The sequence below is a fragment of the Paroedura picta genome, chromosome 9 (assembly GCF_049243985.1).
Source record: "Paroedura picta isolate Pp20150507F chromosome 9, Ppicta_v3.0, whole genome shotgun sequence".
Classification (NCBI taxonomy): Eukaryota; Metazoa; Chordata; class Lepidosauria; order Squamata; family Gekkonidae; genus Paroedura; species Paroedura picta.
Genome location: NC_135377.1, coordinates 29,956,241 through 30,028,329, shown reverse-complemented (window position 1 = coordinate 30,028,329; position 72,089 = coordinate 29,956,241). Strand labels below are relative to the sequence as shown.

Genomic DNA, 72,089 nt, shown 5'->3' with positions numbered 1-72,089 from the left:
AAGAGACCCATAGTGGTGACTGGCTGAGCAAAACACAATAACCCTGAAAAAAGTTAGCAAACTAACAATGCTTCACTGCCATCTATTGGCTATAAAAGGAAAAAAAATCACATAAGCACTTTATTGCTTAACTAGTTCTGAAGAAGTTGAGGGGAAAAGATGTGGGAATGAATATTTTTTTCTCATTTGAATAAATTTCCCTATATTTTAACTAATGTGGTTTACATGTGATGCAAAAATATCCTGGAACCAATGTGATTTCTGGCAAGTTTGCCAAGGTTTTATGAGTTTATGAGCATGGTTTGCTCAGGCAATGCAACTCCCTGGGGGGGGGGGAGTGGTTTGTTCCCGGAGAATTGTTTGGACCTCCAAGGCCCAGGGCTCATGGCACCCCTGCAAGCTGTTTTCCAGATGAAAATCACACTGGGATGGGAAGATTATTTTCTGAGTGTTGATGCTCTACATATAATAGTTATAGACATTAATTTTGGCCTCAGCATGAACTGCAAAGGAAAAATCACAATGTTGTTGGCATTTATGTTCCTGCTTTTAGCATTCATCTGTCTGTGATGGGATAAATGAAATCCTATTGTTTGAACCAACAGCTTTAATATTTATATGCATCACTTTAGTTTTGCAAAAAATCATGGTATCTTTTTTCAACCCAGAGTTTTTCAACCCAGAGTTACATTGGCTGGGGTGTCAAAATCATTAGGCTTCTAAGATTGTTTTATGTCCTGGATGCTTTTCTATTTACAGAACGAAAACTGAGTAGCAAATGGTTATACTCTGCGATATTGTTTACTGATGTGTAGGTGATCCAGTCCTGAAAGAAGGAAGTTGTTAAGCCACTTCTTTTTGCAAAAACAAACAAACAAAAAACTGCAACTTGTGTGGAATTTCCCCTAGAATATTTCCAAAGGATTTAAGTGTGGCAAATAATAACAGTTCAGCTCGAACTCTGAAGCTCTCTGAAATAGCCTTGTGGGGAAAAATACTAGATGTACGGACCTGATTAAGATCTGTAGGTGTCTTTTTCCTGTTGAATCCTGAGTTATATTTTTTGCTCCTGGCAATATTTAAACTGGCATAGTACTGGCACGGTTTGTATTTTGGAACATCTCAGAATTTCAGGAGAAAAATTGCTTATTCTCAAAAGGTTGGCTCAAGCCTGGCAACCCAATTTAGAGGACTTTCTATGCATGCATGAAAGGCTAACTTTCCATTCTTGCCATAACTTTGTGCAGAAGTGTTAGGCCTGAATGCAACACAGGGATCAGTTCAATTTGCATAGTTCAATTTGCTTTCATAACTAGCCACGTTGTGATTGGAATCTGAAGCAGCTCAGGTGACATTGGGTAAGAAACAACTCTAAACATTTGACTAGCCTTCTGCATACAAAGTCTTATGCCCTGTTTGTATCGCTTTATTCTTTCACAAATCTTATACGGTAGCTTCATAATCAGAAACATCTGAAGTCACAGTTGGATTAGATAATCCAATTAACATGTTCCAAAACCAGCATTAATCACACACCAGGAAGCGGTTACTGTTTTATTCAGAGTACTTTTAATTGATAGTTTTTTGTTTTGTGAACCGCTGCGAGACAGTTTCTGGGAGTGGTGCTATAGAAATACCATGATAAATAAGTAAAATAAATATGATTGCTCTCTTACATGGCCTAATCTATTTCATGAAAATAAAAGTGAAGTCTTCCTCCACATCTCATCACATGTGAATTATGGCACAAACTAGAGAACTATAGTGTCACTCTGCCATGTGGTTAACAGAGCCACCAACAAAGATGGACTGAAGGACAACATTTGGAGGGCCCAAGTCAGCTGGAGGCCCCTTGAACCTATAATCCAGCTGCATCCAGCTGCATCTTTTCAGTTTTTTGAATACAGTTTAGGCTGCAGCCATTAGGGCTGCAGGGAAGTCTGAGCATAACCCTCTACTATCATTCTAGACTTGCCTTTCTCCATGACTGGAACAAGCTTGCTTAACAGACCATGCTAAGCCGGTACTTGAGCAAGGGCCTGCAAGACAGAGCTCTTATGCCAGGCCTATGGTTGAGGCCAGTGTTGTAGAACATTGGATGCCCCCCCCCCGGAAGACAGACCACCATATTGATCCATTAGCAAGGGTGGCATCACATCTTGACTGTGGAGTAGAGGTGGGGTTATTTTTTTACCTCTATTCTGTTATTACTATGTATAATTTTTGGGGGGTATTAATGGGAGTTTTATGTATGGAGTTTTTTATTATGTAACCCGCTGCAAGCTGGCTTGCCGAGTGGTGGGTAATAAATCAAATAAATAACCAATCCTTCTGGGATTGGTTGCCAGTTTTCAAACATAAAGCATTATTTCCTGAGTTATACCTGCCCCAAACAGAGACCTTAAGCTTCCATTGCAAATAGCCTTGTGTAGTTGTATGTACGCCTCATTGGGCTCCCATATAGGTTTGCCAACATTCAGTGGGACTTGGAGAACTCCTGCTATTACAGTTCATCTCTAGATTGCCAAAATGTTTTCCCCTGGAGAAATGGGCTGTGTTTGAGAGTGGACTCTGGCATTTGACCCTGATGAATTTATTCCCATCCCCAAATCTCACCATCCCCAGACTCCAAGCCCAGAATCTCCAGCTATTTCCTAACCCAAAGCTGGCAACCCTATTCCCCACTGGCGAAACTGGTGGGATATAAATGTAAGTAAATAAATTTAAAAACTGATGAACAGGCAGGCAGATTCTTTTACTACTATAGATTCATGGTTACAATGTCAAGTGATTTTTTTTAAATGATATCTGGTTTTAATCAGATTCATTTAGGTGGATTTGTTGTCTGAGGGTCCGTGGTGGCTCTCAGCAGCCCCAGTGGTTAGTGATGATGCATATTAAACTTTGTATGTAGCAAGATTGATATTCAGTTGGATGAAATGGAGCATGGCACGGCACTGGGTTGAATCAGATTGCTTGCTTTAAATGACTAGTATATTATCAAGCTCCTTATGCAGAAGCACATGCATAATTTATTATTATTATTTTATTATTACATTTATAGCCTGCCTTCCTCCTGGGACTCAAGGTGGGTTACAGAAAAGTAAAAACACCATAAAACCCCCACCCTAAAACATTATTGTCGAGGCCAGGTCACCAACAGATTAGTACCCACAGAGCCTGCAGGGGGCATAAGCAGATAAGCGGTCCCTCAGATAGGCTGGGCCCAAGCCCCAGTTGAAGTATCCTGCACAAAAGAGCTTAAGAATTTTTCTCTCTGACTATACTAGTTGGGACATAAGTCTCCCCCATACACACTACTGAGTCACGTGTTCTCCAACAGAAATACAAATGTATCACATCTACACCGATACATCTACAAAGCTAAACAAAACATAGTCTGTGAATAAATGTTGCCTTTGGATGAGGTACCTCCAAGATAGCCAATGAATACTTAAAAAATGTATTGCTCACACAACGTTTTGTGGCTTGGGAAGAAAAAAAATAGCTCTTTAAACTATTTACATTTTCAATCCAAAACAGAAGCAAGCTGTCTATGATAACAGAGGAACGAAATCCGCCCACCCTCCCCCACCTAAAATTACCAGGTTTACTATCCAACAAGGAAACCATTTCTAACATTCTGTTAACTACACCTTGGCTTGTGTTAAATGGCTTATTCAAAAGGGATTAAACATTACAGTTTGTATTGCCTACATCTCCCTAGCAGCAAGGCTATGCCTATTTACCTCTTCAGGATTCTGGAACACGCTCAACACAGTTCTTTCAAAGGTTGTGCTTTCCCCCTCCCCCCAGTTCATGCATACTGTCTGCTATGTATTCATTTTGTCTTATCATACCAGTTTCCAGCCAATATGAAGGACATGATCCCAGCAACATTAAGAATTTCTTAGCACCACTGACTGTAAATCCCATGTCAGCCTGTGGCAGCAAAAATAAGTTATTTGCCTAAAAGACTAACAAATTTACAATGCAATTATCTGCCATGTTACTACTGCACCATTAAGATGGCAGAAGCAGGCCTGCTTGGCTTCAATCATTCTATAGACATATAAGTCTTTATGGTCCCGCAAGACTCTGTTGCTTTTGTACAGGATCTGTCTCTAACATTCTCAGTAGAAACATAAGCCGCAACCCAGTTAAAAGTAAGCACTTTTAAATGGCCTTTCCAGCTAAGATATGGGTCTTCTAGGCCAGGGGTAGTCAACCTGTGGTCCTCCAGATGTTCATGGACTACAATTCCCATGAGCCCCATGCCAGTATTTGCTGGCAGGGGCTCATGGGAATTGTAGTCCATGAACATCTGGAGGACCACAGGTTGGCTACCCCTGCTCTAGGCAGTAAACATTTGAAATATTTTTAAAGCATTTTATATATTGTGGTGCCATGACTGAGAAGGGCCTTACTTGAGTAGCCAGCTGTCTAGCTACAGCTGCTGAAAGCATCCAAAGTAGATCCAAAGCAGAGTGCCACCTGTGTATGCAGACTATTGAAACTCTGGCTTACTCCTCCACTGCCATGTATAATGCCTGAACCTGGCATCAGCCTAGAATGCAGAAGAGCCTACCACACATGAAAAGGCCTTCCTGGTTTTAGAACTATTTGTGCCACCAAAAAGAAGGTCATATGTGGATTCCTGAAACAACAGGTTTCTAAAATAGATACTGTAGCTCCATTTACAGTGTTCTTTTACAAGTTGGATATTCAGGATACCAGATCCCCCCCCGGGGGAGGTACCATGCTCCCAGGTCCCACCGGTCAATCAACTGTCCAGCAAGGGAGACAGACAGCATAAAAAAGAGAGGAATATCATCCCTGCATGACTCAGAAGTGATGTAGGCTAAGGTCACGAGAGCTGAAGGGAGGTAAGGTGGGACATGTTGCTGCCACAACGGCAGCCCCCCTCCCTCCCTCCAACTGGGCTCACTGGCAGTGATGGCGGACCCCCTCCCACCCTCCAACTGGGTTCACCGGCGGTGGCTCCCCTCCCTCCCTCCAACTGGGTTCATTGTCACCTCCTGAGCGCGGGCCTATTGGTTTCCTGCCTGCACGGTTGGTGCAGGTCAGGTGGGGGCCGAGGGCGGGCCTCTGCCTGGCACTCCTGTGCAGGCCAGCCACAGGGCCAGCCAGGGCAGAGCGCCACTGCCAGCCATCCTGCTGGCCGAGGGGCAGTGAGGGAGGGAGGCAGGGAGGGGGCTCTGGCTGGGCCATGGTGCCACAGGTAGCGGGACTTTTTTAAAGGACCCGGGCAGTACATGGGACGATGTCCTGGAAGGCATAAGTGTCCTGTGGGAGTCAGGACAGATGGGCAGCTTAATGTAGGGACATCAGGATTACAGTCTGTGTTTTTGCGCAAAAATTCTATGGTAGAAACTAATTCTACAATAGAGTTTCTCCCAAAAACCCAGAAAATTACCCTGATGTCCCTGACATGTCTACATCACTTCCAGGCCATGTTGGAAGTAATGTGGGCACCTTGCTGATACATTAGATGAGGCTCTCTGTTCCTGGCAAACCCATTCTCTATTCCTTGCTGGCTGCCCAGAAGTACCTGGCAACCCTATAATGTATTAATCTAGTAAAGTAAATGCCAAAGCCATATCTTCATTCATTTAGGGCAACTGGATTCTAATCACTTTATAGTAATGTGAATCTACAATCAGAGAACACTCTTAAAACCCAGTGCAGAGTTGCATCTTTCATTTATATATTTTCTACTATAGTGATGGAATATATAGGATAGCAATGTTGCATCAGTAATACACAATATAATACTATGACAATTTGCATACATGACTCTAAGCAGCTACTCTGCAATGATTTAGATTTAGAATGATACTGTAGAGTTATTGCAGAATACACAGTCTGAGAATTTCACTTTGACCTTATGAGATTCTGAACCTTTAGAAGGTTGAAGAACTTTTTCTCTATTGGTGACTTGTAACTTTGCATACAAATTATGGCCTGTTCAGCTATGTTTTCTCATTTATAACTTATGATTAAGATCAATTTGTTTTACCATTTCCAAAGACATCATTTTCATGTATAAGACATAAAAAGCATTGCTATACATTGATTTTCCAGGAGAGGGAGTGAGGCATCTACAGACATACCTTTTTCTCACTAAGTGAGGCCTGTGTCCTATATTTAATTGTCAACTCTGGGCACTTACATATGTGTAGCAGAGACTGTCTGTTTTTGCACCACAATGCGATGTTTCCACACAGAAATCAAACATGAGCAACAAATGGAAACATCTAAGGAAAAGTATTCCGAAAATAGGTATGTTTTAACACCATGTGACGTTCTGCTAATAAAGGCGACTGACTGAAAACCATGTGATGTTGCAAACATGTGCATCATGCAGCAGTATGATGTGCTAATGTGTGAATGTGAAAATGTATTTCCAGTGCTGGTCTGAGGGCATTCGTTAAATAGTTGTTTGTAGTCTCAAAATAGTTCCGATTTTAAACATACTATTTTTCTTAACGGTGCTGAGACTTGTATTCTGCTCACTTAGTAGTGTCTTTGTTTATTTATTGACACATTTATATTCCCAGGAAATCTTCTTCATCTGGAGGGGGTGATCATGGTTGGAAGAAATGGCACTGGGGGCAAAGAATATATATATTTTTAAAGCTCTCTTTACTTTAAAGTGTCTAAACTGATTGGCACCAGTATTCCTGAAGGACCATCTCCTTCTGTATTGTCCAGCCTGCCATTTAAGAAGTGCATCTGAAGCAAACTGTCCTAAGAAGATGGAGAGGTGGTAACTTGGGCAGGGCATTTTAAGCATTGGCACCTTTTTAATGCCCCCCCAGCACCCGGGCATTCAGTTAAAATGCTTTTATTTTGGTGGCTATTTTACATTAGTTATGGTTTATTCCTGGTCAGAAGTCCTAGTGAACAGTGGTTGTTTTATGCAGATTTTGATTTTAATTATCATTTATAGTAATAATTTATAATGATCTTATGGTATGAAGCAACCAAGCAGGAACACGGGGAGGTGGCATACAAACGTCTTAAAGAATTATCCCTTTCTTAGCACCTGCCTTGTTCACTTATTTGGTGAAGCAAGAACATCTGACAGAGCCAGATATAGATTTCCAACATGATGTATTTTTTCACTAAAACCCAGAAATCTTATTGAAGAAATTGGCAGGGAAAGCAAATGATTTGCAAACATTTTTTTGTATGTGTTAAATATTTGCAGAACAATCCTAAGAACATTTTTCCTGGGAGTAAGCCCCATTTTGGGGGATTCAGTAGCATCCTGAGTAGATCTGCTTAGGATTGTACTATTAATTATACAAGGTAGTCTTCCTATGCCTTTTCAAATGCATACTTAACAGAACATTTGGGGGGGGGGACTGACTTTCACATATATTTTAGGCCAAGCTTAGTTGTTGTATATTTTTGATGGTAGTGGAAGTTTCATATAACGGCCATTCAAGAAAACTGGCATATGTAACAGTACAACAACTGAGGCCCGAGTTTCATCTTTAAAACTATTGAGTAGAAGGGTAAAACTCTGGGCCTTTTCGCACGGGGATCTTTGTTGCAAATTGTTTGCGGAATGAAAAATCGCCATTTAAAATAGTGGAATTCGTCGTTATGCATACCTGCCTTTGTAGTGGAATCAGTTGCGTTTTTTAGCGTTTCCCACAGGCTTCCGGTCTCGGCAGAAATTGCTAGAAAGGAAGCGCTATTGCCAAGCTCGTCCCGCCCCTGGCCGTCAAGCAGCCAATGGGCAGCCGTTAGCATGCTCCCAAACAGCCCCTTTCCCTTTAAGAAAGTTTTTAAAAAAAAAAAACCAGACCCATAGCAACGAATCTAGGTAGATTCATTGCAACGGAGACCCATCCAGCTGCCTAATGTGAGCTGTCGTTTGATTGTATGATCGTTGGCACGCTGCCTCGAGTGATAAAAAAAAAATCCCCCCCCCTCTCACGGGCCCGATTTTCGGCTGAATTAATGTGTAAAAAATAAAGGGACTTTATTTCAGCAAACGGGCTTTTATGTGGTTTGTGCTTAGTGACTAAAGGTGAAGGACTGAAGCCAGGGAAGCCTCTAAACAGAAAGAGGCTCGCTGGTGCGTTTATCCCCGCTCGCTCGGAGAAAAAAAAATGGCGATCGCTTCACCGGAAGTTTGGAGGACAGGCTCAGGAGGAGGGACTTTGAAGAACCCGCAACAATGGTAATGCACAGGTCTTTAGCGCTAGTGTTGCAGATTGGTTGCAGGAGTGTATCGCTATCCGGAGGGTGAATCCACTTTTCTGGATTCCCCTGAAAGCGCTACAACGAAGCGCTTTTTGCTGATTGGTTTCAGGAGTGTTGCAGATTGTCTGCGATGTCGTGCGTTAAGGCAAATTAGTAGCGTTTTCAATTAGCAACCATTGTGCTATTTTGAAGCCGTGCGAAATGGCCCTCTGTTTAGGATTTCACTATTAGGCATCCATCAAGACTTTTCATGTTTTACAGTCTCTTCTGCATTTCATGGTCTGAATCCCTGAATGGATTTCCACATACCATTGATCGAATATAGTGTCATGAGTTGAACAGATGGCACAAACCTATTCAAGATTCATATGAAAAAAAAAATCATGCAGTTTAAGTTTTCTGTCTTTCTATTATATATTTCTTAGCCCAAGACCAAATTCAGCAATGCTAGAATGGCTGTGCATTTTACTCCACAGGAAGTAGAAAAGGAAATGTTTCAAGTACATGTATAATTCCATAAGTAATGACAAACTTTAGCACAATGGGATGTCAAGAGAAGGTAAAAATTGCCATGAAATTATGAACCCCCCTCCTAGTTTTTCTGTAACTCTCAAACTCTAAAATGGAACAATGCAGAACAAATGCTCAGTATAGAATCATAGAAATGCCTGGAAACTTTGGAGGTGGAGCTAGGGGTGGACAGGATTTGAGGCAGGGAGAGACCTCATTGGAGTATAATGCTATGGAGTCCTCTCAGCAAAGCAGCCATTTTTTTCAGTGAAATTGATCTCTTTAGTTTGGAGATGAGCTCTAATTCCATTTCCTTATATACAAAATGGGAATGACCATTCCATACATATAGGTAGAAGGTGAATAATAAATTAACATACAGCATGATGAAAATATTCAACAGATTCTATAACGAAACAGGAATAACAAGCTTAGTTTTCAAAGTTACCATTTGTTTCAGTTTAATTCCAGGAGAAAACATAGTGGAGGAAATAAATATGTCAAAATGTGTGAATAATGGGAAGATGTATAGATGGAATCCCCAGGAATCAATACGGATATTGGTTTCTTATCTAACATATGCCTACCTCATTCAGCCCTTACATCTACATTCTTCAAAATCCCCCAAAAGGTCATACATCCTCTATTTTATTTTATCTGGGATAATATATTTGTGTAATAGATTGAAATGTAATATAATGCATAGTATAATGAAATAGAATTTGGAATCGTAGGTTGGCATGTCTTTCACTGGTTTGGTGACAGGGGGGTTATTCCACACAGCCAATCACCCTATATCAAAGAAGAAGATGTTGTAAAGTTGCTTCCATGTTTGAGAGGAGAAAGATGGAGAGTAATGGCAGGGTCTCAGTTAATTACTCTCTGCATTCCACAATTAAGAATACATCTGCTTCTTGAGACCAACAGTTACCTACTTGAACCAATTGACAAGAAGCTTGACAAACCACACACAAAAAGACACACAAACACAAATTAACAGTTAGGGCTTTACAAAATATGAATATTTCAGAGTCAATGTTAGGTGAAGGATCCTTGAGAAGTATCTATAACTAGTACAGGCAAACTGCTTCTTGGGTTTTTATTTATAACCCACTTTTCTACCTTTCAAAGCCGCTTTAAGATATTCTTGCAAGTTTATTTATGAATCTGATCAACAGAGTGTTCTCACCCTTGCTTCAAGATACTGCATTTAGTATTTTGAAGTAGTATGTTTTTCAGCGTGGGAGTTCTCATGGGGGAAGCAAATGTTTCATGTATGCTAGTTTTGTGGTTCTGCCACTGTGGGACTGTGGTTTCAGTGGTGATTACTAGTTCTCTTCACTGCCTAGCATGCCTCTTTTACCACTTAAACAAGCGGGCTGATGTTGTGGTGGGGCTAGCAGCCAAAGGGTAATGAGTCAAATCTAACCAATACACAGAAAGCAATTCTGTGCAACTCCCTGCTATAGCAAGCTATAATTAGTTAGTAGACTGGAGAAGGGATACCTTACACAAAATTACGATTTCAGTGAAGAGGACGGCACATAACAGAAATAACCTCACTTAATTGCTCAAATTTCATAGAAGAAGGTACATCTTTCACTTGCAATAGAATCAGGCTTTGTATTATTCTATTTTCCTGTTATGGGTTATTGCCTTTAATTTCATTTCATTTTGGGTTATTGCCTTTAATTTTATTTCATTTATGTTCATTGTTCATATGACACCTGCCATAGAATAGTGTCTTCTAGCTCTCTTTTGTATTGACTGATTTGTTTTTTACTTTGGTTGCCAAGTCAACTTCAGATCCCAAGAGCCGAGCTGCAGTGTATGAGCCACAGGGTCTTATAGTGGTGTGCCCTGGCTGCAGAGTAAGTGCCCCTGGGTTTTGATTAATCTGTGCCAAATGGCCTGCATGCTTACATTTCCAGCACTACCATCCAAGAGATTAGTACCATCTAGATGCTTTTCTTGCATCCTTTTGCAGCACAGAGATAAACAACAAAGTATGCTTTTGCTGGCCAACAAACTTGTGAAGACTTCCTTGGAGATTTAATCAATCCATTACATAATACTGCTCAGAGCCCCTGATCTGGATTGGCCAGACTAGCCCAATCTCATTAGATCTTGGAAGATAAGCACAGTCAACCCTGGTTAGTACTTGAATGGTAAACCACCAAGGAAATCCAGGATTGCTGTGCAGAGTCAGGGAATGGCAAATCACCTCTGTGCATCTTTTGCTCTGAAAATCCTAAAGATCACTATAAGGTGGCTGCAACTTGGCATCACTTTTTACCAGCATTACTCATAAGTGTACTGTGGTCACAATTTACTTCCGAGGTTGAACACTGTGTAGGTAATTTGGCAGCAGCCACAGATCCTTAGGCGAATCCAGCAAAGGGTCAAAAGATGGTCAAAACAAAACAGAGGCAGGAAGGTCAGTAGTGACACGCTACTTTCACAGCCAGTCTTTCCCTCTTTTTGCCCTTTGTAATAGGAGCACTCATCTTGCAGCTAGACTGTATCATGCGGGTGTGCTCAGTCTGGATCCAGGTGTCCCTGGGCTGCTAATTGCATGCTTCATCATCTATCCAACATTTCATGCTGAACCCACCTTAGTCTATGCTCCAGTGGTTCTGGAGATGGAGACTATGTGAGGTGGATGGTGGGATGCTCCCTGGTACTGAACTGTAGGGCTGTACAACTGACAGTCCTTGAATTGTTGGTTGGCTACCCATAATAGCCCCAAAAGACTTACCAGTGGGGCCTGTTGCTGCGCAGGAGATCCGCTGCCACGATAGGACCTGGAATCTGGAGGGACTTCAAATCCCAGCATCCTCTAGGGGTGGCTGAAAGCTGGTGGTAGGAGGGGCTGAGCCAGGCGTTTGTTTAATGGACATGATGGTGCAGCTAGGCCTCTTTCCCTTCCCTGCTCTGCCATGGTAACCCACCCTCCCACCCTAGGGTGAAGAAATTGGGTGGCAGGAGATCCACTAGAGGCAGCACCAGAGAGTTTCCCCATGTGCCACCTCCCATTCATCAGCAGGCCAAGGTCTGGTTACCGGGCTGGGTAGCCAGGAAAAGCCATAGAGAGGGCATGTTGGGGCTGCCCTACGGTTGGCTGAACACGGTTGGCTAGATCTAACTTTTGCGCTGGCCACGCTCAGTTTAACAAAGGCAGTGACCAAATTCATGCCAAAGCATATGTCCAGTGTCCTTACTGAGGTGGTAAGTATCCCCTTGCGAGGCAACTGGCTGTGGATTCAGACTTTCTTCACATACCCATTCCTCTTCTGAAGAGTCCTCTGCTCCATTCATGTGCTTAGCTGACCCACAACGTATCAGCTGGAATCGAGGGAAGCTGTTAGGGAGGTAGCCCAAGTTAGGCATCCTATCTATTGGGTTCCTTGTGAGAGAGCCAGTACCAGTAAGCAATTTAAGTTACTGTCACCCCTTGCACTCATTACCATATTCTGACCCATTTGCACTTTCATCTTTCACATGATAATCCAGTCTGTTATGTGCTCATCTCACAATGTTAGAATTACACACCATTTAATTTGATTAGGAACTTGATTAGTTAAGAACAAGTCATGAAAAACTATAAAAAATTTAGTGAGATGTAGATGCATAACAGATATAACACATACATCTCTTTCTCTCTTACCAAAGTTTGTCACAATAAAAGAAGAAAATTGCGTGCAATTATGTTGAACGGTCTTGAAATGCTGAATGTTCTTTTATCAAAAACTGACAGATGTCCTGAGGGAAAACTATATGGAGCACAAAGGATCCTTGATTGGATCCCCCAGTGTGTAATTTAGTATTGTGGTCAAGGTGATGGGAAAGGGAGGTTAACTGTTTCTCCAAGCCATTTCTTCTACTGACAATCCCTCCACCCCCAGCTCCTTTTGGAAAAGGAACTGGAACAGTCCGGTATCCTTTTTACCTATTGTGAGCAGCTGGGTAGGGAAGTTTGAACTGAGAAAATGTCACAGGAGCAAGTAAAAGAACCCCTCTCCATCACCATGGTTCCAAATTGTAGTGGACTCCCCCTGGGAGCTTGTTGAAGCTGAATGACATGTGATGTCATTAATTTATAGATCCAAAGCATTGTACATAGCAACTCTAAAATTAAATGATAAGAACTAATACAGATTCTCTGTATTTCCATCTATAAGACAGGTAACTTACATTTGTACTTTTAAAGTGGTGGACTCCCAGCATCCTAGATTTTGGGGGGATCATTGCTAAACACTGCAATAATTTATGACAGTTATTACACCTGTTTGTGCCATGATGCTGTCTTTAAAATGTCCAATTTATCCCATCAGGAACACTTCATTATTTTCCACAACCTTGTTTGGCTGGTGAAAACTGAGAGTGGCTGAGAAGTCTAAATATACAGCCTTGTGAAAAATTCACAGTCATCTCAAATAACTATTTGTTTATGATGTAATGTAGTCATGCAGTTGCTAGCAATTAGCTTATTTCTAAACCCTGACTACACTACATTTTATTTATTTACTTCAGTTTTACCTCACCTTTCTCCCCAACAGGGACCAAAAGCACCTTATCATTATCTTCTCCCTCATTTTCTCTTCTGAACAAACTCTGAAAGGTGGTGGTGGGGGGGATGTCACCCAGAAAGCTGAGGTCACCCAGAAAGCTTGGATGGTGTGGTGGGGATTCTAAACTGGCTCTCCTAATTCAGCATTCTAACCATGATACCACATTGGCCTTCAATTTCATAACAGCTAAACATAATATTACTTGCCTCTGCCTGTTTTTTCTTAGTCTGAAAAAATGCCTTTAATACAAAGTCTGGCAATTTTCTCAGATTTCACTTCTATAAGTAATTTTGAGATAGCTTAAGTGAATTTGCTTATCCACTGCTTAAATATCAGAGTTAAAGGAAACATTGTGAGTATCCTAAAATCCCCATGTGAGTTATCATGGAAAATATTTTCTATGACCACACGTTGAATTTCTGAAAAATACTCTTCTCTTGCAAGCAATTTTAGACTAGCCCTGTGGTTAAAGAAATAACTTTCTTTGTATATCATATATATAATGTATATGCATTTACATTTAAAACAGGAGCATTCTCACAAGGCTCCTGAGATCTTAATTTCTTTAGTGCTACAACTGTAGGAAAGGTCAGTTTGACTAAATATGCTGCTGATTTTTCTGACTACTTTGCTTTAAAAATCTAGGTTGCTTTTATCATTTGTCCACAGGCAGGGACCAAATGGCAAATGTCCTTCTTCTATTTGTATTAATGCAAATTAATAGAAATTGCTATTTTGTGAGTCAAATGCATTACAGTTGTATATAGAATAAATAGATTAAGAATGGCATTGAAGGATTAAAATGGTGTAAAATCTGAGACAAATGAAGACAGGACAAAACAGGCAAGAAGAAAGAGCTGTGAGCCCCTCCTTAACATTTAAACCTGCATACCTATTTACCTTTGCATCTATATTGTTGGCCTTTTATGAGCCTTCCGATCCCATGTTTTGTCTGTCTGTTTTTAAATGCCTTCTGAATTACCAGTTTGTCTGTATATCCTATTTCTTATCCTTGTAGTATACCCTGAGAAGAGTTACACCTTTCTCAGTCTGGTTGAAGTTGAAGGACAGGACAACACTGTCAGTCTCTCCGTCCAGTCCCCTCCTCCCTAGCACTTTTGAATTCATTTTCAGCACCATTCAAGATTGGTCTCCTGCCCAAATCCTAAGTTTGGGCTGTCTTGAAACACGGGATCTTATCCTGACAAGACTGTCCAAGTTCTTCATTTATGCATATACCTACTAATTTGAGGTTTCCTTTATGCTTCATGGTCCTTTGGGTTATACAATGGAGAAAAACTGCTATTCTATTATTTTAAGAGAAATTATAAAAAATATATACATCTGGAATCAATGCATTCTGAAATACTTGAAAAGTGATTCCTTGCATATTTGGGAACACAGAACATTTCATATCCCTTTATTCGGAGTGGTAAAATATATGTTTTGCTGACAGGTCATTTTTGTCAAATCTTATCATCTTAAGTCAGTGTGTGGGTGGTCTTTTTAGGAGCTAAAAGGAGGAAGCACATAACATAGATTTGTGGAGTACAAAGTGGGTTACCACACAGTTTCTGTGGGTATATGGCATGTTAGCTTTCACTATGCATATAACATCCAATAATCCACTTAACATGCACTGCATGAAGGAACCAACAGGACATTGGCAGTTCATCTTTTTTTTCTTCTTCAAATTGCACTTCTTTGTAGTAGCCCACTTAACAGAGATGACAAATATGGTCCAAACATAACAAAGTAAAATACAGCTCAGAGACTTGTTCTAAAACATAAGCATAAGAAAAATATGGGGTTTTTTTTATACTTCACTTTTCAAAACTTGAAGGAGTCTCAAAGTGGCTTAAATACACCTTTCCCTTCCTTTCCTTACAACTGATACCTCGTGAGGTAGGCGGGCTGAGAGAGCTCTAACAGAACTGTTCTGCAAGAACAGCCCTAAGAAAACTGTGACTAACCCAAAGTCACCCAGCTGGCTGCATGTGTGGGTAGGGGATCAAATCCGGTTCTCCAAATCAGAGTCCACTGCTCTTAACCTCTAAACCATGCTGGCTCCCTGAGAGTAAAATTTTCTGAGGAAGGAAATTTTAAAAGGCTTTATATTGAAGACATAACTTCAACAGGAAGGTATGTATACAGGAATGTACCCTGGTATATTATGAGCTTTCAGCCAAAGTAATACTTTGATATGCATAACTATATAATATTTAATTGTATAAAGCCATCACTTTATTAAGGAAGTAATAACTGAGGAAGGATTCCTGTTGCAAACGGGCACTTATCTTGGACCCCATTTTGGTTACCTCACAATTCTTCAATTTCTTCAAATATTTTGGTTTAATAAATTATACAAAGAAGAATTCATTGGATTGTGAAATATATTTATTAATCAGCTGGAATTATTAATCCTTATTGTTTTATTTAAACTTCAAAACAGACATTAACTGTCAAGGACAAAATAATGAAAAGATGGGAACAATACACTGAAGAACTAAACAAAAGAGATAAGAGGATAGCAGACTCCTTGAAGAAGAACTTACAGGTTCAGGAAGTATAGTGACAGATGTACTGAGAGCAACTGGGAGAAGCAAACTACCAGGAGTAGATGGGATATCAATACAGCCATCAATAGGGTTCAATCAAAACAAGATTTGCCAACAAGCATGAAATGAAAAACAATGGTTCAGGCTAGAAACATTCAATTTACATTCCTATTTTTAAAAAAGTGACTGCAGCAGCTATCAAGAATTTGGGAGTGATCCCTTACAAGTCCCTCCCTTACAAGTCCCTCCCTTACAATAGAGGCTCAGATCATTATATTTATTAATTCATTTGTCATATATCGGATCTATTGTCTATCACAACATGTAATAAATATAATTCATTCAAAAGTTGAAATCAATTAAAACAAATTAAAATACCAGCAATTAGTGATCTCTCCATTGATGTGCCTCTTCCAGGGGTAGCTGGTGAGGCCCTGTATGTGAGTGGATTCATTTGTCTGAACAGGCTTCAATCGTAAGCCTGGCGGAAAAGCTCTGTTTTGCAGGCCCTGAAATGTAGTAATCCAGGCATTCTTCCATCTCCACCAGGCAAAGCTATTAGTGGCCTACCTGACCTCAGAAATCCTAGCCACAGCCATCCAGGTGATGGTCACTTCCAGACTAGATTACTGTAATTTGCTCTATGCAGGACTATTCTTAGGCTTGACCTGGAAACTGCAGTTGATACAGAATATAGCTGCTCAGGCCCTCACAAGGACACTTTGGAGGACCCATATATGACCTATGGTCCAGCAGTTCCACTGGCTGCTGGTTGAATTCCGGATCAAGTTTAAGGTTTTGGTTTTAATTTTTAAGGCCATATGTGGCCTAGGCCCTGTGTATTTAAGGGACTGCTTCTCCCCATATGCCCTCAGAAAAGCTTTAAGATCTCCAAATCCCAACACATTGTTGATTCCCATCCATAAATAAGTGCATCTTATTTGATTGTAGCCCTAGCCTGGTGGAACAAGCTGCCAATTGAGATCTGGACCTTGAAAGTGTTACCTATGTTCTGCAGAACCTGCAAAATGGCAAATGTATTATGTGAAACTTATTCTCAGAAAGTATGCATAAGACTACAGTTTTGTTGTAGAATTAACTGTGGGTCCTAAATGGGCTTATCTGCAGTGGGCTTTTTGTCCTATATCAGCCTGGATTTTAAAAAGCAAACTGCATCTTTTCCAATTTCCATTTTGATTGCTTTAAATTTTCCATCTGCAACATCCGTGATTGATTCCACGGTGACACCACCTTTTCTCTGGGCAATCTGGGAGCGGATATTATCTGCTAAATCTGAAAAACGTGCTATGAAAGTCAAGTGTTGCAAGGTTAGATGTCTGCGTTTTTTTTCAGTTTATCTTCCAACCTCTTCTCCGCACCTCCATCACTGACATAGTGCAGTAGTCTGTCGCTGATTGGTAAGACTTCCCCCTCCTCCAGCTTGTTCTGGCTGCCAGTTGGAGGACAAGAGCCTGGAAATAAAGACTTTTCCAGCCTCGTGCTCCTTCAATACCAGCTGGAGCTCCCCCCGTCACACTTCAGAGCTAGCCAGGAAGGGAGACAAAAATGCATGTGGATGCCCCTTCCCCCTTAATCAAGCAGGAAGGAGAGAGGAGACTGACAACTGGAACAATTCACATGCAGAATGCAGCATCTTAGTAAAAGCTGTTTTCAGTCAAGAAAAAGGAATGTTGCTTAGAAAATACATTAAGTTATCAACTACTTTGTATTAGACAGAATGTCTGATTAATTTAACAAACTTTATCTAAAACTGATTATATTTCATTCATGATTAATATTTTTCCAGACTGTGCTCCCCAAGTTGGATGGGATCTGAAGCTCATCTGGTTCCAACCTGTGGCTTCAAAGACAACCAGCTACCAACCCACCATAGATTTAGAATGCCACTTGCCACATGGAGTCAGCAAGTGCCCAGCAGAGCAAAGATTTTTGTCCTCTCTATGGTAGTTGCAGCTCAATACTTGTTTTATTATTAATATAATATAAAGATTCTTTATGCCAACTTTAAAAACCTCAGAAATGGGCAGAAACCTTTGGCCTGAGATCTATAAAGCAATTTGTCAAGGACAAGGGAGCACTGTTCAGACAGGTTAACACTCAAGCCCAAAAACTGAATTGTAAATGACTAGCAAATAAGCTATTAATTAAAATGGAAATTGAACCCACCTTATGGGATTTACAAAAGAAATCTGATTTTCGTGAGGTCTCTTCTGAATGTTCACTGAGTATAACTGGAGGCAATACTTTAATTTTTATATAATTCAATTCAATAATTAAAATGGTATTTTTCATAGATTATAAAATATTTATAAAATCTGAAAAAGCCTAGCCAAAGTGCTGTTGGTAATAAGAAAAACTATTAATAGAGCTCCAGTTTTGGTTCACTGTCCATTTTTATTCAAAATCTACATACCCTCAAAATCAACTAGAATTTGATATTGAACAGAAAAAAGCAATTGTTTATTAGTTTACTATAAGCAATGTTTTGCTTTGTTTTAATTTTAAGGGAAATTCAAAGGAAATGTACATAAAATACAAATACCTATAGCATTCAGTAAATCAGGAGAAGCAGTCGGTGCGAGCTGAAATGGACTTTGGGGAATGGTAGAGGACCGGAGGGCCTGGAGGATCATTGTCCATGGGGTCACGATGGGTCAGACATGACTTAACAACTAACAACAACAACAAATCAGGAGAGGAGAGGCGGCTGCCTAGATTGCTAGAATTCCAGGGGTTCAAGTAAAGGAAATCTAATTAGTCTTTCTATACAAAAGGATGCAAGGAGTTCTCTTCCCGTCACACATTTATACAGCACAGGGAAAGAGATTGCCTTGGGGAGAAAAGTAGAATTATCCAACCCTGAGGCATAAAAGAAGACGCATGGGCTGAATCTGGATATGCCTTCCTACTTGAATATAATCAAGAGGGCAGGACTTAGTCACATGTGCTTACATTAGGTTTAAAAAAGGCCTTCATTGGACACTTATCATGTTACGTTGTTGTTTGCAAGATGTTGTCTATTTAAGAGTTCCCCAAATTCTGGAAGAAATCTTTGGATTCTGGAAGAAATCTGTCCTGCATACTCCTGAACAGACCTGAAGCAGTTCTGTTTCCTGCTGCAACATCTCATCTTCAGCTTTCTAGACTATTCAGAATTAGGGAACTAAAGTTCATGATGAATTTTGGTTGGTTTGTGGTTTGCGAAGTGAAGTTTGTGGCAGGTCAACTGGCACAAACTTTCCACGAACTTTCAAGCTATTCATTGAGGTTCATGCTGGTTCATGAACAGGTACATTTCCAGACACTCTTCACTCAGTCTAAATGTGTACCAAACTTCAAAGCAACATAACTTGGAGATCATGTACGGGAGATCTGGGTGAGATCCTATGAGACTTTAATGTCTCTAGCTTGCCCAGGAGCAATTCTATACACTCCTGAACCTGGGCCTCTCAAAATGACTGCCTCACAGAGGAATATCCAATTGACTGTCCTTTACCTGCCCTTCAAGTTTGGTGTTTCTAAGCTTCCACAGTTCTGAACCTCCTTAACCTGTGACTGTCATTACCCCATTTTCCTGGGGGTACCTTCTTTGGGAAGCACATGGAGTGGAAGGGAGAGCATGCTGAAGCCCCTCTTACCACACATGATCGAGTAGCATTGGGGATGAAATTCTCCTGGTCACTTGAGAAAATCATGGTATCAGGATAGTTGGTAGAGTCCAAAAAGTGGGTTCCATGCAACAGCTTCCCCTATAGTATCTTTTTGTTTCTGCTCATATAATTAATTGTCAAACTAGGATCATAGAAATCTTTATTATGGAATGACCATTAGAGACTGAACAAGGCAATAAGCCTCAGAACTGGGTTTCAATTAACAATTTTTACAGCTTTTATTTTATTTTATTTGTGAGGCAAATTATTCAGGCTACCTGGAAAGACCATAGCAAATTTTCAACTAAATAAATAAGGGTTACTTCACACTTCATACTGAAAATGCATTTCTGCAATTCTCTGATGCTATGAGCATTATATTTTTAGAATGGTCAAAATATCTGGGTATTTGAAAACAGGTGAAGGTGCCTCTAGGAGCAAGGTACTTCTAAGACATGTTAATAGTGAAACAAATCATGTATGCTTTTGTTTGTAAAAATGATTAAGATTTGACTGGATAAGTTCAATATATAAAATACTTTTATAAATACATTTTACATTGTTTTGCTTCTGGCCTTTTTAATTATATTGCTCATAAACTTTCTGTAATTTGAAATGACCTACCTTTAACATGTAATTTGCTCTGCTGTCCCATGTCCATAGGGGAAGAGGCTCATTCTACTCTAAGTTAAACTTACACCTGTCAAGGTTGCAAAATGTTATGTTCACACAAATCAACAACTGCCATCAGTGCACAATCATAAAGCTTAAGTGCTCACTGACTTACTGTTTATTTTACACCCCAAACTGAAACTGTAATTATCATCTGAGCTATATTTTTGTTATATTTTTTCAGGGCATAACATTTGCAATAAATTTTGAGATTCAATGACATATCCTACTGGATTAAATTCTGATGCTATAGGAATCTGGAAGCTTGAATATCATCCCAAACAGCCATCCCTGAAACATACTCATTGATATAAAGAACTAACTCACATTACCTGTTATTGTAGTACTGAGACTGTAGTTCATATGATTTGGGAAAGGGTGGAGGAAACAAATCAGTATTTTATGGTGGTGGAAACTGAAGCAAGATACAGTGATGATGCTCGTTTCATTTGCTGTCCCTGTACATCAAGGGGGAAAAAAAGACCTGGATTTTTCAAAGCTCAGGCATAGAAACTGGCTGAGAAACTTTGGCATCTTATGGTATTTATGTAATTTATACCTCACCACTTTGGTGTAGTGGTTAGGAGTACGGACTTCTAATCTGGTGAGCCTGATTTACTTCTGCACTCCCCTACATGCAGCCTGCTGGATGACCTTGGGCTCGCCACAGCTGTTCTGACCGAGCAGTGATATCAGGGCTCTCTCAGCCTCACCCACCTCACAAGGTGTCTGTTGTGGGGAGAGGAAAGGGAAGGTGACTGTAAGCCTCTTTGGGACTCCTTCAGGTAGAGAAAAGCGGCATATAAGAACCAACTCTCTTCCTCCTCCTCCTCCTCAGGGACCCCAAATTGCTTACATCATTCTCCTCTTCTTCATTTTAACCTCACAAGCCAGGGGTGGGATTGGGTAGGTTAGGCTGACAGTACGTGCCTGGCCCAATGACACCCAGCAAGCTTGCACGGCCAACTGATTATTTGAACCTGGGTGTTCCAGATCCCAGTCCAATACTAGCCCCTACACAACCCCATCAACAAAGACAGGGCCAGTAGAGACAGCTTACCATTAGCACAGTAAGGCTGCATCAACTGGAGCTGTGCAGCATAAAAATGATGTGAGCTGAGTGAATAAGCACGCAGTTGCTGGCACTGAGTCCAGGAGGGTGGCATTCCCCTGTCTTCATATCAATTTCAACAGCAGCAGCAACCAATATAATGATCACAGCCATTCCACAAATTGTTTGATTTCTCATTTAAAAAAAACAACCACGAACGTATGAAGCTACAGCAGGGGTCCCTACTATGGTGTCCACCCACTGACACCTTTCCTGCTATGCACCAAAGGTTTTTAGAAAGTAGGTGGGATCAGGTGGGGCTTTTGCCCAGTGAGGCTTCTGATGGACCACTGGGGATCTGGTGTGCTTTGGCAGCAATGCAGTAGCCATTTTGTGGCAGTGCCCAGCCCACCTTATTTCAGAATTTCCAAAGGTTCTAGCAGTCTCAAAAATATTGGAGACCCCTGAGAGACAGAGTAAGACCAGGAGTCTATTTAGCACCTTGACAGGCAGCCACCATTTGGGTCTCGGATGGTAGGTATTTGGAAAGGCCTTCCTGAGCCTGAGAACTTTGCAGGAAAGATGCCAGGAACTGAGTCTGGCACTTCTGCTGTATGCAAAACTTGCAATTTGTGTTCTACCAGGGAATCACTTCTACAGGTGAAGAGGAGCAGACTGAATAGGAATATCTAGGTTTGTGATCTGGCAAAGCCTCGCAGCCTCTACTGTCTGCATGAGAAGCACAATCCAACAGGTACAGCTTCCCTATGCTGCATTTCCATGCATGGCTCCGTCCATCTGTTGAATGCCTGTCATCTATCTGGACAAACGCACGGCACTTAGAGGACACCGCCTGAGAGGGTCAGGTTGGGGCCAGCCAGGTAACTCCGAGATTCCCCCTTTCCCACAGAAGCGAGCACTAATTGTGCATTGATCCGCCTCGCGCGGGTCCTTGGCTGACATCCCGCCGAGCGCCTCACTGAGGCCCCTGACGTGGGCTTCGGCGGCATCCGCCCGGCATCACCCGAAACGAGTCGGGCGGCGGGATGCTGCGGAGGGCTGAGTGGCCGGGGCGCGTCACAGTGGGGGTGGGCGCCCTTCGAGCGCCGGATAAATGGCTGGAAGCAGAGCCGGCACAAGGGAGAAGCCTTGAGCTCCTCAGCAGCTTGGAAGCGGGAAGACGCCGCCTGTGCTACCGCAAGACAAGGGCCAAGGCAAGGCACGTCGAGCGCGGCAGCATCGAGAAAGTGGCCGACTGCAGGGCGCAGCGGCTGGGGCAGGAACTCGGAGGAGCAAATTCTGCCGCCGGCCCCTTTCTCGCACGGCTGAGGGCCGGAGCACGCCTTTCCCAGCTGGGCTGCTGCAAACTTCCCCCGAGAGCATCTGAGGGAGAAATTGGCTCGCTTGCAGCTCAGCAAGACCGACGGCGACGTCCGCTCCAAAGGCGCCGAGGTAAGAGAGAGCCGAACTCGCGCACCCTCTTGTCCTTGTCGCCCAGAGCCTCTCGCCCCCTCTCTCTCCCTGGGGAGAACTGAGCCCATGAGCTGCAGTTCGGCCAAGGCGCCAGTGAGGGGAGATCTCGAGGGACGAGCCAGCTCGCTGCTCTCTCTCGCCCAAGTGATCAACGCGGTCGGGGGGGGGGGGGGGGGGTCGCAATCGTAGACGGTCCTCACTCCGCAGCAGCATTTCTCGCGGGAAAGCGCGCCTGCTGGGTCCAGTGAGCCAGCAATGGAACCCGCTGAAAGCTTGCGAAAATGCCGTGCTAGCAAATGTGGTACCCTGTAATCTCACGGAGGACTGGCTCTTTTAGCATACGGGGAAACGCTTTTTGAGCTAAAGTGCATCATGTGACAGAAGTCGAAAGACTAGGAACCCTGCTCCTATATTATTCATATCTTCAGGGCAGAGGGACCACCGAAATCATTGTCTGCTCTAAGGGGATGCATGATATTGTTCAGTTGTGGGGGAAAAAATGTTCCTCTCCCGCAATAACTTGGCCCGTAACGTTGCTTCATGCAGTTTTGAACTGCCTTTTCAAACGTAGTAGTCTTTTTAAAACTAACTAACACTTGCAAGTTTAGTTAATTTCTGCGATATCTACATGTTGTTTAGTTATTGCAACGTTGCACCCAAAGAAGTGTTCAAGACATTGGCTGGTAGAGTACCTATATAGTTTCATTTACTCATTGAAAATACATCAAGTAATTTATTTCTTGTACTGCATAATAAACTTAACTTGTAACTTGAATCCTGTTATAATATGGAACAACAAACCAGCCAACAATACCTGTTTTCTATGGCTGAGTTAAGCATGAAATCAGTGGTACTTTTGGCCTTTTTTTTGCAGTTTAAAAATGTTTTGAAGAGTTAGTATAGTAAAAGGACGGAATTAATTAATTCTATGACTGGCTCCTTTTATGCTTTTATGCTCAGAGGGAAAATGAGTTTCTTTCATGCCCTCTCTCAAATGAGCACTGAAGTACAGCCTGCTTAGTACACTCTTTGCTTAATGAATCTGAAGATAATCGTTTCAAACCTGCAGTGTCAATGTTGAGTGTCTGCATAAGCTGAATCCTTAGTCTCCCTAGATACCATCTTGGTATACTAAAGAATTATTTGACTTTTGTTGCTCACTTAATTAATTCAAGACAGCCCTTAAACCTCAAAATCACCTCCCTCTCTTTTGCTGTTCCAGCCTACAGACCTGGAAGAAGGTTTTGTCTTGGAGTGAACCCAGAAGAGTTTGGAGATCATTCATGATGAAACAAGTAGCAGAGGAATGGTTCAAAGTAACTGCTCTGCTCTGCATAGCTCAAGTGGTTTCTGCCATGGTACTTCCCAATGCAACACTTTTTGAAAAGCTGTTGGAAAAATACATGGATGAGGATGGAGAATGGTGGACTGCTAAGCAAAGAGGAAAAAGGGCTATTGCAGACAGTGATATGCAAAGTATTTTGGATCTTCATAATAAATTACGGGGTCAGGTATACCCACAAGCTTCAAATATGGAATACATGGTAAGAATGTATTGCTGCTGGGTTCCAGAAAGTACAAATTCAGTTATTTCTTTATTGTAGTACATAAAGTATTATGCTTGATGTTTTTCATTTCTAGAATACTTATTTGCTTCTTATATTTCATGAAGTGATACTATTGTATGAACATGTCTTTTACTTGTAGACTCTACGCTTTGTTTCAGAAATACTGACAACTCTTCTCCATTCCATAAAATCAATATTTAAATAATAGATGAATGTCCAACATGACATTATACAACATTGTAACACAATATTTTCAAGGCCTTTAAATTCTGGCATTGATTCAGCCCAAAATACTCTTTAGTCTTAATTATTTAGTTAGAAATATTTACCTAGTACCAATGAAATATTAATGGTATAAAACTGTTGAACTTTGGCTAAATTATTTCCAAAATTTACAGGTCCTGAAAAATCTTGTAATTTTTGGATAATTTTGGATAATTACATTATCCAACAACGTTGGATAATGTAATTATTCAATGCTGGATAATGTCATGCATTACTGTAGGACCAAAATTTATAATTACAGACTCTGCAAAGTTCAAATTTGTAAAAATGTGTCTGCAAAATTAATTTTTGCTTAACAGAGTAGACATCTACCTGGTAAGATTTTTAGAAACACAGCAGCTCATGGTCAACCCTATCTTCCTATGAGAGGTTGAGTCTATCTAGAGTGGTGAAGTTTGATCTGCTTCCAGTTCTCTGCCCAATGAACAGACTGCTACTTTTTGTGAGATATGAAAGATTCCATGCACCCAGCAGTATTGTGCAGTCTTAATTTAGTCACTTAATGGGATTAATTATCACAACTTGCATGTGAGGACCTGGTAGAGAACAATTAATATGACTTTTTGGAGAGGTTTTTGGTTCATCCCCAAAGTTTTAACTCTTTGGAGCTATCACTTGTGGGTTAGGATGAGAGTGAAACTTTTTTTAACTGCTTTTTATTAATTTTTGGAAATTATTGTCACATGGGATGTCATATATTATTATTATTATTATTATTATTATTATTATTATTATTATTATTATTATTATTATTATTATTATTATTATTATTATTATTAACAACAACAACAGTTAATACATTTTTATTTGTAGCCCACCCTTTCAGATGCTCAGGGCAGGTAACATCAATGCATAAAATAACATACAATTTAAAAACTTTGAACAATCACTCTAACACAATCAGCCCATTGAATGAATCTAGATAGGGGTGTTCCCTATGAGGGAGCTGATTTTTTTCTTTTCCTCTTCCTGATTGTGAGGCCAGCTGTTCAGTGGATGTTATTCTGGGCTTAGACCATAAGCCCAGTGGAACAGCTCCATCATGCAGGCAGAATTGATTAGGATCCTGCAAGGCCCTGATCTCTGTTGCGAGCTCATTTCACCAGACTGGGGCAAAGGCCAATTTCACCTCCCTTGGGCTGGGGACTCTGAGCAGGTCCTGATCTGAGGATCGTAATGCTCTTGGAGGACTATACGGAAAAAGGCAGCCCCACAGGTATCCTGGTTCCAGACCATTTAGGGTCCCTGATTTGGTCTCCAATTTGGAGCCACTGCAGCTGAGTAAGCACTGGTGTTAAGTGTACTTCCCACGAAGTCCCTGTCAGGACTCGTGCAGCTGCATTTTGAACCAACTGGCGTTTCTGAAGCAGTCTCAAGGGCAATTCTGCATAGAGCCAGTTGCAGAAATTACATGGATCATTCTGGCTAGGTTAGGCTCAGTGAGATAGAATGTAAGCTGCCTTACCTGGTGTAGGTGGAAAAATGCCAGGTGACTTGGGCCTCCAACAAGGGCCCCCAGCCAGAGGACCTCCATTTTGGCTGGATTCAATTTCAGCCAACTCCATCTGAGCCAATCTGCCACAGCCTCCAGACACCTGACCAAATTTTCTAGGGGGTGTTGATAGATGGTCATCCATTAACAGAAGAAGCTGGTTGTCATCTGCATTCAGTTGACACCCCAGCCTTAATTCTGGATCAGCTGGGCAAGGGAGGAACATCAGGGAAATAATATCCTGTGGGACCCCACAGTTCTGGGCCCTATATTGGGACCTACTGTCCCTGACTTCAGAGCTGTGTCTCCTATCTTGGCTAGGTGGTAGGTCAAAAGTTAGTGGTTGACCATGTCAGACGCTGCTGTCAATTCTAGTAACAGCAGCGCTGACTCAGCTAGATCCAGTTTAATCTGGAGATTATCCATCAGGGCAAACAGAGCTGTCTCTACCCCATGGCTAGGCTGGAAGCTAAATGTAAGAAGATCGGGTGCCAAAGTTTCTTCCAAGAATCCCTGGAATTGTCCTGCCACTGCCTGTTCAATCACTTTGCCCAGGAACCCTATATGCAACACTGGGCAGTAATTGGCCAGATTGGTGGGTTCCAGGTTTTGTGGATATGTAATGAATGATAGGGCCTCATTGCTTGCTTTCTGGAAGGAAATCAGGGGGCTGAAAAGAAAAAGGAAAAGAAGACAGTGGGGGAAGGAAAAATTGTCAGTTACTACTTCTATGTATTAATTGCTAATTTGTATAATATGGAAGGTATTTTTTCATATAGAAAATGTGTATTTTACTTTTCTCCCTGGGGGGCATCCAAAGCAGAAATCTACACATGGAGGAAAAGCAAACTAAACAAGAATGGGAGGATAGGTTTCTGATTTTCAGACATGTCTTCTGTCTCCGAAGGGCAGGAGCTCTTTGGCTCACTCTCCTGGGTGTGCCCAGGCTGTATATACCTGTGTGTTCGTACCTGCATTATACAGCTGGTCAGCTAGCAGGACCTTACCTTGTTATTGCAGTGCCAGGTACAGTTAGTTTGAAATGTTCCTTCATTGTTGGAAACTTCTTTTAAAATGCTTCCACATACCAGATCCCCTGGAGGAGCTGCAGCATGTGAAATCCACCAAGCAGATCCAATCACATGAAGAGTTTTCTTGACAGGACCAGTGCCTTCCATTTCTTAACATTATGTCTCCTGAGAGGAGCTTCTAATCAACACAGGAAGGAATAGTAAAACACTAGAAACAAACCCTTACAAGGGGGACATGTTGTTTACATTACATTTGCTAACAGCTGTAACTTCAAAACCAAGAACAAATTGCTAGTCAATTTATTTAGTCCCATTTACATGACGTTGATAATATGCTTTTGAAGCCCCATCGAAGAGCTTCCTTTGAAGCCCCATCAAAGAGCTTCAGCTTGTGCAGAATTCTGCTACATGCCTTAGTGCTACATGCCTTACAAGTGGTACAGGGAAGCAAGATCAATAATCTGGTACATGAATTACTTTCAGGGATGTGAGAGCCACTGCAGTTATTGCGTAATATATTTCTGTGCCACATTCTTAACAGAGATATTGAGGCAGGTTCCAATGAATAAAATACATCCAACCGATGAGCTATAAAAAAAGAAACCATCAGCAGCCTAAGAAAATAGCCAGAATAGTTGTTCAGCTTTTAGCTTCACCAGTTAAAGTCACAACATGAAGACTTAAACAATGGACATATAATGTATACATAATATTATAACCAATTAAATTAGGTAGAATTATCACATTTAAAATGCCCAGGTGATAAAATTTTTTAGCTAGGCTCCAGAAAAGGTTATTACTGTAAATGTGGCTTCAGGCACAGGTTTACAGTGTTCCTGTGTTACTGGAACAGCATGGGAACTGTTTGCATGTGCTCACTCTTGTCCTCTGTCCTCCTGGCAATGACTCCAGACAGAGAGGAACCACATTGGTTGGTGGAATGACATAATTCCTTCCCACTACAGCATTTCCCTTCAGTTGCCATGCCATCTCAGCAGTATATGAATTGAGCTTTAGAGATGGCAGATGTGTTGATGCATAGAAATCGGGACTGACTTGGGTGGAGTTGTCTGAGGCCACTGAATCAGGACTTCTAAGGCTCTATAGCTAGAGTAAAGGAGAAGAATTAGGCATACATTCTGTAGCTCACTACCAGCTGCTGTGATACAATTTTTCAAAGCTTATGTATGGCTATCCTCCCCTCCCCCTTGATCTTGAGACCCAGAGTGGTTAAAGAGTAGAAGACCCTAATCTCAACAGCTGGATTTGATCCCCCACTTCTCTTCCATGTGCAGACAGCCAGCCTACAGGTGGGGGCCTGGACATCTTCAGGAATAACAACTGATCTCCCAGCATCATTTCCCTTGGAGAAAACAGCTGCTTTGGAGGGCAATCAGCCCTCACATCCCTGAAGTTATCTAGAGACAGAGAGGACACTGAACAGCAGAGGCAAGGAGCACTGTGGTGACATGCCACCATCCCATTCTGTGGCCAAGTGCGCCCTTTCTTCCCCCCCTCACACACACACTGCTTTCTGGAGGTAGAGAGGGTAGGGAACACTGAGGAGCACTGCAGTGGCTGGCTCAGACCACACTGTGGCCCTGCAGGCTGATTCCTTCTCCCCCACCCCCAAGTCATGGCGGGTAGAGAAGAGCGCTGGCCCAGCTGGTTTTGGTTGGGCCAACTTACCAGCAGTAGCACTGCACTGTGACGCCAGCTCTTTTTCTACCAGGCTAACTGCTGGAAGTGCCAGAAAGCAGGAGAAGGAAGAGGGGGAGAAGTAAGACCCACAATTGGCCCTCAGTGGGGGCATGTCCTCTCCATATCCCTCCGTGAGGGCCAGTGGGGTAGGGTGGAGTAGAGTGTACATCATCCATACACCACGCCACTATTATTATGGGGACATTAGTAAATAGATTTTGTTTTAACTGGCTTCACTTCATCTTTCAGCTTCACTTATTTCAGAAAACATTATTGCCTTTTGACAGTCTGATCAGTGACTGCTAGTGACTAGTGTTCCTGGCGTAAATTAATTTATTATCAATGTAAGCATTGCTAAATCAAATGAACTGGGCTCAGGACACAACAAATAGAAGTTAATGACATGCTTCTATATGACTGTTTTATATAGTGATCATAGTGCTCAGTGGCATATCTAGCCTAATTGGTGTCTGGGGCAGGCAGGAGGATGGTTGATGCTTTCAAGCCTGAGAGACTCAGGACAATTGTGGCAAGGCAGAAACACGCCTCCCTGCTTGGGCCTTTGCATTGGTGCAGCATCTTATGTGGACTGAGCTACCTCTTGTGCCACAGGCAACAGTCTACTGCCCACGAAAAGAATGGCCATTCCTGGGGTCTGCCACCTACGCACCTGGATCCTGCTGTGCTGCATTGGGCATTTCTCTCCAGTGCCCATGTCAGCAACTACCTTTGGTTTCTCTGCTGACCAGATGCTTTCCTGCTTCAGGACCTCAGAATCATGCTTCACACTACTCATGATTCAACCTGATGTGCTGCTCTCTAAGGCAGCGGGCTGATTTGGGTACCCAGTGGCATGGAGAGGGAACCAGCAAGTGTTTGCACTCACCTTGGTTTGCTTATCCACCCACCTGCTTCTCCAGGTTGACATTGGACAGCAACTGACCAAACATCGAGCCAGCCCTGCAAGAGGCCATTGGCTTCTATGGGCATTACAATCATTCAATGTCAGTGGTTCTATGTACACTGCATTGAGACAGCATAGTGAGGGATGGTAAGCAAATTTAATGAATGAATGAATAAACAAATAAGTACCCATGACAAAAGCTGGTGGGTGGATGAGAAAGGCATGGTTGGCACAAAGAGTGTAGGGGAGAGCTGGGGTGTGGGTGGAGCCATCCCAAGTGACTTGGCAGGCAGGCTTGGCATCAACAGGCATCTGGCTGAGAAGGACCCCAAAGTGGTGATCAGGGCATGTACCCTGCTTGCCCCACCCAAGATATAATAATTGTGGTATTAATAATAATGTATATGCATCTGAGTATTTTTTTTCTTTCAGTTGCATTCTTTCAGGTGTGTGGAAGGCTGCTGTGGAGATATTCATATTTTAAATGTCAATAGTGCTACAACTCACGAATGCATAGTCCAAACATGGTGATACTATTATTATGCAAATTATCTTTGTTTCTTTACTGAGGAGCTTCCCGTTTCGCTGAAATGTCCTTTATTAAAACAAGGATGGATATATCACTCATAGCAATTTGTGTTTGGTTGGAATTGTTGTTATGAAGCTTTATTTTCATAAGGTTTTAATCATCATGCAGTGTACAAAGTCTAAATGGAAGAGTTTGATTTTGAATGCCTAATGGTGACCATTAATGTTTACATAGTACCTGTAATACATCATGCCACACCTACAGCTGTAAAACAGAGTCACACATAAATAATTTTCGTAAGTTTATTGCTGTGATTTCAATTTTGCAACTAAACTTTGAATTTAAGATTGTTACCATGTTCAGTCATCTTTAACCTCTTGGTGAGCAGTAACATATTTTGCTAAGGCTGTTGTGGGTGGAGAGTTGGCCGGGCGGATCCAGGTGAGGGCCCAATTGCAAGGCGCAAAGCACCTTCTGATTGGGCCCTCACCTGGACAGGCCATGGCAACCTGGGACTTCTAGCCAGTCGGGAGGCGTAAAGTGCCTCGCGCCCCGCCACCCCCTACAGGGAGCGTCAGCCACAATCCAGTAAGCTGCAGCCTTGGTGGTGGGGGGGAGGGGGCTGGGGGTGGTTTCCCTGGGCCTGAGGAGCGCACCTGCCACCTCCTTGGGGTGCTGGGTGTGCTTGGAGCTGATAGGGCCTTTCAAGGCCCGTTCTTACGCACAGGCTTTGAAACCTAGTTTTAAATATTTGGGAAGATAAGTGATGCTTGTGGACCAAGTGATGATTCAAATCCTATCTTTTGAGATAGGCTTTTTCCAGGGATATGGTAAAAGCTATAGATTATTATAAAGTATCAGCATGATAGTAATGAACGTATGAACTAGAGGTGTACATTTTGATATACCTGTATAAGCTGTTTTCTTTAGAGATGTAAATTATAGATATTTGATGCTAGAGAGAGAAAAACTTATTTTGTTTTTTGAAACAAATGGAAATTTGGGGGAAAATGGAAATATATGCAATGCCTACTGTTCTACTGAACCTAAAATAATTTTACTGGCAACATTCGTCATATATAACTTATCTGGCATATTAAAATATTAAGATATTACACATTTATGGAATTCAAAAGTTATAAATGCCTAAGGTTTATGCAAGTAAATTTGAAAATGCATCCAAAGTTGAGAAGAATCTGCAGGCTAAACCCCCCTCTTCAACATTAGGACATATATCTTAATTTTTGCTATCTGAAAAGTAGAAAAATAGGAATTAAACAGAAAATACAACTTTTGTGTTTAATAACATAAAATCTATTATTTGGTCAGAAAAAGGGTCATGCAAATGATCAAAAATAATATTTGCACAGTTAGATGCAGTTCCAACTCGATACTTCTTGCTCCTGTGTTTACTGGTTCGAGAGACGTCTATAATGCCCCCGTACTACTTCACACCCTTCAAGGCAAGATTTCCCCCCTCCCATTTTTCTTTCCCTTTTCTAACTGTGTCACCCTAGTAGTAATAAGTTTTCTTCTTTGCTAATGAACTCTGTCCCACCCTGTCATAGTTTGGCTGTTGGCTCTGATCAGGAACCTTGAGGGATGGATCAAGAGCAGTGGTTCTAAACTGCTTTGATACTGTGACCCCAACTGCAGCAGTGGTAGGGTTGGTAGTGCGTATGCAGTGGTAGGGTTGGCGTGCGTATGTGCACAGGCAGTGTGCACGTGTGTTTACACAGGCGCACAATAGTTGGGGCAACGTGGAGGCAGCCATAACAATGTCTCTGTTGCTGCTGGCTGCTGCCACTGCCAGCTGCTGCTGCCTGCCGTCTTCCACCCCCAGCTGCTGCCGTGGCAGCAACCAACCTGGGGACCCCACAGAAGGGGCCAGGCAACCCCAAATGAGATCACAACCCCTAGGCTGAGAACCACTGATCAATAGTCTGTTTTAACGTAAACTACTTAAATGACACCGAATTTTGAAATTCAAAACCAAGATATTTTACTTAGCATTGGCCCATTATGCACAGAGGGGAAGGTGCGCATTCGGGGTGGAATGGCGTCACCTAAAATCACCGATAACGCATGGCGCCGGCCACAACTGGCTGCAGATTTGGTGCATGCCGCCGAAAAAGCTGCGTTAGCGAAACATGGAAGAAAGCAGAGCTTCCAGGTGACCAGGGCGCAACCCGAAGCGGTGCTGGGGTCGCAGCGTGCATAATTGGTTACTCTGGGTTTTGCCGCTGTTGCGTCCCGTCCTGTGCTAAGGTTTGCTTTGCATCTTCCCCCTCTGTGTTTTCCATGTGACCCGAAATCACCGTTTCGGCGGCCGTGCATAATGGGCCATTGAGGAGAAAGGTCAGGTGAAACCAGGTGTTAAAAATTTCAGAAGTAATGTCAGTATATGCATAGTCTTTAGTACGTATGAGTCTTACATCTTTATGTTGAGAGGCTTTTGTTCCAGTGTTTTCCTTTATTTAAGTAAGCTATTCAGAGTAACTTAAATCTTTGTTGAGAGTCTTTTCTTCCAGTGTTATCCCCTTCTGTACATTTTCTTTGAGTATTCTCTGACATTTTTGGTTCCCTGAAGGCTGGTATACTCTTTCCAGTACCCAGTCTCCTTTTCTGGAAACACCAGCATATAAAGGCAGTTTTTAACCACACCACACCAGGGATTTCTGCACTCTTCAGACCTAACTCCATTTGACTAGTTGGAAAATTCTCCTCTCACTAGAAAATTTAACCCCTTTCTTTAATCCAAATTGAGGTGTCCATCTAATTCCCCACTCAACAACTCTCCCCAGTTGTCCTGTCTTTGTAAAACTACTCTCAGTCAAGGCTGAATTCTGTGACTGTCAGTACAGGGCTGTAATCAGCCTGAATTCTCCTCAGCATTTGGTTCAGAAGTACCTTTCTGTTCAGCTGATGTTAACCAGTCAGATTCCTTTTAGCAGCCTGTCACTAAAGGCTCTCTCTGTGAAGAATTAACCATTTACCAGTCTGTACAGCACTTTTAAGCTTTTGAACATGCAGTACTTCACAAAATCACTTCTTAATTAAGCTTTCAGAGTTTTCCTGTAAGGTTTGGGCACAGTTTCTGTGCCACTTCCTTTTGATTATTTTTCCCCTCCAGCAATATATGGCAATAAACTACTTGTTACCCAGTCTCTGACTATATGTGCCCCAATGATCTGATGGAGAGGTGAAGAGTCAGGCCAAAAAGATAAAGAGAAGGCAAGAAAGTTCTGCATGCTCTCCTTTGAAAGTTATCTATCCTTCCCCATTGGGGAAGGGCTGTGGCTCAGTGGCCAAGCATCTGCTTAGAATGCAAATCCCCCACGTTTAAACCCTGCCTTTTTCAGTTAAAGGATCAGGTAGCAGGTGCCTCTTGTGGCACAGAGTGGTAAGGCAGCAGGCATGCAGTCTAAAGCTCTCCATCCTTCCAAGGTCGATTAAATGAGTACCCAGCTTGCTGGGGGGTAAACGGTAATGACTGGGGAAGGCACTGGCAAGGCCACATGTATTGTCTGCCATGAAAACGCTGGAGGGCATCACCCCAAGGTCAGACAAGACCTGGTGCTTGCACAGGGGATACCTTTACCTATAGCAGGTGATGTGAAAGACCTTCATCCATGGAGAGCTGCTCCAGTGTGAGTAGACAATACTGACTTTAATGGACCAAGTGTCTGAGCAGACATGTATTGCCAAACAGCTGTTTTCTGGTGTATTCTGCATCCTCCTCCATTCCTGTTTCTGCTCCCTTAGGAGCAGGGACGGATGGGGAAATGGCGAAAATAATGCTCCAAAAATGTCAGAATCTAAAAAAACATACCCAAAGTGGAATCCTGAGCTGCTAACAATCCTAAAAATTCTAGATGCCAAAAAGCACCCATTATTATGAGTTCTTTTCTCCTTTAAATTTATTCCTCAAGTTGTAAAGTATGACTAACAGCTGCAAAATATAAATGGAACAAGTAGATTTACCTAGCAATTCTACTTAACCCTCATTTCACTGAAGTGTCAAATCTTTATTTGTATCTACATTTTGTTTGTTCTTCATGGAATTTCAGCTGATGAATATCCCATTCAAATGTAGATTTTTTGATTCACCTGGGTGCACTGTTACAGGAATTAGATATCTGATGTGCATAGTTTCACATCATTGTACGTGTACAGTTTGGCACAGTAATTCTTTTGGCCATTTTTTTAAGTAATGAGGAGGACACATGTAACCTCGACCAGTTGTTTGATACATTGTACCATGATAAGAAAAAATAATATATTTGCCTATTTTTACTGTTTTATAGAACATAATAACTATTTATTCATTAATTCATTGCATGGCTGAAGTTGAGGTTTATATCATACCTGGTTTACTCATGCTTTTAGGCTTGAGAGAGGGTCAGTTCTGGACTTTTCTTCATTCTTTTTTCTTGGTAGCTGATATTTTCTTTTGGCTAGCAGTATCATTATATGCAACTCCTCTTAAATTCTGTCTTTCTACTCTTTATCTCCCTCTGTTCTTACTAATGTTTCCAATTGTCTTACAGTTAATTTTGCTTCGATGTTGGAACATTATCTCAAACTCAATATATAGAGGACAGAATCTGTGTTTCACATTAAACTTCTACTTTAAGCTTCTCTTTTTCAATTGGTAACATCACTCTTCTAAGCAAGGTAAGAGACTGAGTGTTGATCCTTCATTTTTCAGCTCTTCTGGCTAATTGAGCTTGAGTTTTCATCTTATATTTCTAATGTTCATCCTTCTATCTACTGATTTAGTTTTACTGATTGTACTGCTATTTTCAATAGTGTGAACTTATAGCGGCACAAAAGTTTGCAAGGGGAGGCTCATTGTGATTTAACCTCCACAAAGTCTTTTTTTCTTGTACACTTGTGTCTTTCCTTGGTACTTAATTGATCTTGGGTTCTTTACTCCCTTCATTGCTCTGCTTTATTTACATATTGTATTATCTTTATTTCATTTTAGCTTTTCCTTTTCTTGCCTGATTCTCTCTCTGAGCGTCAGCCTTCTCCTCTTTTCAGCCTCTTTCTTCAGATTCTGAGAAGGAAGAAGAAGGAAGAAGAAGAAGAGTTGGTTCTTATATACTGCTTTTCTCTACCTGAAGGAGGCTCAAAGCGGCTTACAGTCGCCTTCCCTTTCCTCTCCCCACAACAGCCACCTTGTGAGGTAGGTGAGGCTGAGAGAGCCCTGATATCACTGCTCGGTCAGAACAGCTTTATCAGTGCCATTGTGAGCCCAAGGTCACCCAGCTGGCAGCTTGTGGGGGAGTGCAGAATCGAACCCAGCTTGCCAGATTAGAAGTCCACACTCCTTACCACTACACAACATACAGTGTCAGTGTCACATCACCATATCACTGGCCTCACCTGTTCTTTAGTCAAACTAACAAATTGTGTTATTTCACTTTTAAGGTGAAACTGTCAGGTAAGAATCAGGTTTGGGATTTAGAAAGTGAACAGGCAACAGGAATGAGGTAACCTTGTATAAATATACAATTGATAGTTTACATTTATAGTTTGTCACCATCAAGTAGCTGTGTGGCTATGTAGCCAGGTCTTTAAAATTGTGGTAAGAGAACTTTTTCAGCAGTCCTTGTTTAAATAAACAAGCATATTCTTCTTTATCTCAAAATACAAATTTGTGAAGGCAGAAACATTCACACATATTCCCATTTCCCTTGATACACTTGATAGGAATCATTACCAATTATAGGGGCTATTTCCTTCAGGGAAGGGCTACTTGTCCCATTTCCCTAATTTGGGATCCTCCTTGATCCTCTCAATCTCCTTAACTCTCCTTTACTCTTTCGCTCCACAATAAACTGACATTCTTAACTCTCAGCTATAGAATTCCATTTGAATCACCTATCACTCATGGTTCTTATACCAGGTTAAGACATTAACCATTTACTGTTATATATGCTTTGTTCCATGTTGTCTTGTGTTACCTTAATGCTTCAATCAATTCTAGTAGTATACCCTGACGGTGACTATGAAATGATTCCATTGCCACATTTCTACTTCAGCCTAGCTAATCTATTTATTTACACATATATTCTCTATACCTCTCCTCCAGACAACTTCCCAGAAAGCAGACTCCTCAATCATTAGGCACCCTCATTATTGACCATCAGCACTTTAATCTTGTCTGAGTTTCAGTTTATTGGCCTTCACCTATCCCATTACCTATCCCATTTGTTCAGAACTTCCAGGACTGCTTATTTATGTACTAGTGCAATGGGAATGTATTCTGGGCCTGTATTCAGTCTCTTGTTATTATCTTAGTTATATCACCATGTGATGGGAATAAAAATTAAAATACTCATCCTACTGAAAATAATGCAGTGTTGATAGATCGTATATTTAGATACACATTCTGATACACATTTGAATGCACATCACTCCCATGCTTCCTAAGCCAATGTGAAATATATGCATCTGTGTACAGAACTTCTTAGCTGGATACAAATATTATGTATCATTATTCTGCAATTTTATATGACATTACTTAGCCAGTTTTTTCTCTTTTCATTTTAACTTGTATTAATTAATATTGTAGATGTTATAAAAAGTAAAAGTACCATACTGTACTGTTATATTTACTCTACCCGTCTGTTACTTGTATTTAGAATGAATACTGCATTGAGGCTTTATATCATGCCACAGTAAATGTTTACTTTTGTTGGTGCCAACTGTATGCATACTGTCTTTACTAAGTCTGAACCTTAGCTCTTTTTATTTTGTATTAATAGGTCTTTGCATCAAGCTGTGCAAGAAATCTCTTTCTCTCTGTATGTCAATCCAAAAGATTGTGTGGGGTTTTTTTTTTGCCTAAAATGCCTAAGGTACAGCACATTAGGTTGTATACTTCCTTAAAGCAAATGACAACCTGATTAGGAAATGAACATTGTTGGCTTGGTTTCTTCTAAAGTTATCAGTGACAGAAATTGTTTTGGCAACTTTCTTATTTTCCTTCTTCCATGGCAGCCCAAAATGCCCCCAGTGCTGTTCTGGGGAACTGCATGAGGGGGAATTAGAAGTCTGCAGTGGGAAGAAGGAATCAACAAAAATTACCCCCACTTCAACCTGCAGAAATATTAGATGAAATCCCAATAGTCTCACATCTTTATTTAAGGTCTTAGTTTTATTAGGAAGCTAAATGTGAGGCTTACAAAAGGTCTAATAGAATGTTCATTTCTGGTTACCATGTTAAAGTTGAGATTGACTGGCCTCTTGGATTTCATCATGGGGAGAAATAGTAAGCCTAATTCAATCTTATCATTACCAGGAATAATAACTTCCCATTTTACAATTAGAGAACTTTCTTTAGGAAGCTGATAAAGTGGGATAAAAAAAGTGGCAAAAGACTGCAGCAGAGAAAATTGAAGCTGGGCATTCACAGGCCTGTCTCCAGGGAAGAGAGCAGCAAGATACAGATGGGTTTTTTAGTAGAATCCCAGAAGACTTTACAGAAGATGAATCTAAAGCAGTGGCCCCCAACCCCTGATCCGGGGACCGGTACCGGTCTGTAGATCAGTCGGTACCGGGCCACAGATCCTCCTCCTTCTCCCCGGCTGCTGCCTTGGGGGCTGCCCTACCACTCTGCCGCCGGCTCACCTTTGGTGCTTTCCAGCAGCCGCCATGGCTGAGGCTCCCCTTCGGCATGGCACTACGAAGCTGCTGCTAGCAGCGCCCCCCAGTGGGCAGTGGGAAGTCAGGAGCGCCAGTGGGAAAGCAAGTGGAGCAGGGGCTCAGGCGGCGGCGATGTCCCTCGGCAAAAGACTACCTCCCCAGGCCTCAATAAAATTAGCAAGCGTTGACCGGTCCCCACTGATAAAAAGGTTGGGGACCACTGATCTAAAGGACTAGATCTTAAGAAGGGTATTGGAATATGCAAGATCTGTAGTGTGCATGATTCAAAGGCATAGGTGGCATTGGAAGAGATATGTATTTAGCATAGTTAGATTAGTAACTTCTGGATATTTTTCAAATAACCTCTTCAGTGTCTATATAGTATCTTATATATATAGTATCTTATTGTATTCCATTCAGGGGTTGCTAAGGCATGTGCTTTGTAGACTTTGGAGGATAGTTCTGGGAACAAAGAACTGCCAAGTGATCCAAGGCACATGCATACAAAATTGTGGAGATTATTTTATGTTTTTCTATTCCAGAACCTCTGTTATGACCTCTTGATAATCTTGTATTATTGGGGGGGGGGTTGTCATAGAAATAAATAGAATTGTGGAACTGTTACAGGTAAAATCGTATAATGAAAACAGAAATACACTACATTTTAACTGAGTAAGCAGATCTTTTTATTTTCAAGATTAGACTTATCTAATGAAAGGAAGGAATCCAGTTGTTTGCTATGAATGGAGCTTATTGCAATGCTCGTAATCTTTGTTTCTGACACAATAGTCTGGATTCTGTAAACAGATTATAAGAGAGGCTGGCAGGTCCTGCCTTGTTTTAAAAGATTTGCCATGTTACTATTTTTTTAAAGAATGTTTCTTAAAGATTTTTCTAAAAATTAAAACATACTTTCCAATGGGCAACAACATTAGGGAAAAGAGGATTTTCCTGTCAAAATATTAACATATTAAAAATTATACCCAATTGTGTTTCTTCTTTCCCCTTATTCAAATATAGACATGGGATGTAGAGCTGGAGAGATCAGCACAAGCCTGGGCTGAGACCTGTCTGTGGGAACATGGGCCTGCAGCTCTGCTTCCATCTATTGGACAGAACTTGGGAGCACATTGGGGAAGGTATAGTATTGTCAGTAATTTTAAATATATAATGAACACTAGATTCTTTGTTTAAATAATTGGTGAAAACATAGATTCTTTTGATGACACTAGGTGTTTTTTTCTTCCATAGATACAGACCTTTAACATTTCATGTCCAATCATGGTATGATGAAGTAAGAGACTTCAGTTATCCCTATCCTCAAGAATGCAACCCTTATTGCCCCTATAGATGTTCTGGCCCTGTGTGCACTCATTATACACAGGTATGCTCTTTCCAGTTTACTTTCCAGTTTATTTTCATTATATATTTGTTTTTAAAAAATCAAGAACAAAATTGATAAAAAATGATAAAATTATTTTTGTACAGGGACATTTCAGAATCCTTATTAAGATTCACTGAGTTACACAACATTTGTTTGACATGTCAATCTATTAAAAAAGAAAAGATATACTTATTTAACTAATAGGTCTTAATTTGGCTTTATTTATTTATGCAAGGACATTAAACAAGATCATTTTCTGGAGACGAGGGACACAGTGGCTTAGATTCATCATAACCTTTCATGGATGTATTAAAGCAATTCTAGGGCAGCACTCATCCTGTAGCCCTCAATTACACACACACACACACACACACACACACACACACACACACACACACAGAGTGTTGCAATTTTTCCAGTATGTATGAGGTTGATCTGGGAGGCAAGAAAATCAAACTCCATTGGTAGACGATCCTCCATTTTTAGAAATTCTCTGATGGATCCAAACCACTATGCACTGGATTATTGGCTAAGTATTCAAAACATTTTCAAAAGGCAATTTACTGCACGAACAGTGAATATTTCTGTGAATTTCAGTGATGTTATGGAATTATTTTTTACATTCATATTGACCCTATGTAAAGTTATTTTAAGCGTAGCAGTTCAGAGTGTTATCTTGGAGAGATGAGCTAATAGTAACAATAAATATATTTAATAATCCAATGTAAATTCTAGTCTTATTTTTAACAAATAAATTTAATATGTCTTTCTTCTAAAAGTAAAATGCTGCATCTTTATCATTATCAAAATAATTCTATTTTAATGAAGAATTATATATTTGAATTAAGGTATTATCCATTTGTACCAGCTACAAATATGCTACATGTATTCTTGTACTGAGTTCTCAATGTGTAATTGTATTCTGCGTGTAAATTTCTTTATCTCTCTCTGTGTATAAAAGAAAATGAAGTAATGCTTTTCTTTTTAATGATTATGTTTTTGTCTAGGGGCAAATTAACAAGTTTTATTTTTATCCTCCAGGTGGTATGGGCAACAAGTAGCAGAATAGGTTGTGCTGTTAACTTATGTCATAATATGAATGTCTGGGGACAGATATGGCCAAAAGCAATTTACTTGGTGTGCAATTATTCTCCCAAGTAAGTATTGAAAGCAGACTGAGGATCTAAATATACATTATAGACAGAAATGTAACCAATACCTAATGCCATTTTTATTAAAGAATACCTACTTCAGAAGGATTTGATCTGGACTGGAAATAAAGAAAGGTCACAACGTGTGTCCATTCCAAACTACCCCCTACTAGGGTGGTGTAGTGGTTAAGAGGAGTGGCTTCTTATCTGGTGAGCCAGGCTTGATTCTATGCTCACCCACATGCAGCCAGCTGGGTGACCTTGGGCTCGTACACAGCTCTGGTAGTGCTGTTCTGACTGAGCCAGTCCTGTTAGAGCTCTCTCAGTCTCACTTTACCTCACAAGGTGTCTGTTGTGGGGAGAGGAAGAGAAAGCAAGTATAAGCCACTTTGAAATACTTTTGAGCTGTGAAAAACATGATATGAAACTCTTGTTCTTCTGCCCTGGGCTGCTTTCCCTTCCAATGGAGTACTCTAATTATGGTTAAGCATCAGTCTCACTTCTCAACTCCTGATTTCCCATTCCTATGTTGATTTTTACTTTCATCCTCTTTTTAAAAAACATTGGTATCATCTTGCATATATTTGCATGTATAGTTAAACCCTGATACCCACTTTTATTTAGAAAGGGAAATGAGTGTGTTATCTACCACATAATGCTGTTCGAGAAAAATCACACAGAATTTTCTATTTTGAGTTTCTATAATGTGCTGTTTTGTTTCTAATGATAAAATGCACATTTCTTCCAGGCCAGACTGGTCAGGGATTCTGTTTTTTTTTTTGTGGGGGGGGGCATCATCTGGGCACGTAATTGGGGTCACTGTGGCTGGGCAGGTAGTTGTGAATTTCCTGAATTCTGCAGGGTGTTGGATTAGATGATCCTGAAGGTCCCTTCCAACTCTATGATTCTATGCGGCATTAACATATACTGAAGACTGAAAACACCACCCTAAATCAGTTGCAGTTCAAAATTGCAGAATTCCAAGCATTGTCTAAAATCATGACAACATAATCTCTGTTTATGAAAATAAATTTGCTCATGTCATAAGGGATGATTAGAAGAAACATAATTAGCAGCTATTTACCTGAAATTACAGTAATCCTATATAAATTAAATAAGATTTCATTCAGCATTGTTTGGTAATTATTGAGTTGTCGAGCTTTTGAATATGTATTTGATAAATTAGAATTTTTTGTTTATCCCAGGAAGGGAATTATTATGCAGTTTCATGTGTATTTATATCAAGGCAGATTATGTCTTGGGTTCCCAATGTGATACCAAATTCCTTGGAGACACTAGAGACAATGTCTTTTGCTTGGAGGCCTTCTGTGTTAATGTTAATACAGTGATGTAATTATTCCTCATTGGTCATCGCTATAGGAACCCCCGAGCATGTCTATGGGCTCAAGATGCCAACATTCTTTGAGGCAAATTTAATGAGGAGGCTAATCAGAACCTGGATCAAATTTGAGTTGCCTTCTGGAAGCTGAATGTAATCCTTAAAATATCCTTCAAGAACAGAATCAATGGGGCAGTTGTCTATAAGACATACAACTGGATATGCTAGGGTTCCATTGTTAATAAATCTACACATTTGGTGATAAAGTGAAGAGTGGCAAAGCCGTTATCTTTCTGTGTCCTCTTCCCTTCATGCCATTTCCCCTCCTCCCATCATATTCTCCTCTCCATTTTACGATCCCAAAGAGGCCTCTAAATCTTTTCCCCATTAGTTAACTGTGTGCCCCATCTACTACAATCATGAATGAATATTAAAGCTTACAATATTATGTAAGCCTTCCCCCTAGCAGACTTGTTTAATTCTACAGGTAGTCTGCAAGTGCAATTTCCCACTGCTCTTAATAGAACCCTTCAGCTTTACCCATTCTTATTCATCCAGGCAAGTAATTTAGACATCCCCTGATTCCTTTTCCAGTAGCAAGGATGATTTTCTGCAGACAGTATAACTATAAATTGTGCCATCCTGTTTATTAAAAATTAAATATATTTTTTCCTTAGGGGTAATTGGTGGGGGCACGCACCATACAAGCATGGACGGCCATGTTCAGCATGCCCACCTAGTTTTGGAGGAGGCTGCAGAGAAAATCTTTGCTACAAAGGTATGAGTACAACCTATTCAATTATAATAATTGTCCCTAGCATTTTGATTGATGCCCTTGGGAACAGAAATATTATTCTGATTTAATGGGAAACTCCTGTATCTTCTTGAGAGCCAGTTTGGTGTAGTAGTTAGGAGTGCGGACTTCTGATCTAGCATGCTGGGTTCGATTCTGTACTCCCCAACATGCAGCCAGCTGGGTGACCTTGGGCTCACCATGGCACTGATAAAACTATTCTGACCGAGCAGTGATATCAGGGCTCTCTTAGCCTCACCCACCTCACAGGGTGTCTGTTGTGGGAAAGGGAAGGCGAATGTAAGCCACTTTGAGCCTCCTTCGGGTAGAGAAAAGCGGCATATAAGAACCAATTCTTCTTCTTCTACTACTACCACCACTGATTTCACAAGGAGAGATTTAAATGCAATGGGACTTACAAGCGCTGTTAGTTGTTATTGATAGCCAAACCTCCTAATTAGGATTCTGTTGTCTAGTCCACAATTAATCACACTGAGAAAAAAAGCCTTTTTATATTTCTACTGCAGAAGAAATATAGACACAGGGGAGTTCCCAAATCTGCGCAGAGAACAACAGGATTAGATAGTGTTAAATACCCTGTTCTTGGGGGCTGGGAAAGGTGATGCCCATTGCAGGATGAGCCAATAGCCTGGGGTCTCTCCAATCCACGGGGACACCCTACAGCTCTTACACACCAACCTTCCAGGAACTGCTGACAGGTCCAAAAAGCTGCTTGCATGTTACCACACCCTCACAACCTCCAAATATTTACATAAGGAGCAGTGACAAACACTTCTGCCTTGACATAAGGACAGTTTGACACCAGCTACAAGAGAAACTTGCTTCTGTGGGAGAGCTCATAAAAAAACTACATTCCAGAGAGGAACAGGCCATTTTCTCTGTCTGGTAAGAATCAAAGACTTGAACTAGGACAGGCCAGTATGTAGAATTATACCCAATCCATAATAACTGTATAATCAATCAGAAGGTTGCAATCATTTTTTTTACCATCATGCCATCACTATGGTTGCCGTTTAGATTTTCAAAAACGGAACAAGCCTATTGAGTATTGTTTCATTTGTTTTCTGTAACAGAAGGTTCAGAGAGGCTTTACTCTCCAGAGGTGGAAACCAATGAGATTGAATGGCAGCAGTCGCATGTCCAGGATACTTCACAGAATCAATTAAAGTCACATGCATCTGATGACAGTGAGAGAAATGATGTCATAAGCACGCAACAAATGTGTAGGTATATTTCATTTTAAATATTTGTTTTGTTTTCTGTCTGGATCCCAAACCTGAAACACTGTAATAACTCTGGCCAATTTTTTGACAGCTCAGATTGTTTCCTGTGAAGTACGATTAAGAGACCAGTGCAAAGGAACAACTTGTAATAGGTAGGATAAACTGCTAAGTTTATCTTAACATCTTTGAGACCATGGGAATATAATATAAATATGAATATTCTGTTCATCATAGATTCTCAGATCAATTCCTGTTTTGATTCCGTAGATACGAGTGTCCTGCTGGCTGCTTGGATAGCAGTGCCAAAGTTGTCGGAAGTGTGCATTATGACATGGTAATGTGTGTTCTCTTTGCCAAAACAATTGACAAACAAAGCTGCCTAATAAAATTCGACAGAAATTTGTGAAGGGAGATTTGGTTTATACATCTATACCTGTCTTCACTCAGTTGAAATTCTGATAGACCTGAGACCTCATTTGTAGGATAATTCACAAATATAGTCTGACTGGTATGACATCTTTGACATAGTCTGTTAACTCCTTCTATCAGCATTATTTAATTTTGGGAATAGCATTGTTCTCTCTCTTCAGAAATTGAATGGAACCATTTTTAATATGAATGTTAATTTCTGTGTTTCTTTACTAGCAATCAAGCATTTGCAGAGCTGCAATGCATTATGGCATATTAGACAATGATGGTGGCTGGCTGGATGTTACCAGACAAGGAAGAAGACATTATTTTATCAAGTCTTATAGAAATGGAGTTCAGTCAGTTGGGTGAGTAAAGATCTAATTATTTCCCCAAGTGCTTGGAAATCGAATATATTTTTAGCATTTCATACTATTTTAATAATACAAATTGAATATTTGAAACTACTGCAAGCTCCTGTAAAAGCTATATATATCGATAAGGAATTATGTGTAGTTCATTATGTGCTTGTCACCAGTGTGTTTTAAAATTACCTAACATCTTTACAAAATGAATATTGATTACAATACTCAAGGAAGCTCACTTGACCTCAACCAGAGCTTTTTCCATCCTGGCCCCCACCTGGTGGAACGAGCTCCCAGAGGAGATCAGGGCCCTAATGGAACTTGAACAGTTCCACAGGGCCTGGAAAAGGGAGCTCCTCTGCCAGGCATGTGGTTGAGGTCAACCTGAACTGCCACTTCCCACTGGCCCCCTGAGTCTCCCTCCACTGCAGATCCGTGCAACCCACTGGGCCATCAGTATGTGTTGATTTAATGTTCTCCTTATTGTTCTATCGTTCTACTATGTTGCTTACAGTTATCACAGTATTATTGTTATAAATTGAGTTATCTATATTCCTTTTTATGTAAACCATCCTGAGCCTTTGGGAAGGGCAGTATATAAATATAAATAAATAAATGTCAACAGTTCTTATGCAAACCTACCACATTACCTACCATAATCACTGAATTTTGAAAAGTTGTTTATATTACAGTTGCAAGTGTAGTAACACCTGCTAGAATTTTCCTTTCTATACAAAGAACCTCAATGGAATCATATCAAGAACATCTCCAGCTTTCCTGTCTGATTTATGCTAAAATGTAGAATTAGTTCTGATAATCATGTCAGATTATTTAGCTACTTTCCATTGCCTTTTCTATTGTGTCCAGGAAATCAATCAATGCATTACTTACTATTACTATTGCTATTATTTACCACAATTGAAAAGTAAGTAATAGTGACTGTTACTTACCACAATTGAAAAATCTACCGTATGTTGCCTTTTTTTGTCAAAACTTAGCAGGTAATAATGGCAATAAAGAGACATAATCAAACAAGCACAATAACTTATTCTGCAGTTATATATCTGAATTTCTTTTTCTCATTTTCAAATCTTTAGGACATAAATCTAGAATTTAAGAGTTAGCATTGTTTTGCTATAGAGAAAAATATTTAATAATTGATTATCTACTATATTCAATAGAATCTACAAGTTGGTTTAAATTTCAACAAGTTGCTGCAATTTCTGTTACTATTATTTCTTTACAAACTGTATTAGATTACTGTTGTATTGTTTTATGATTTATTATATCACCTTATCTAACTTGTCAAATGGAAATTTATTCACAGTAATAATAACAAGAAATTTACTCTTTTTATTGTAGCAAATACCTGTCTGCTAATTCCTTCACAGTCTCTAAAGTTACAGGTTAGCATTTTCACACATATATAAAATAGAATTTGTGGTTTGTTTGATTATATACCATTTCATTGGACATTTCATCTTTTTAAAATTTCAGTGCAAGCTATCACTTGTGAAACAACTGTGGAACAACTGTGTCCATTTTACAAGCCAGCCACACACTGCCCAAGGTAAAAAAATTAAACCTGTCTCTTACTTCATTGTTTTCCTCATCTAGTTGAAAAAAGAGTCTTATGATGCCAAGTTGATGGCGCTCCTTTAGAATAACAGAATTCTTGTTTGTTATGAAGTTCAAGGTACTGGCAATATACAAAGCTTCAGTAATTTTAGAAATTCAAGAGTATATGTTAAGATATGTAAATTTCTCTAAGACAGCTAAATAGAACAGTTTTATCAGTGCCATGGCAAGCCCAAGGTCACCCAGCTGGCTGCATGTGGGGGAGTGCAGAATTGAACCCGGCATGCCATGTCCGCACTCCTAACCACTACACCAAACCGATCCATACAAGATTACAAAATTTACAAAAATTAAATAATGATTTAAAAACATATTTAACAACAAACCCGGCCCTAATTAGATGCATTACATCATTAAAATCTAATAAGGGAAGGTGATTGTAAACCACTTTGAAACTCCTGGTAGAGAAAAGTGGCATATAAAAACCAACTTATTCGTTGTCTTCTCCAATCTAAACATAGTGGGTCCTCAAATTCAAATCTCTACATTTTTGTTCTTTTGGTATGATGTCAATTTAATCAAGAAATTTATTCATTTAGATTTAAACTTATTGACCACTGCTCCTGGCCATGCCGGTTCGAGGTGGTTTACAGATAAAAGACACATAAAACAGTATTAAATGATACAGAATTGGCAACATAGTCTCATCTGTTCCCTCCCAACCCACAGTCCAGTCCTCGTTCAAAACACCTACTAGCCTAATGAAGTTTTGTATTACTCCGTATTCAAGCAATCCATGTGAAGCATACAAAAGCTCACATTTTTCAAGAAAAAAATGACAGAACAAGTCAACATAATATTGTTCGACTGTCAGTTTCATCTTTCATTGAGTAAAAATAGACAGACAGCACTGTCTCAGTTCATATAATATTCACATTTGGAATAGTTGTCTTTCCTACTGTTCAACAGCTTGCTCTATATAGTTACTTTCTTTTCCTTTTGTTCAGGGTTTATTGTCCTCACAACTGCATGCAGGCAAATCCACACTATGCCCGAGTAATTGGAACACGCCTTTATTCTGATGTAAGTAGAACCACATACTTTAAATATGATCTTAGAAATAATTGCATAAATAGACAACTAGTCTAACTAGTATATATCTGGGTTTAGTTCTGGTTCAGATTCGTTGCTAATTTTTTTAATGAAATGATGGTCCTGTATGCCAATAAGGGTTTATTGAGGTTGATACTGTTTTAGATGTAGAACATATCTACTGTCACATTTCCTATAATGGAAACGATAATGGACATGACGTCCATTGTTCTGCCTTAGGGAGTGTGCCAGTAGGTGGCAGAAGCAGAGGCAGCAGACCTGCAAGGCTTGGAGCTCTGCTGCAGTAGTGCCCATCTTCCCAAGCAAGTTCCGCCCTTTAAAGACTGAGACCAGCCTGGAAAGAAGGGTGCCATAGCCAGCAGTGGCAGAGCTCCAAGGCCCAGCTCTGAGCCTCATTTGGTGTTCTGCCAAGGTAAGATAAGCTAGAGAGGGGGAAGGGAAGGGGGGTGGGGGAGGGTGTCTCTGTGTGTGTATGTGTGTCTGAGAAGGGGAGGGACCAGGAAGGAGAGGTATGTGGGAGAGGCAAGTGGGAGTGGGGTGAAGGGATCTGTGTGTGGGAGAAAGAAGGGGGGAGGGAGGAGTCCTTATCTGCGTGCATGCATGTGTGTGTGAGAGAGAGGCAGCAGGGAGTGAATAGAAAGGAGAGGTAAGGAGGAGATGCAAGGGGGAATGGGGAAGAAGGAGTCTGTGTCTGCATGTGTGTGTGTGTGTGTGTGACAGAGAGGGAGGGGGCCAAGACCAAGGAGTCCCAGAGCAGGTAAGTGTTCCACATACCCTGTGATAGTCGGACTCTCACTAAATTTTTTTTAAGTCTTCAGTTTGGTTCTAGTTCAGACTTAAACTTCAGAAATCTACTGCAAAATTATATTCATATCAGACACAATTCAAACAGATCAGTGTTATAAACTGTTATGATTGTAATATAAATCATGTAAAATGATTAGTTACCATTATAAAAATGTATTTGTAAGCATACTATTGTGTACATTAACTTCAGAAATCATTTTATCCATCAGTTACAGTTCTGGTAGCTATCACATTGTATTATCCATCAGTTACCGGAATATAGTAGCTATTACATACAACTTCAGAGTCTTGAAACCTCATATCTGTAAGACTGCCCCCCCCCCATGCTTCACCATGACAGCTTCACACAACAGAGCAGATTTTGTAAGCAAAATCAACAGCTGCCTTCTCCATTGTGACCCCCCATGTTCTGTTGACCCCCCATGTTCTGGAGGTCAGAAAGGCTCCCAATCTCATGGGTTTACTCAAAATATGCAGAACTTAATTATGTAATTTAACTGTACTAAATGATTCACAAAGTTACATGAAAAAATTATTAGTAACTCTGGTCTGTACTGCTGCTCACAGCTTGCTGAGACTAGGATCCTGTTATGGCATTTTGCCTTATTTAATGTGTCATGTTAATACTTATGCTTTGCTTGAATTCCATTTCTAGACTTCCCATTGGTTCTGCAAACCTAATACTATTACATTCTTTATTGAATGTTCCATCTGTTGATTCCGTGTTTAGTGTTTCTGTTTTTTCGTACATTTTCTGCAGTGTCTCAGAAATCAAATATGTCTGCTAATATATTTAAAAGAGAGCTGTTCCCAAAACCTAAGCTGAGGATTATATCATAACTGAAGTTGTATAGTAATGTTTCTCCCAATATATTTTTTAAAGCACACTCATAACTTTCTACTGCAAACTCAATAGTGAGAAAATACTAGGAACAATTATTATTTTTGAGAATAAGGTTTAAAATAACATTTGCAAAGGTATATGCAACACTTCTTAGTCTAATGCTATGCTGCTGTAGATATCTGGAATGTTGCTGACTAGCAAAAGAAGAAAAATGATTATGTTACTTGGCATTCAGATTCTGTGACCTGTTAAATACTGATGGATGTCAAAGGGTTGATAGCACAGCAATAAAGCAAGATCTTCTAATAGCGTCTGAAATGTTTGTGCTAACTTTTCAGGCTATTTTATGTATGCTTGGGGCTGTATTCGATCTCATTAACTCAAATTTGTTAACTGGAATATTTCAGAAAGTGTGTCATTAAGAGTGATAACAAAAACATTGCTTTGTAAACATGTTTAAAACTATCCATTGTACCTTTCATTACTATCAGAGAAGGGTCATTTGAAGTTCATTGTTTACAGATGGATGAAGGAATTTGCATGGTGAATTTGCTTTAATTCTGCATGATCTTTTAGTTGACATTGTGAACACGGGTAAATTATAAAGACACCGGGGAAAAAAGGGGATGCTTTTAAATGGTTTAGGTCTTTTCTGTTTGGCTATGTGCACAAAGTCATTGCAGAAGATTTAGAATCTGCTGCTTGGAATGTATAGCCAGCTAGGTATAGTGATTAGGAGTGTGAACTTCTTTTTTTAAGATATATACAAGTTTTTTTATTTTCATAAAGATAGAAATATAGAATGCAATACAAGTTATTAATACAAAGAGCTGTAAAATATAAAATACGGAGTGTGGACTTCTAATCTGGCGAGCTGGGTTTGATTCCGCGTTCCCCCACATGCAACCAGCTGGGTGACATTGGGCACTGATAAAGCTGTTCTGACCGAGAAGTAATATCAGGGCTCTCTCAGCCTTACCTATCACACAGGGTGTCTGTTGTGGGGAGAGGAAAGGGAAGGTGTATATAAGCCGCTTTGAGACTCCTTCGGGTAGAGAACAGCGGCATATAAGAACCAACTCTTCTTCTTCTATATTGAGAGGCTGTTATTATCACCCATGCTGTTCAGTGTCTGAGGGAGGCTTGTCAATGAAATTAGCTTTATATTTCCTTAAATAAGTTCCAGAAGCCTTTTTGGGCTACTGTATGGAGGCAGCGGTCAGGTGGATGAGGCACATCAAGCAGAAATTTAAGCCTAATATGATGCAGTTGATTCTAGAGGTAAATCTAATGTTTTTGAGGGAATAATACTACCTGTTTGGGTGCAATGAGGTTGTCTGACTCCGTAAAATGCCACCCTTGTAGAAGTGCATTCTGTGAGACACATGAGAATACACTCAGGACCAGAGTGGGTTTCTACAAGGAAGGCATTTTGAAGAATAAATATTCTAATTGGGGAGCTCCAAGAGATATATTTGGAAACTTTTCATTAGTGTGGGAGCCTCTCCATTCATACTGTTTGCCATCTTATAGTCACCATTATTATATCACATGAGTGCATTTAAAATGTTAGACCACTGAAGATGACCCCAGTTGAGTTGAAATGCATTTGGTTATCTGGTCATTTATCCATGTGTCAAAAGGTTTTGGATTTGTACAATAGTGTGTGATAGATGTTGATGTTTTTAAGTTTTATATATGCACATATTGAACTAAATATTTACATTTTAATATTTAATACTTATTCTGTTACTGCTCAACCCTTTAGGTTCCTAGCTTGTGTAGACAGATTGGGATACTTTGTTCCCTCTTTGTTGTTTCAGTGTTTGGTGCATACCTACCAGACCACATGGCTACCTGGTAGATTGGGTGCCCTAGTAGCAGCTTGGGCAGCTTCAAGGACACTCATATTTGCAGAGCCAACTGGCCAATCCAGTTATTATGAACACACATACCAACTGCCTAACCAGCAGCTTAGAATATGTTTATCAAGGGGTAAGGCCCACCTAGGGTACCCAAAGCCTTCGGGTCACTCCTATATTTTCTGAAGATTTAATATGCATTTTTAATGTTCTTGTAAATCATTTTGAGTCCCTTAGAGGAAAAAAGTGATATAAAATGTTTTAAATAAATTATCGATCTATCTATACACACACACACATGCACGCACACAGAGTGAGAGTTCATAATATTATATATATTACAACTGGCTTCAAATAATAAAATTTGTCTAAATTTGATTCTTCAACAAAAGTTAGTTGTACTTGAATTCTATTTGTTGTTAGGTGCGAAGTTGTATCCGACCCATCTCGACCCCATGGACAATGATCCTCCAGGCCTTCCTGTCTTCTACCATTCCCCGGAGTCCATTTAAATTTGCACCAACTGCTTCAGGGACTCCATCCAGCCACCTCATTCTCTGTCATCCCCTTCTTCTTTTGCCCTCAATCGCTCCCAGCATTAGGCTCTTCTCCAGGGAGTCCTTCCTTCTCATGAGGTGGCCAAAGTATTTGAGTTTCATCTTCAGGATCTGGCCTTCTAAGGAGCAGTCAGGGCTGATCTCCTCTAGGACTGACCTGCAAGAGTTTTCTCCAGCACCAGAGTATAAAAGCCTCAATTCTTTGACGCTTGGCCTTCTTTATGGTCCAACTTTCACAACCATACATTGCAACTGGGAAACCCATATTCTATTAGAGTAAATGTATTCTATAATTATTTTAATTTCCCATGGATTAGTGCTAGACTGTATTCAATCTCCTATTGATTCAAGTGACAGAAGTTTTTTTTAAAAAATCTTTCTGTTTTTCTTTATCCCAGGTATCTAGTATCTGTCGGACAGCTATACATGCTGGAGTAATTCGCAATGAAGGGGGTTTTGTTGATGTTATGCCAGTGGATAAAAGACGGATGTACACTGCTTCATTTCAAAATGGAATCTTTTCAGAAAGGTACTAAAGCAGACCTATCAAGAACAGTGTTTTCTATCAATATTAATATATTTGCCATCTTTTTTTCTGTTTTATATTACATTTTTGTAGGGATTGTGCAGTAGGTTTATACTGAAGTAACTCTAAATAACACCAGACTGTGAGTTTATACATCTGAGTTTCAGTGTGGTATAATGGTGCTAGACTAAGATCTGGAAAACCCAAGCTTAAATCTGCAGTCTGCCATGGAAATGTACTGGTGGTCTTAGACAGTCACAGAAGCTACCTCACACAGTTGTGAGGATAAAATTTAGGACAAGAAAGTGATGTAAGCTGCTTTGGGTCCCTATTGAGAAGAAAGGTGGGCTGGAAAATGAAGTATACAGATAATAAAAATGGCTGAAGATGGGTGGAGGAATAGGAAGGAAAGATGGAAGCAGAGAAAGGTGAGGATAAGGGGGTTGCCCAGGGTGACGAGGGGGTTCAGGGAAAAGTGAGAGGCTTTCTAGAAATCCTTGTCGGTTCCCTACCTCCTGAGTGGGCCCACAGTTAGTATTGCACAACTGGGCCATAATTATCCCAGGTAGAGGCTGCTAGCAGGAGAAAAGCAGGGAAAGCTGAAGATGTGGACAAATAAAGGTAAGTTGGCTTGTGGTTGGGAAGGGGAGGAGGAAACAGGAAAGGGAGAGAGGCTATGGGAAATTCGGGGGAGGAGAATAGGAAATAATGGGGAGGGAAAAGTGAGATGCCACCACAAAATTTGTGCAAGTTTCCTGCATTTACCGACATACACATGTGTGGACTGATTCAGTGATATAGAAGTGAATCCAGAATACTCGGTGTTTAATTTAGCTTTAAAAAGTAAAGCTAAGAATTTCCTATATAAAATTCAATATGGAAACTTAAAAAGCTGTTAAAGTTTCCCTTTTAATATATGTATGTGTGTGTATATATATACTTGGTATGATTAAGTACTTGGTACGATTAAGGTCTTACAAGTGAAATTATATGTGATAACTTCTTTTGTTATCTTTTTGCAGTTTACAGAATCCTCCAGGAGGCAAGGCATTCAGAGTGTTTGCTGTAGTTTGAAATAGGAAGTAAACAAAAAAGAAAAAGAAAAGAAAAAATGGCATGTTTGGAAAAAGAAGTGAAAATGTCATTTAATATACTTCCTAAAATTTGTATAAAGGTGTAATATTACTGTACAGAAGCCATTTACTCTTTTGTCATTGAAAAGGAGCTTAACTGCATGTAAACAAGGAAAATCTGTAAATTAAACATGGGATGCATGATGAACTATGGGATAAGTAACTTGTTTTGATCCTGTGTTAAATATTGCTATATTTTCTTAGCATTTATTACTATGCAGTTCCTTCAAAACCTTTGACATGCTCCAGTTTAAAATAACTAACAAAAAAACTCACTACATTACTATTGGATCCAAGCCTGTGTTGAACAAGTAGAAATTGGGTAAGAGGGAAGATAGTTTCCCATGATGTTTCTGAAGGGTCTCCAACCTTCAGGAGTGACTTTTCAAGGTTCAGGGACTATAGACCAGAACCAGAGCTTGTACTTCTTTAGATCCAACCCAATCATGATTATCATAGTGTTATGTATGCCACTAGTATTATCTATAAAGTCATCTGTGTTATGGACCAAGATTTTACCTTTGAAATATTAACAAGCATGTGCTTGGCTGTAGGATTGATCCCACAAGCTACTTACGCTGATGTATAGTGTTGGTGAATGAAGAAACCCCACTGTAAAAGAAGATATCATACATGCCCAAATGTGTTCATTTTCTATATTATATTCCTGCAGGGCAGGACACAAATCCAAAGATTGCTATTTTATATACTATTTCACCATTTAATTTGATTTATGTTGAATAGCCCTCTGTGTTACCTTTCCATATTGTGCGGTATTAGAAAACCATAATGGTGACATTATCAGTCTTTCTATGAAATGTATAATTGTATAATACTGTAAAGCTGATCAATACTATCATTTTGAATTTGTCATTGACTTATAATTCTTTAAAAATACTATTGGTATTCATATATGCATCAAAATATTTTTCCTTTGTTTTGCTACATGTACTACCTCATGTAGTTAGGAAAGTATTGTTAGCTTTTTGGAAAATAACATTTTGGAATAAAAGCCAATTAAATATATATTTGGCAGTCTTTGTAAATCCATATTGAAATGTTAAGACGCATCCTTTGCTTTAAAACCTTTCCAGGTTCAAACTCGGCATATGTGGCTGAAAGATATCAGAAAAAGGCTGGAGAAGAACTTTTACACTTGAGTATTTCAGTTAGTCAGGGCAGACATTTATGGGCTAAATGGACTAGGATCAAATTCCATGTTAGGAAACTAGTTATAGTTTATTAGTTAAAACATTAAATTTGACAAGGAGATTTGCAAAGGAATGAACAATTCCAGTATTTACCCAACCTCATTCCTCTACACTTTTCTCCACACTTGCATTCACTAATCGAGCCAAAGTTTTATGTGGAGCAAAGACCTGCCATTCCAAAACTACTGGGTTCTATGCATGAGAAATACTTTCTGCAGTATTTCCCAAAGTAGTTCAAAAATATCACAGCTGAGCAGTGCTTTTAACTCTGGTTCTCCCATTCCCTTCTTGCACACAGTGCACTAAAGAGTCTACTGTCTCCATATTCTTAAAAGTAGCCACTATAAAATATCTTAAAGATAAAACAATCAGAAAACCATTTCATGAAAGAAACTTGTTTTTCAGTCTGCTCATTCTTTGTTCAGTATTTGCTAAAAGTCCGTCTGTTCCTTGTTCCATTTTTATTTATTTTGGAGTCTTTTTCCTTTGGAATAAGTAATTCTATTATTGTTTCAGAGCAGCTCCAAAACTCTGGGCAGCAGGCAGCATTAAGCACAGAAACAGAAAAGTGATTTTTTTTTTTGCATGAAAGCTTAGTTTCTGGATTAAAACCAATTGTCTCCACAAAGGATTGTATTGTCTGAACCAATTTAATACTTGCTGCACTGGGGGGTGATATGCCTCCCCTGGCACAGTTATAATTGATCCAAGAGCTAAAGAAATGGTTTAGTGAAATATTCTGATCCTCTCTCATTCATCTAGAATGAATTATGGGCTAAATTCGATTGCTTGGTTTTGTTATTCTAAATGAGCAAGTGCTTTAGCAGTGTTATTTGGCCTGAAGGTAACAGCTGGCTTTTTTCACCATTGGGATGGAAATTAAAGAATGTGGTATAAAAATACATAACTGAGCACCAATCTTTAGTTTGCAAGTTAGCCATTTAACACTATGAATTCAATTTACACTGACATTCAAAGTTGCATGTTCTAATGTCAAGATGTATAACGAAGCATTCTACTAAGTGAAGCGCCTTGTATGAGAACGCAAGGGTTCTTCCTTGGTGACAGGTGTACATTTCATAGTCCTATAACAGGCAAGGTGATTCTCTTAGCAAGAGCTATGATGTTCCCTGAGAGGCTTTGGGCATTCTTTCAGCTCAATTTATTTCACATGACATACCTCATAAGCTAAACTTCATGCAACTGAAATACCTGAAAGGATACAGTTTCAGTAAATAGTGAACTAAGCTACCTTAGTGAAAATGTAACATCATATCTCAAACACTACCTAAAAGGCTGCATATATTTTCTCCCCAGCCAGGATCACTAAGATTAGACACAACTCATGATTATGAAGATTCTGAAAAACTCCCTTCTTCATTGGCCTCAGCTATGCCATTAAATCATTTTCTCATTCACCTACAATGCTTCAGGTTATTCTCTCTCAACCTAGTACTTAGGCTAGGACTGGCCATGGGCCACTGGTGGCCAGAAATATTCAGAGCCAAGCCCCAGGAACTCTTACAACTCCTCAGGGGCATTTGGGCTCAGCCCCAGCAATGGTTCCTGGTTCACCTCACCAATTGTTTCTTCCTGTACTGCTGGCAGGTTGCAGGAGCAAGCACAAAGTGAGGTAATGTTCATTGTTCGCATTGATACAGTAAGTGGTAGCCAAACTACTGGTGTGTAGCACCAGTAGATGAGGGACCACATGTGGTCCCTCATTGTGACTTCAACCATGGCAATATTAACTTCCTGGTCACTTCTGACACCCTTCCTTTAGAAGTCTTGTATCTTTGTTTCCTTAGCCCTGGGATCTCTTCAGCCAGTTTCATCAAGCTATTACTGTCCATAGAAGAGTTGGTTGTCATACCCACTTTTCACTACTTGAAGACGTTTCAAAGCGGCTTACAATTGCTTTCCATGGCTCTCCCAATAACAGACACCCTATGAGGTAGGTGTGGCTGAAAGAGGTCTGAGATTTTTGCTCTGAGAGAACACCTCTAACAGGACTTTGATTAGCCCAAGTCAGCCAGCTGGCTGTATGTGAAGGAGTGGAGAATCAAACCCACCTCTACTACACCAACCTGACTCTCCTCTGTAGGACCTGCATAGGGATGCCAGCCTCCAGGTGTATTCTGGGGATCCTTGGGAATTGCATCTTATCTTCAGACTACAGAGATCAGTTCCTTTGGAGAAAATGGAGGGGGACTGTATGGCATTTTACCACACTGAGATCACTATACTCCCCAGGCTCCACCACCCAAACTCCAGAATTGTTTCCGCAGCCGTGAAAAATGCCACCATGGCCATGAAAAATGCCACCTCTTTAAAGTTCTGCGAAATAACTAACCTTTCACACAAAAATCATGCTTTTCAGATGCAGATCCAAATGCACTTCTTGTTTGCCACATGGTTTGAGAATCCTCAGAAAACACGATTTCTTCCCCTCCCCTGGCCAGGAATTTGCAGTTATCCTGATGAATCTTGCAATTCAAGTCTATTTCCTCCTCGATTCTCACTGAAAGTAATGGCATATCAACTCTGACCAATAATCTTTTCCCTCCCGGAATTTCTTTTAAACAATTGAATGTGATCACACCACAATTTGCTCCAGAAAGCTAAAAGTAAAACATGAGAAGTTCATAATCCCCCTCCGCCTGCCTTTTCCCCCTCCAGCATCTAAATGCATTTTATGATTGAAGGTGCAATGGAGCTCTTCATAATTTTCATGCAGAAAAAAAATTGTGCAAAATTGTGCAAGGGTAGATGATGTACTTTGTCTTCATGCATGCCTGGTGATTGAGTGCACATCAACACAAGAACTATCCCCCTTGCTTGGGTGATTTGAGTGCCATGGGAATCAAGGGATGGGGGGCACAATTTTAATTTTCTCTTGAGAAAATACAAAACACATGCTGCAGTTGGAGTCCTGGCCAGTGATGGGAGAAAACCACAAATGCAGAATACAATTAGAATCCGATGCCATGAAAACCTGACAAACTTAGACTCATGTGAGCCTTTTTCCTCAAACACTGCAAAGTAGGTTAAAATTGACAGTCACGGGTCCAAAGTCACCCCACGGTGTTTCATGATACAGTCAGGATTTAAACTTGGGTTTCCACATTCCCAGCCTCTCTGAAAACTCTGCTTGTGGAACACTTGAAATGTTTGCATATTCCTATATATTATAGTTGTCATAAACACTTCAAATACATTCCTGTTTCAGGAAAGAGATATTAGTATTGTCATTAAGAAGGTCAAGCCTTTACATGGGAAACAGAAAATACATTACTGAAACTGCTGCAACATTAACTGCTGTGTGCTCTCTCACACAGAGACTGCTGCTATCAGGATTCTTTTACCACAAGGCATCCCCCCACCACCACCCCAGAAAACAAGCTCTTTCCTGTCACTTTGTGTCAGTTGAAATGCTGAGACACAGGCTTGTGGAGGGAAAGGAGAGCTAAAAGGATTGTAAGGACAAAAAATTAGTGTGGCACTATGGACCAGAACATTTATATTAAGAAAGGGCTGTCGCAAACCAACTAACAGAGTACCTGGAAGAAGCTTCGGTCCTAGACCCATCCCAGTCAGGCTTCCGGCCTGGCCATGGGGTAGAGACAGTGCTAGTTGCCCTGACAGATGACATCCGTCGCCAGTTGGACCGAGGCGGGTTGGCACTGCTGATATTACTAGACCTCTCAGCAGCATTCGACACAGTCGATCACAAGCTTCTAGCTCGCCGCCTCATCGATGCCGGAATATGAGAGACGGCCCTCCAATGGCTGATCTCCTTCCTCCGGGATCGTGGACAGAGAGTTGCAATAGGAGAGAAAACATCAGACCGCCGACAACTTACTTGCGGAGTTCCACAAGGAACGGTCCTCTCTCCTATCCTATTCAACATTTTCATGCGCCCTCTCACACAACTGGTACGGAGGTTTGGGCTGGATTGTCATCAATATGCCGATGACACCCAGCTCTTCCTCCTGATAGATGGCCGCCCTGACTCCCCCCCCAGAAGCATTAGCCAGCTGCCTGGAAGCAGTGACGAGATGGCTGAAGCAGAGTTGCCTGAAGCTTAATCCTTCAAAGACAGAGGTCCTGTGGCTGGGTAGGAAGGGCCCATGTGAGGAAGTGTGCCTGCCTGCCCTGGATGGTGTACAGCTCTCTACGGCTGACTTCGCCAGGAACCTAGGCGTGATTCTGGATGCTTCCCTTACAATGGAAGCCCAGATCAGAAAGGTAGCACGCCTGGCATTCTACCATCGCCAAGCCAAACTACTAAAATCCTACCTGGCCCGGAACACCTAGCCACAGTGATCCATGTGACGGTTACCTCTAGACTGGACTTCTGTAACTCGCTCTATGCAGGCCTGCCCTTAGCCTTGACCTGGAAACTACAGCTGGTCCAAAACGCAGCGGCGAGGATCCTCACAGCAAGACTGTGGAGGTCCCACATCCGGCCCATTCTCCACCAACTGCAGTGGCTGCCAGTTGAATTCCGGATCAGACTAAAGGTTCCGGTAATTACCTTCAAGGTCATTCACGGTCAGGGCCCAGTGTAGCTGAAGGACCGCCTCCCTGCCTATGCCCCCCAAAAGAGCTTTGCACTCCACCGCCACCAACCGGCTAATGGTCCCTGGCCCTAAAAAAGTCCGCCTGGCCTCAACCAAGGCCAGAGCATTCTCTGTCTTGTCCCCCACCTGGTGGAATGAGCTTCCAGAGGAGATCAGTGCCCTGACGGAACTTAGTTCCGCAGGGCCTGCAAAAAGGAGCTCTTCCACCAGGCATTTGGTTGAGACCAGACATCACCAACAGCGAATGAAGGGCCCCTGCTCCCCCCACCCCAGAACTCCACCAGAGCGCTCTGGACCTGTTGTGCCATTGCACTGTTGTGCTGATGTAAACCGCCCTGAGACGGGTAAATAAACAAACAAACAAACAAACAAATAAAATAAAAATATTGGACTTACTGAAGTGGATAAAATAAGACCCAAATAGTGTCTTTATAATCAGGGGAGTTCTTTAAGAGGAAAAATAGCTTTGAATGGACTGCTTGTTAAGTAATTATTAGATATTGAGCAATTCTTCAAAATAGAGAGTTCCTTTCTTCATTCTTATATTGAGCAGCTACTTTAGTGCTATCAGGTTCAAATTGATACATATCTGGAGATTTTTGGCAGTGGAGCCTGAGGAGTGCAGGGTTCGTGAAGGGGAGGGACATTAGTTGGATAGAATGCCTTCAAGTTTACCTTTCAAAGCAGCTATTTTCTCCAGGTAAACTGACTGTTGCCTGGAAATCAGTAGTAATCTCAGGAGATCTCCAGTTACCACCTGGAGGCTGGCAACCCTACTTACATTGCTTATATGAGAACCAGTGTCAGTGGTTAAGATCAGTGGATTCTAATCTGGAAAACAAGGTTTGATTCCCCATTCCTTCATTTGCTGGCTAACCTTGGGCCAGTCTCAATTCCCATTCTCTCAGCTTCACCTACTTCACTGGGGCCAATTCTGCAAGGGCGGAAAAGGCTGAGAAGGCAATCATATGGAAGTGGTGCAAATTCCCACTTCCATATGACACAGCTGCTGGGCAGGCCCCCTCCTAGGCCTGCTGCAGATCAGGCTCTCAGATGACCCAGGCTAAGGGAACACAGAAGAATACGCTACGGGGGCCAACAGAGCCTGTCCTCCCTGGCCTATGATGGCCCAGAGGGGATGAAGAATGCTCCAGTTGGCTTCACAATGCTTTGGTGCACTGCAGAGTGGACCAGAGCATTCATGTTTATTTTGCAGTAAGGTCTGATTGAGTTCCTGCAAAATAAACCTCCTGCCCCCCCCCCCCTTTGTGGTGGAATTATTTCACTGGTGCTTTGTTTTCCAGGGGGACACATTTCAGTGGGACATAGTATCCCACTGAAATGTGTCCCCTGCAAGGGCACATTTCAGTGCTGGAGCGGATCCGGCACTGAAATGTGTTCCCTATGGGGCCCCAGTAAACTGCCGAGTTTTATGCTCCACAGTATCACTCCACCGGCAGCCCAGCACAGCCGCCGTGCAGAATGGGCCAAGGTAACTGTTGTGGGGAGAGGAAGTGAAGACAATTGTAAGCTTTGAGATCCTTAAAAGATAGAGAAAAACGAGATATAAAAACCAGGTCTTCTTCGTCTGTAATGTAAATAAGTTACTGCCAAAGCTTACAAGGGAAATCAAAGCAAGCATCAGTAGCCTCCCTTCTACAAACAAATCCATCAAGATACAGAGAATATTTGCATATTCAGAAACAATATGTCACTTCACTATAAAAAGCAAAGCAAAGCATCATATTGAGAAAGGCTTGAATGAAGAGGAGTATTGTTTTTCACGGAACGAATTGTCAATGCCCTTGACCAAGACAGTTTTCATTCCTTCTTGGAATCTGTTCCATACTTCTCAGATCCTGGCATATAGAACACCTTGACTCCATTGGGCTAGTTTGAGTTGCCTGCTCTTTTCTTTTTACCCCAACAAAAGATCTGCTTCTTTCTTATTTAGACATGTAAACAATCTAATGTAGCTTAGGTACTGGCAATCTTAGAGAAAATATCATCTAAGGATATACTTTGTATAAACAGCAAAAATAGCCTTCTTAATGTGCATACTAAAAGTAAATAATTATCTTCCAACACAAGCAAACCAGTTTGCCAGCAAAGCCAGATAACTCCTTAATAAGGTTTCTTGAGGGCAAAAAAAGGTTTGCCTTTATAATCAACTGTATAAAAGCTGAAGTCTTTTGCAGAATGTAAAAATACGTCTGATGTTACAGTAAAAACAGTATGAGTTGTTTTAAAATTAAAAAGCCTTATGCAAGCAAAAGAACCCGAAATGTCCCAACTTTACTCCATGGTGAAGTGCAAAATGTTAGCACATTAGGCGTAATTATAAAAATGAGAGCATCGAGTTTTGTTCACAAATTATCTACTTAGATCCAAATCACAAATGCATTGTAAAGTCTGCCTTTATTCTCAGTGGGACAGGCAGACTATAAATTATGTAAATAAGGTAGTACGGTAAATAAGTACAATATGGTTGGGATGTAAATCACTCTTCCTGTATGGTCTGCTCAGAACTCAGTTTATTAGAACAGATCAGATGCAGGCCGAATCTGAATCAGTCCAATGTTTTTGTTTTTGTTTGCACATACCTAGTTAGAGAAGTAGGCTTTAGTTTGCGCATATCTCAATGGCCTATTTAGACTACTTCAGTCCACTCTCCTTGGCCGATATCAACAGGACTCTCATAGTTGTTTAGCCTACCATATGTCCCCTTGACCCATGCCCCTCATGGCTGGTGAAGGGGCATGGGTCAAGGGGGCATGTAGTGAGGAGATCCAGGTTCCTCTTTGGGAGATTATCAACTTCTCCCTGGTTTCAAGGCCTTTCTCAGAGAGTTTGAAGGCCATGGTCAGGCTGCTCTTGAAAAAAAAACAGCTCTGGATTCATACAACTCAGCCAACTAATATCCAGTGTTGAATTTTTCAATTCTGGGTAGGATGGTTGAGTGTGCAGTTGCAGAGCAGCTACAGAGTTTCCTGGAAGAGACATCAGCTCTTGATCCATTCCATTCTGGCTTCCGCCCTGGCTACACATTGGAAACAGTTTTAGTCACCCTTACAGATGTTCTCCAAAGACAACTGGATCTAGGCGAGCCAGCACTTCTATTATTAGATCTAACAGAAGTGTCTGACACTGTCAGTCATGGGCTATTAGCCCACCACCTAACTGATGTAGGGATTTAGGGTGTCACCCTTCAATGGCTGCAATTCTTTCTCCAAGGTCACAAAGAGTGATGCTAGGAGAGAGAACCGGTCAGTGACAGACCCTATTTTGTATGGTCCCACAAAGAGCTATTCTCTCTCTCTGATGTTGTTCGACATCTACATGCATCCTCTTGCCCAGCTAGTCGAGAGTATTGAGCTTGGGTGTCACCAATATGCCAATGACACACAGCTATATCTGCTGATGGATGGCTATCTGTCTACACCTCCAACTATGTTAGTCAAGAGATGGAAACTGTGGTGGACTGGCTAAAGCAGACTCAGCTGAAATTGAATTCAGCTAAGATGGAGGTTCTTTGGCTGGGTTGACATGCCCCAGGTAAGTCAGTGCTACACCCTGCTGCTGCTGGTTTCCAACTAACACTTCAGTGATCATCAAGAGACTGAGTGTGATCCTAGATGCTTTTTTATCCATGGAGTCCCAGGTTACAAATGTTGCACATTTTACCATCTTTGTCAACAACTAGCCCCTTACCTTTCAGCACCCAACCTAGCCATGGTGTTCTGTGCAATAGTCAACTTCAGGTTAGATTACTGTAACTCACTGTATGCCAGACTGCTTTTGAGGTTAGTCTGGAAAGTTCAATTAGTCCAAAATATGGATACACAGGTCCTAACTGGGATCCAGTGGAGAATGCATATCCAGCCTGTGTTCTCGCAGCTGCATCGGCTCCAGACTGAAGATTGTCACTGGATCAAGCTCAAGGTTCTAGTTATTACCTTCAAAGCCCTAAATGGTCTGAGACTGTTACTGGGCAACCTTTCCCACTATTTCTGCTCGAAAGCATTAAGGTCAAGCAACCAAAACTTACTTAGGATCCCTTGCCCTAAAGAAATAAAATTGGCCCCAACCAGGGCAAGGGTCTGTTTGGCTCTGTTGGAGTGGTCTGCCTCGCAATATCAGAGCCCTTGGGACCTTAAGCAGTTCTGCAGGGCTTGTAAGACAGAGCTATTGCTCCAGGGCTATAGTTGAGGCCTGAAAGTAACATCAATACTTTATTGGCCTCCCTACCCAAACCCACCCAATCAGATTCCACTGTAGATTGTATTCTATGACTCTCCTGGAGTAGGAGACAGGTTAAGCAGGCTAGTGCTATTTGTTTTAAATAACGATAACTGAATTTTTTGAAACCCAAATACTTCGGCCACCTCATGAGAAGTAAGGGCTCCCTGGAGAAGAGCCTAATGCTGGGAGCAATTGAGGGCAAAAGAAGAAGGGGAGGACACAGAATGAAGTGGCTGGATGGAGTCACTGAAGCAGTCGGTGCGAACCTAAATGGACTCTGGGGAATGGTAGAGGACAGTACGGCATGGAGGATGGGGTTGCGATGGGTCGGACACGACTTTGCACCTAACAACAACAACAAACTGAATTTTAAATTATATGGTATAGTTTTGCATAGTATGTTTTAACCCATGTAAGCTGTCCTGAGCCACTGAAGAAGGGTGGCATATAAATTCAAGAAATAAAAAGATTACTAGGACATGAACCACAGTTGCAAAATAGTTTCTGCCCAGGAAGGGCTGCAGCTGGTTCACCAGCCAAACTGCATAAAGGCCCCCCTGCCCACTGCTGCTACTTCTTCATCTCACAAGGCTCATGTCTGGCTGCACACCTTACCCATGAACCTGGTCCTTCAGGTGGAGTGCAACCCTATCCAGAACAGTTATTGCTTATCCTTCTACATTATACTTCATTTATCTGCAACCTTTAAGTGGTTAGAACCTGTGACCACTCTCATTATCTTTTATATGTAACAACATCAAGAAGACAAAAAATGATCCAAGTAAGCCTCTGCTCCAGTTCCTCCTCCTATTCTCTTGTATAATTGTTCTTATAAATTTATAAAAATGATTTTCTTCCAACATGCATCTGAAGACTCATAACAACTAATGCTGGAATAAATGTTAATAGACTTTAAGTTACCTCTGGACTTCTGTTTTGTTCTGGAACAGTGGACAAAAATGGCTGTCACTGGAATGATAATATATTAGATCCTAGGGTATAATCTGCACTCACATTTTTTTCCATTGTAAATCTTGCTGAATCCTGGTCAATTTGAAACCGTATCTACAGCCTTCCTTTTTCCCAATTTGAAACAAAGGTTGGACTTCTGCATTTGCATTGTCCTAATTTTTGGTCTCCTTCCCACTTGATTGGGAAGGGAGGGGGGGGGAGGTTGGTTGAAGCTCCAGTCAGCATTGAAGGAACACAAGGCTGGAGAGTGCTTTATTTCCTGCCTTTTGACTAATCCTAAATCTACAGCCTGGGCAAGCTGGGGGAGGGGCAAGTGGAGCATGACGCTGCTTGTTTATCTTTCTTTGCAGGAGCAGGTTGTGGAGGAAGAAAGGGGAGGCAGCAGCCTCACATAGAATGAGGAGGAGAATGTAAATCCAAGAGCCAAATCTCTGCTCAGAGAAGTGTGGGCTTTTGGAGTACAGTCACATTAAAAAAGATCCCAAAATGAGGGCAAAAATAAGTCCTGCAAGGGAATGGCAACTGGAAACCAGGCAGTCTTTGAACTGATGGCCTAACCAATGAGCAACAGACTACTCTGCTACGTCAGTGTTGAAGGCACAGGGAGGAAGTTAATCTGGCAAAATGCAGAGATATACACATAATACTGCGGCTCTTGGAGCAGGTTCCTCAAATGTAGTGACTTATATCCACTCCTAGATATTATGGGGAGAAAGGTAGTGTCACCGCGGATCAATCATAGACCTTGCAGAGGGAGAATTTAAAGTGCCACATATCATAATGGAAATTGAATAACATGTAGATCAGTGGTCCACAACCTTTTTATCACCGGGGACCACTCAATGCTTGACAATTTTACTGAGGCCTGCTGCCCTAACGCTCTTTGACTCTGGTCACTGTTTAAACATCCCTTCAAAATAAGATACAGACAGGGCACAACAATGAACATAAGGAACATTTTATTTTCATGGAAATTTTAACTCATGACAATGACAAATCAATGGGAACCCTGAGCTTGTTTCTCTGCAACGAGATAGTCCCATGTGCGCCTGTCAGATCGTGGATGAAGTAAAGGGCCGGGGGGGGGGGAAGGCGTCCTTCACGGCCCACCTCCAGTTAGTCGCTGGACCACATGTGGTCCGTGGCCCACGGGTTGGGGATCGCTAATGTAGATGACTTTCTTTAATTTGGGGGTCACCAGAGATAAAATGCCTAGTGCAGATTCACCCCAGGTTCTAAGAAATAGAGGTGCTGCTTTTAGAAATGGGCATCCCATATATGACCATGGTTAGAGATCAATCTTTGTTTTCCCCTTTTCTATAATACTAGACAACACAGTTTCCTGAAAACAGTTTACAGTAGGTTTGGGCCAATATGTCTTCATTCTGTAATTAACTTATGGAATTTGTTTTTACTTAGTGCTTCCCATATTTTACTCTGTTGTTCACAAAGTGTAAGTGAAGCATAAAACTGTGCCTCTCAATCATCTGGCAAGTTCCCTTACGTTGGCCTGATGGTTTTAGACTTATTATTGTTTTAAGAACCTTTATTTAGCAGGAGGAACAATGATTGCATTGTGTGCCTTTGGCTATTGCACACAGACTTGTGCAAAGTAGTTATGTCAATACTGAGAGGCATTCTAGTGAATATTGCTTTCTAACTCATGAATAGTAGTTTAATATTGTTTTTGATTCTCAAAGGCTATAGAATTCCTTAGTTAAGAACTCAGTTAAAAAGAAATATGAAGTGAATTAGCATCAAATCAAGGTTAATGGAGGAAACAGAAACTCTTTATTTTCATTACAACTGTGAGGAAAAATGGATGTTGTTTGAAAGCTACTATTATGCTTACAGGCTGGGCACAAGCACCAGCTGGCATCTGTCAGAGCATTTCTACAGCAGTTACTGATTTATGCTGTTTCCAGGATGTTTGGAATATTGTCCTAACTGCGGAATTTAAGCTGAGCTATAGGATAAGAAATTCCCATTACTTTGCCATTTGCAGCCCATTCTTAATTTAGAAGGGGAAAGCCACTCTAACATATGGTACTCAATGAGTCCCCTACATTACCTGCATTATACTCACAGCCTGCATGGTGTCATCTTTCCCTTGCTAAGGTCTTTTCTTCCTTTAATTTCCTTTCCTTTCCTTTCCTTGTTATCCCATAGTCCCATAGTCATTCAGCTATACTATCTCAAAAGAGAAAATTACTTATTTTCTAGAGCCAGCTTGGTCCTCCTTCAAAACTTAGCATCATATGCTATATTATATCATGGCTTTTTAATATATTCATGATGCTTACCTTTTCTGAAAGGCAGAGATAGCCCATTCACTAAGCAGCACTAGGTTATTGCCTATTGGTGTCACAAATACAAATGTATTGGGTGGAAGAGGATGGCATATAAACTACAATTTCCGTAAGGCAGCTTGAGAATGCTTATGCACAGATTGATCCAGAACTGGCCAGTTTTATAGACTGCTAATAACTAACACCAAGTCAGACACCCAGGGCCTTTGGAGAGTCACCAGAGGTTTTAACAATCCCAGGGGCTTTTCCACCACCTGTTTAGGTCACCCTTTGACATGATTCCTGGTCCCATGGAAGCTTGTCTATCACTGACCAGGACTAGGGCTTTCTCTGTCTTGGCCCCCATCTGGTAGAATGAGCTCCCAGATGACATCAGGGTTCTGCCAGAGCTAAAACAATTCCACAGGGCTTGCAGAAGTGAGCTTTTCCACCAGGCTTTCAGTCAAAACAGCTTAAAATACCACCAACCAGGGCCCAGAGGCCCCTCCCACCATCAACTGAACCCACAGGAAAAAATGGAATTACAGTGCAGACAAAAAACTGAATTGCAGAATGAGGAATTAAATGAGCATTAAATTATAAACTGTTTTCTGTTAAAAATTCTCATTGTTAAAGATGTTATATATTGAAGTCAAAATATCAAGATGTTTATTGTTTTATGTATTGTTTTATGAAAGTTTCCAAGGTAAACTGCCCTGAAAGGGAGCTGAAAGCGAGGATGGTATATAAATATAATAAATATAATATTACACATAATTTCTGATTCATATTTCTGACAATGTACTGAACATTCAAAAGGCTCAAGCCCCACCCATCCCTGGAGGCTTAGAACCTTCAACTCGGAGGAAGGGGTGAGGGTGGCAGACAAAGGAAATTGCGGCCCTTCACCTTATAGCTGTCAGTGACACGAGGGAGGGATCGGCAGTCTTTGACACTTCCTGTCCCAGCACGTCAGGCACTCATTCCTCCACCCCATCCAAGCTGATGCTTTTCCTCAGAAGCTGAGTTGATATATAAAGGGCCAGTGGCGGTTGGCTTTCCTTGTACTCAAGGTGGTTGGCGTTCCTTTTTGGCTTTTCCTGCGCTTTTGAAGAACAGACCCTTTCGAAGCATGTGCACTGGCTTTGTGCTGAGGGAGAGCCTCTTGGTTAATGCCCTTTACTTTTTGCGTTCTCCTGACTACTCAGGTAAAGAGGGCTTCTAGGGGCGACAGGGCTGGTCTGACCTAGCACACAATTTGACTGCTGATTTCTCTTCTTAAGTCTTTCCTTCACTCCTTGCCCCATGCCTCCACCAACTCCTACCTGGCTGCCTGTGGTTCCCCTCCCTTTCCAGATGCCTCACTGCAATTCAATTCTGCCCCCCCTCTTTCCCTTGCCTTTCACTTTAAAAGGGCTAATTATTCCATTCAACTGGAAATGTTGACTGTTACTGTAAAAGATGACTCTCTGCAAGTGCCAATGCCCCCCTTTCCCACCCCAGCTTGTTGTCTGTGTGCCAGCTTTTCAAAGTCTCTCAAATAGGGTTGCCAATTTCCTGGCAGTGGCTGGAGACCTCCTGGAATCACAATTGATCTCTAGACTGCAGAGTTCCATTCCCTTGGGGGTAAAATCTGGCTGATTTGGAAGGTAGACTCATTGGTCTTCTACCCCACTGATGTCCCTCATCTCTCCAAACCTTCCCTTTTCCAGGATCTGCCTCTGCAATCTCCAGAGATTTTCCAACCCTGAGCTAGCAACCCTTCTCACAAACCAATTCACAGTATTAAAAAATGCTGGCAATGACAGCTGGTTTGGATTGGTGGTTCCCAGATTTATGGTTGGATCTCTCTCTCTCCCCTGCCACACAACTTCCCTCTCATGGGGCTTTCAGGGTAAGACATGAATAGAGGTGCTTTGCCATCATTTTCCTCTTCTATCCTGGTCTTTAACCCTGCTTAGCTTCCAAACTCTGCAGAGCTTAAATGATTAAGGACTGCTCTTCACATATTTATACCAGATTTCTCTCCCCAGTGAGGACAAAAAGCAGCTTGCTGCATTTTTCTCCCTTCTACCAACTCCCAACAACAACCCTGTAGGTTCGTTACACTGAGAATTGATGGCTCAGGGGAACCCAGCAAGTGGTGGAATGTTGAGGTCGCAGAATGGGATGACCCACTTCTGATGGTGAGTGGGCATCTTACTTTTGATACCTTCATTTTTCTAAAAATATAACAAATTAAAGGTCGGCCGCTACCTATGTCACTGCTTTATCAATTTTTATCTATCTCCAAGCTTAATGTGCAACTACCAGCTAAATTCAACTATTGCCTGCTCACTCTACACTGGACATGACTCTGCACAGGCCCATTGACTTCCAGGCCAGCAAGTGGCCTACCAGCCCAGCAAACAGTCAGAAAACTAACTTCATAAACTACTATAGGCGCCAAGGCATGCCTTCCCCACAAGGGGATATTGAGATACCCCAAGCCCCTACCTAGTACATTTTACCGGGCTTTACTGCTAGTAAATAAATAACATATGTTTAGCTGTCAAAGTCACAAAAGTCAACAATTTCTTCCTTTAGATATTCAAATAAATGATTGTTTGAAATGTAGAGTTTATGCACAGAGAAGTTTTGTTGTCTTTACAGATAGTCTAATTCCTTCTGCTGGATTTGTGTATATGTGTCATTTCTCTCATCATGTATTGTATTATCATTGTGTGGGTCGGAAATCTTTATGAGTTGGATCCAGCCAGCCTTTCCACTCAATCTCCCCCAATTACTGCTATCCCACATGGCACTTCTTTTTTCATCCTCCAAGATCAAAGGGTGGCCCCTTCCCTTTTTACCAGCATAATAGCAGGTTGACCCAACCCATCCAATTTCTAAATAAATAACTAGGAGGACAACAGTATATATTTCAGCGGTTCTTGACAAGACCAATGGGAAGCCACAGTATGAGATTAAGAGGAATCTTAGTGTGTTGCTTTAAAAAATTAATTAATATTTACAGCACAGATTTGTTCTTTCATAAAACCATGTTACATCTCAAAAAGACCAGTTTGATTTCAAAGATGAAATCAAAGCAAGTAAGACTTCAGCTGTTAGACTGTATAACTTTAAGAAGGATTAGTACTTCTGGCTCGCCTTGATTTATGGGTGAATAAACTCTGGAGATGACCGAGCTTTATTTTCTAACTTGTGACATCGTGCCCAGTCTCTGATCTGTACAGAAACAGGATCAGAATGCCGACTTGTTTACATTCCAGTGAGCATAGAAGGACCCAGCCTGAGACAGCACTAACTCTCTCTAAGTATGTTTTAATAAGGGTTTAGTTTGTATTAACTCCGGTCATTGACCTTAGCAGTGGGAAACACATGTGTAATTTGGCGATTTTGTATCATTTAATAAAGAAATGAATATTTTCCTGTTAGGTTGATGTATTTGCATTAAATTAACATTATGGGATATTTGAAATTAACAAGAAATCATGAAATTAGCAAGAAATAGATGCTAGAATTGGTAGAGGTGAAAAAAGATGGACTCACAAACACGTCTCTACTCTGTGAAGAATTTTCCCTCCAAAAATAAAATGTTGTTTCCTCATGGAATGAGCTGCCTTTGTGGCATGGCTATGAAATGAAGCTGACTATCGCACCTTGTCACTGTCAGATCGTTTGATTTTAACTGAGCTCTGGAAATTTATTGGAAGGTGTAAGAGCCCTCTTTTCTTAAAACCTTTGTCAGAATGGCACTGAAGTATTGTTAACAACTAACAAAAGATTTTATATATATTACATAGAGGGAAAGGGTTGTTGGAATGACAAATCAATGTTTTGACATACTAATCAGCAATAATACAGTTAGAAGTTTTTTGTTACAGGCTTTTAGGAAGTTACTTAAGCTTTATCTTAGATGTTGAAATTTCTTTATTCTTGAAAGGCTTTGGTTACTGTGTTTATTCAAAACACATTTTTCTTTGTTGTCATTTTATTTGAGTTCCCCTGAACTCCTTGGTTTCTAGAAGACATGTATGTATGTATGTATGTATGTATGTATGTAATTTTTATTTAAGTGACTTAGGGCAGGTCACATTTTTAAAATGCCATGCAATATAAATCATATTTAAAACCTACTTTACATTAAAATCTCATTGCAATTTATACTAATATTGACCTTAAAATATTAGTTTAGGAGGGCATGTTGCAGGTGAGCTGACCATTTGACTAACTGATAACCAGGTAAGGGCAGGCAGGGAGGACTAGAAGTCAACGGTTGGCTCTTGCTGAGCCGCAACCATAGGATTGCTCGAACAGCTCTGCTTTACAAGCTCTGTGGAACTTTTGTCCTGGTCTCCTATGGCGGAGTATTCCACCAGGCTGGAGCCTGGGCCAAAAAGACCCTCATTCTGGCTGAGACCAATTTGATCTCTTTAGTGCTGGGGACACTAAGGAGATGTTGATCATTGTACCTTAATACCCTTTGGAGAATATAATGGAAGAGGCAGTCCCAAAGATACAGGGATCCCAGACAATTAAGGGCCTTAAAGGCAAGAATCAAAACCTTAAATCTGATTTGCTCTCCAATTTGGAGCAAGTATCAGCTGAGCATAACTAGTTACTGACTGCCCTCATTCAAATTAAGGGTTTTCCATACAGCCAGCTGGGGATCAGGAAGACTGGTAAGTACTAGGAATGTGTACCAAGGAAAAAGTCTGTAGTGTTTCGATTTACACCAAATTGATTTGAGTGTACCAAAATCACCTGAATCCCATTATTGATGTAGGGATCCGGATTTGGGTGATTAAAGTACAGCCAAATCAATTTGGCCACAGCCCAACAAACAGCTGCTCTGCAGAGAAACCTCTCTCTGCAGATCAGGTGTTTAGGGTATTTAAATGCCTCCCCTCCCAGCATAGAGCCTGACAAACAGCTCTTTGTTGGGGGAGGGAGGCATGATGGGGAGAAGGCAAGTTGGTGAGAATGCATTTAAATGGAACTGGGTGATCAGCTATTTGTCAAGCGCTGCAATGGGAGGAAGCAGGTTGGGGGAAAGGCATTTAAATAGACCTAGGTCCTTCTTACCCCCTCCACTGGGTTTTCCTTCACTTTTTAAAATACCCAAGTCCTTTTCTCTATCCCTCCATCTTCTTTTTTATCCCATTCCTGCAGTTCTTTTGCAAAGAGAGGAGGGAAGTTTGTTTGCCCTACCTTCCTCCAGAAGCCATTTTAGTTTGGTCTTACCTCTTACGGAGCATTAGGGGGTATGCTTTACTACCCCTTCTCAAAATTCCAAAGGTGCCTGCAGGCTCACAAAAAACAGGGGCCCAGCATATGTCATGAATTTATCTCAGCATTGCTCATTGGTTCAGCAGGGTTTCATCTCTGCAGGAGCTGCTTAGGCTGGAATAACTGGGATTTGGTCCTGCAGCTAGCACTAAATGTCTTTGATGATATTTCTAAAGGAAACTTCCATACCTTCATTTTCCATTAGTTCTTCATAGAACTCTATTTATTTTCCAAATTTTAAATAAGTACAATATTGACTTTGTAAGTTGTTAAAACTGCAAAAAGGGGGTTCCTGTGCAGCAACAATCTGAAGGATCCACACTGTACCTTGGAAACCTGAAATCTAAATATTCACTTCATGTCTGAAGGATGTGGGTTTTATTTAGCACCTGAGACTCAATGTTTTTTCCTTACCAAATCATCCTAGTAAGTTTTGTTCAAATACATTCCATCATGAGCTTGATCCTATATATGACTGACTATA

The 72,089-nt window shown here is 41.0% G+C and overlaps 1 protein-coding gene across 1 annotated transcript; it reads left to right on the top strand.

Moving 5' to 3' along the window:
* The first annotated feature begins 22,288 nt into the window (after positions 1-22,288).
* Positions 22,289-54,043, top strand: CRISPLD1 (cysteine rich secretory protein LCCL domain containing 1). Its single transcript, XM_077352122.1, has 15 exons — positions 22,289-22,726; positions 23,970-24,291; positions 38,934-39,052; positions 39,165-39,297; positions 40,339-40,454; positions 42,465-42,565; positions 43,675-43,824; positions 43,916-43,976; positions 44,092-44,158; positions 44,470-44,600; positions 45,960-46,003; positions 46,095-46,167; positions 47,183-47,258; positions 51,757-51,887; positions 52,907-54,043. The coding sequence occupies exons 2-15, from the start codon at positions 24,031-24,033 to the stop codon at positions 52,956-52,958; spliced, it is 1,515 nt and encodes a 504-aa protein (XP_077208237.1). The 5' UTR covers positions 22,289-22,726; positions 23,970-24,030; the 3' UTR covers positions 52,959-54,043.
* The last annotated feature ends 18,046 nt before the right edge of the window (positions 54,044-72,089 follow it).

Coding starts and splice junctions, on each gene's coding strand:
- CRISPLD1 (XM_077352122.1), top strand. CDS start 24,031: ATGATGAAACAAGTAGCAGAGGAATGGTTCAAAGTAACTGCTCTGCTC. Junction 44,601..45,959: donor AATGGAGTTCAGTCAGTTGG/GTGAGTAAAGAT, acceptor TTTTTATTGTAG/CAAATACCTGTCTGCTAATT. Junction 51,888..52,906: donor AATGGAATCTTTTCAGAAAG/GTACTAAAGCAG, acceptor ATCTTTTTGCAG/TTTACAGAATCCTCCAGGAG.